The sequence below is a fragment of the Pipistrellus kuhlii genome, unplaced genomic scaffold (assembly GCF_014108245.1).
Source record: "Pipistrellus kuhlii isolate mPipKuh1 unplaced genomic scaffold, mPipKuh1.p scaffold_m20_p_17, whole genome shotgun sequence".
Classification (NCBI taxonomy): Eukaryota; Metazoa; Chordata; class Mammalia; order Chiroptera; family Vespertilionidae; genus Pipistrellus; species Pipistrellus kuhlii.
This window is the reverse complement of record NW_023425482.1, coordinates 9837760-9909848: the sequence shown is the minus strand read 5'-3', so window position 1 is coordinate 9909848 and position 72089 is coordinate 9837760.

The following is a 72089-nucleotide window of genomic DNA, read 5'->3' as shown; positions in this document are numbered from 1 at the left end:
CTCCCCCTCCAGTCCCCCCAGTGCACAAATTTTTGTGCATGGAGCTTCTAATAAGTAAATATAGCAGAATAAAATTTTCATGTGTAAATATAGTGTAAAATAGTGGGGGGAAAGACTTAGGAAGTTGTCCCTACATCTAAACAGTATGCATTTCTCTGAAAAACAAAAACCATTAGACGAGGGTGACAGAGAAAAAGCTCAGTGTGCCAAATCCTAGGCCACATCCCTCTTTCTTGGGCACACAGAATACTCTACCTATCATCTCTCTTTTCTGTGTATCAAGTCCTGCTTGCAGCAGGAAATAGAAGACACATTCAAATTAGTATTATTCAATGTATTTAATTAAAATGCTATTTATGAATGCATGGGTGAGGTTAGGGAAACCCTGTCACAAAAGGTTAGTAATAGTAGGGCTATTACTAATCTGTGGCCTGAAGGGACAAGTGCTTGTGATTAAAGAGCCTGGAGACAGTGAGGGGTGTGATGTATTGAGAACCACTAGGAGAGCTGTGATCTTTGATAAGTTACTCAGCCTTCTCAAGGTGAGTCACTTGACAAACATCAATAGGGGAGAAACTAGAGAAATAAACCTTCCCCTTCTTTTCCCTGCCTGGATCCCCGTTGGCCAATCTCAACTGGAGGCTAGAGGTGAAAGGGTCCCTGTGATCTGCAATTCAAGATAAGCCTCCCAGGGCTGAAAACAAGGCAGAGAAAAGTATATTGAGAATGTTTCAGTGGTGTTAGAGATAAATGGGGAGCCATCTGGGTGACATAGGGACTCAGAGATTGGATGACAGTGTTTAAAATGGCAGCATCACAAGATGAGACTATTTGGAGGCAATCTGCCAAAGGGAGCCACCCAATTCCAAGTCAACTATCATATGAGTGAGAAATAAAGCTTTATTATATTAAGCCACTGATATTTGGGATTGTTTGTTAAAGCAGCTACTGTTAATTACCCTGATTAATACACCCAGTAAAAGTTAGGGTCTTAAATTCTATGTGGAGTCACATATTAAACACACAGTCTAGCACTCAGGAGTAATTAAAACATGATTCCAGTTTTACTTGTGTCTCCTGGAAAACACCGCTGTGGATTCAGTTCATAATCTTAGTGACTCCTCTTAAAACCTATTTCATCACAAATACAATCCTCTTTTGTCCAGATACTCTCATCCATCAACCCTCAAAAACTTCATCCAGTTTTTCATCTGTGCAGGGTTTATTCTTATTCATCTCCTTTCTCTCTCAGCCCTTTATAATGTAGGTCTTTTAGCCTCTCCCCCTGTATTCCCCATCATCCCTTTAGTCTTTCTTTTATCACAGAAGATCCCTGAATCTGGTTGCCTAATATGAAGGAAAGTGTAGAGCTTAGATAAAATTAAGGTAGGGACATCAGAGGAACTAGGGATAAGCTTAAAACCCAGGCTGGAAGCAGGCTGGTTGCCCAGGGGATTCATCTCTGAGGCAGAGTTGACATGCAGTGTGTTTATTAGGGAGAATACTTCGGATCAACATATTTGGAAGGGAGAGGGAGGAAGCAAGATAGACAGAGAGAAAGCCACATTGCCACACAGGAGGCCGAAGCCAATACAGCCTATCAGACTTGCCCTGCTTTGTCTTGGCCTTTATCCTGCTGCCTCCATCTGACATTGATGTGTAAGTGTGGGTTAGACAATTCCTGGGAGGGCTGACAGCTGAAGGTTGCCTGCTGACAGCTCTTCCAGTAGCTGGAGCAATGAAAGCTGCCTTGCAGGGAGACCTGGGCATCTGGTCTTGTGTCCATCACTGTACAGAAGGCTTGGGAATGTGTGTGAGATGGACTGCAGCTGTCTGGCTTTGAGCTGTCTATAGTTTTGTGGTCATTATTCCTTCTGTACAATGTCTCGAGGCCCTTGTACTATGCTATATTTCCCACTTCCTTGTGGAAACATAACAAAATATTTTTCTTTTAAGAGTCCTTGATGTCTGATGATCAGTCTCTTCCACTCTGTCCCATCACTACTGGGCCTGTTGCTTGGGAGCTGCAACCGCAGAAGGTTCTCTCTGGAGTCTCTGGTTTATAGGATTATAAAGAAGTGTGTGGCTGGCCTTGCTGTAATTTATTGATTCCTCTTTATTATTAAAGGACAGACTAATCATTTCAAGGACTTATTTATGGCTCTATCCCTCCTGGTTGCTAACCTCAGACAGCACTCTGGTACTGTGTATAACATGCTAGTCCCTGAGCTGACTCTTTTTCTTGATTGTATATAACTAGGGTCTGGGCAGCAATAGCCTTTTAATTTCTCTTTTCCCAATGAGCCTGATTTTTCAATTCTTGTGGTTGGCTACACCAACCTTGTATAAATTTGAGAGTGGATCCCTGATAAGCAGAGAGAGGAAGATAATTAATGCCATGGGACCCTGAGCAATGACCGCTTTGGTTTAAAACCCAGCTCAAACATGAACTGCCTGTATTAACATAGGTAAGTTTCTTAATCCCTGTACACCTAAATTTCTTCACCTATAAAATGTGGATAATACTTAATACAGTTATTGTGAGGAGAAAATCTCACATCATGTGCTTAGCACTGTGCCAGCACTAGAGCAGTGTCTGTTCTGTGGTTGTCATTGCTGTTCTATTTTTTCCTATGAGAAAAATGAAGTTCAGATTGCAATTAGTGATTCTGATTGGTTAATGCACACCTATTCTTTCACAAACTTTCTTTTGACACCTTCCCTCTATCCCTCTCCACCCACCTCTAATTGTGATAATATAGTAAAATCCTACAGCACAAACTGCAGTGCCCTGATGAGCTTGCTGAGTTCTCCTTGGTTCAGGAGTTTGATTGTTTTCACTTCTTGCTGGTGCCAACACTCATTAGCTGTGGCCCTTCCGAGCCCCCAAATAACAGACCTTTGAGGGGCACAACACAGACTCTGGAAAAAGGTGAGAACGTTTTTAAGGGAGTAATTTCTAGAAAGTTGCCAATATTTAATGAATGGCCCTCTGCACATCTCTAGTCTTGTTTTCCATTAGCAAGTTTCTTGAACTCTATTCTTTAACTATTGCATTTCCCTAAATAGTTCATGCTCAAAATCTCTGAGCATATATGGAGGGTGTTTTCCTGTCTGTAAATATCTTCTTTTCATTCCTCTGTCTTCTCTTGGCTTATTTCTACAATACACCAGACAGTTCAGGTCTTTTGCTTAATGCCTTCTTCTAAAATTTCAGGTGTTCAGATTTCTAGGAAAAATAGTCATATCTCTTCATGCTTCATTTAGTTTCTTTATTTTTCGTCCTGCTGCTTTTCAGCATTTACTTCAATATCACAACCTATATAGTAGTTATCCAGGACTCATGGGTGTGAGAAGTAAAGGATTACTATAAACTCTGGGCTAAAGGTTTGATAACAGAACCTCTGCGCTCCATTGTTTTGTGTGTGAATTCTGTTTATACAGTCAATAAAATGTTAACTTAGTAATAAAACCTGAATCAGAGCAAAGGTGAGAATCCTTGCCTTCAATGACTTTATAACCCTACATGGGAGATTAAGTATATGTACAAAAATCAGAGATGAAGCAAAAGTCAGTTGGTATTATATGATCAAGGTTTTATGGAAAAACAAAACAAATTTTCTGACAGGAGAAATGGGGGAAAGGAATTTTTGGTTGAGCACATGGTATTTTAGCATTACTTGGAAGGAATGGCAGTATTTCAATAGGCAGCAGTGGAGATGGATCTTTTCCAGCAAAGGAAGGGATGGGAGCAATGGTACCAGTATAATGTCAACACATGGGAAGTGAGGCTAAGTAGCTGTTTATCATAATGAAAAGCAAAGCTAGGTAAGAGGTGTAGACTATCTTTGGTAAATCAATTGAATAGATGTGGAAAGGTTCTGATATCAGAGTGACATTTGTAGAGCTATACATTGGACAGATTTATTTGGCAGTGTTATGCAGAACTTATTTCAGGGAAAGAACAAAAGTATTAGGAGAGTGAGATGTCTGGTTGAATCAACCTGCTGGCCCTGGGCTACCTAGGAAAGAAAGGTATGAGGGTGTGCAAGAAGCCAGATGCACACAACTTAGATGCTGGGATTGAAGAAGGTTTTGAATGCAAATAAACGAGGAGATATAAGACCTTAATAGAACAGCCACATTTGGAGAATGATGTTGAGTTTAACTTTAGAGCAAGGGATTCAAAGTCTCATCAAGAGCATCTAGATCAGTGGTTTTCAACCTTTCTAATGCCGTGACCCTTTAAAACTGTTATGAATCATAATGTAAATATCTCTGATTTTTTATGGTCTTAGGCGACCCTGTTAGGTGACCTTAGGCTATTGCTGCCCAGGCTCTGTTGCGACCCACAGGTTGAGAACTGCTAGCAGGGTCGTTTAAGACCATTGGAAAACACAGATATTTACATTATGATTCATTAACAGTAACAAAATTACAATTATGAAGTAGCAATGAAAATAATTTTATGGTTGGGGGGTCACCACAACTTGAGGAACTGTTTTAAAGGGTCGCGGCATTAGAAAGGTTGAGAACCTCTGATGGAGGAGGCCAGCTGCAGTGGGAATTGTGGGGTTAGAGTACAGGGGTGTCATCAGAGTTGGTGCCATAATTTGGATTTATTGTGTTAAGAGTTTGAAGGGAAAAAGAGCAAAAAGATGGAAAGCTGATGATCCTGTTCTTTAGTGTGTAGATTTATTTTATCTTGCAAGGGACCCATTAGTTAATTAAAACCTTTCCTGGCCTCAAGACACAATGAAACTAATTACCTTGATAGAGTTATTGAGGCATCCAGAAACATCTAATGTGGACTAGCCTCCTTCCACCATGAGGCTAGACCTGGAACTCAAGTTTATTTGCTTTACTAATTAGATTACTTCTGACCATCCAATTAGTGTATCCAGATGATAGCATCCTTTCTGCCACCCCATCCTCCTGAGATAGATGATGTTGAACCAGTGTATTATTTCAAAGCACATCTTTATTCTGGAGTCCTGGAAGGGGGAGAAACTGACCAGAGCTGTGGGTGATCCAGAAGGCAGGATATCAGACTAAAGCGAGACCAGGTCTTGAGGTATATAGGAGTCATAGATCACTCCATCTTCTCTGGAGACGAGCTGAGACCATTGTCCCTGAGTCCTTGGGAGTTTACAGTTTTGTATTAAATCTAAAGTGTTTCCTTTTGATGGAGTATTTTATGATGGGCATTGTAAATTACTCTAAGGAAATTTTTTAGTTCAGGAAGAATTTATGACAGTGATAAATTTGGGCAATGTCTTTTTAAGTGTCTCAGTGAATGAATACTTTCAAAATTTCCCCAGGTTCTAGTCAAAGATAGAACCTATTGGTGATTATTTTTGTACTTTTCATGTCTCAAGTGACTTCTTTTATTAGGATTTCCAAGAATAAGACTTATGATTTATCCTGATGACATATTAACAGCCAGTCATACCAAATACATTTTTCTCCCTTATGTACCAGAAAGTATATACTTGCTGTCAGCCTTTGGGATACAATGAATTTCAAAAAGTTCTCTGGTGCTTTTCTTCAACATTAAACATTTCTTAGCTTTATAAGTTATCAAAATATTTAGAGGATCTAGAGAGAAAAAGAAACAGAAGTAAAGGTAGAATGGTGTTGTATTGACAATACATTAAAAAAAGATGAAAGTCATTCTGTGGCTTTCAGTTGTAAAATGATTGAATTGGATTGATATTATAGTGAATCTCATTAATCCTATATAAAAAGAGCTAATATGCTAATTATACTGGAAGGCAGAACAACCTTCTGGAATGACATCTGGACAATCTTCTGAAACCATCAGTGGGCAGGGCCACGAGGTAGCCAGGGCTGCTAAGGTCCAGCCTTTTGCACAAATTTTGTGCATTGGACCTCTGGTGGAAAATAAGTAACCACCAACCTTATGCATTCAGCTAAAATCAGTTGGTTCAGTGGCCACACTTAAATATTGTCAATATGAAAGAAAGCTCATATTTTGCATTAAAAATCACTTTTAGGTTGGTGTAATTTGGAAAAAACACACAATTATTTGAAATTTTCAGGATTCTTTTTTGTTTATCTTTTACATATCACTTCTTAGATGTGTTTACAGCAGAAGAAGTAATCAAATCACCGGCCACTTCAGATTTTCCCAAAAGTAGATGAGTCATTGATGACTCATTAGAGAAAGGAAGTATCTTAATCTATTGCAAAATAAATAAATAAATAAAAAGCCCCTTTCTTCATTCACAAAACATAATTTGTCTTCATCTTCTGTATGCAGTACCTCACATTTGAATTCAGAGGTTTTAAGAGCAAGTTAAAAATATACAACATGTCCTTTGGGTATTCATAAGTACTATCTTCATACTAGTTATGAATTTTCATGTCTCTGTTATATATCATTTGACCTTGAAATTTTAATTTTGGTTCTGATAAATAGAAGCCAAAAATGCTTGAGGACGAAATGCATGAGGGAAAAATGGGCATAGTACAGAAATGCAAGAGTGTGTAGTAGAATTTGGATTTTCTCTCATGTCTCTTGATTTGCCACAACTAGACTGTTAATCTCTGTAGAGGAAACTGCCTGGATTTGTGCACAGAAAAGAAGCCCTGGCACAAGTTTTTGACATATAATTGCTGTTCTATTGATATTTGTTAGATAAATCATCTCATCAAAATAGGTTGAATGGGTTGGAATTAAATATAATTTTGTACTGAATAGAATACATACATAAATAAATAGATGAAGGCGTGTATGAGCCATTCTTCTGGGATGTCAGGGAATAGGGATATTGACACTTACTTGGCAGCTTTTTAAAGGAACCAGGTGGATGCTGTTGGTCTCCAAAGTTACTGTAGTTGGCTGGAGAACTCATTTGAATGAATTAGAACTGTTTTTGAAAGTTGTAGAGTTCATATTGTCTAGCACACTGTTCAATATTTGCTGATTGTTCATTTATTTATTCTCCATTTACTATTTCTACTCATTCAACAGCTTTGGCACTAAGTTGCTGACCTGCTGGTGTTTCACCACTCATTCTTTTTTTGTTCATGAAATGTGTATGGTACCTCATTCATTTCAGACTCCTGGCGAGCTGTGTGTGTGTGTGTGTGTGTGTGTGTGTGTGTGTGTGTGTAGAGTGGACTGGGTCCTCCAATAATGACTGAGTGTGGGACACTGATGTGAGGTAGTGGGTTTTGTGTAAAAGCCAAAATGCAAATCCAAGGCAAGGTGACATTAGGAAACAAAGCAGATAATGGAGTCAAATCCAATTCCAGGTTTAAGGTCTAAAATCAGAACATGAAACATACATCACATGGAGTTTAAATGACCCTTTGCAATCCTTCAAATGGCTCATAAAGTTCTGCATATGCCACTTTCTTTTAACGCAATGGGTACCAAACTGATGTTTCTCAACAAGCTACCCCTGGCCTGTGTTCCTTTAGATAAATCTCTCTCTCTCTCTCTCTCTTTCTCTGTCTCTCTCTCTGTCTCTCTCTCTGTCTCTCTCTCTCTCTCTCTCTCTCTCTCTCTCTCTCTCTCTCTCTCTCTTTCTCCCAACTCCCCATCCCTTTCTACCTTCTTTTCTCTCTCTCCTTCTTGGTTAAGCGCATAGATTGACTATGATGCTGGACCCCGGGAACTGGACTATAAAGTCCAAAAATAGTTAGAAAAGTGTGGGAAACAATTCATGTGCAGCAGGCCTGAAAATACTGTTAGGGAGATTGGGTTTTTGACTTGATATGGCAGAACATAGACGGATGGTAGGACCAGGTGGAGCTCTTTGTAACATGTGTGGTCACTGGCCCTCAAGTGTACTCATCTACAGTCCCAAACCGATTGAGCAATGGTGAGGAGAGAAAAGATAGTGGAAGCAATAAGTGAAGGGTTTTACGCACTTCCCAGAATGTCCCTTTCTTGTCTCTGGAACTGCACACTATTCGTAGGGTTTCATCACTTATTCTTTTATAAAATTGAATATTGCAAAGTTTTACTATATTTTGATATTCTTATTTACAATTCTTAGTAACACACTCAAATTGAGTCACTATTCTGAAAGCAAAATAAACTTTTACTACCTACAACCTGAGAATGCTAGTAATTTGCTATATAGATATTTTGAAATTAAATTACAATATGATTTTATGATAATAATAGTATAAAAAATCAGAAATAAAAAGTATAATTCAACCACCCTAATATAATAGCTTTTTAATTTTTACATATTTCCCTCCCTACCTCCCTCCATTCCTTCCTTCCTTTCTTTCTTCCTCCCTTCCTTTCTTCCTTCCATCCATTCGTGTTTATTCTGTGTCTGCTCTTCTCAGGTACTCCTTTAGGCTCTGGAGATACAGTATCACAAAACAAAAATGCCCTCCTGGAGTTTACAGATATTAAACACAGGTATAAAAATAAATTAAATAGTATGTTAGAAGCTTTTAATTTTACTGGATAAAAGAAAAGTCAATCAGGGTAATGGGTATGAAAATGCCTTATGGGATGGGCATTGAGAAGAATGGTCAGCGCAGGTAAACTGTGAGCCAAGACTTCAAGAAAAGGAAGGTCATTGTATGGATCTATGAAGAGCAGAGAGAGCCACAACCACAAAAGCTTTGAGGTACAAATTTCCAGGAATACAAAAGAGGTCTATATAGCTGAAGTAAAATAAGTAAAGGGGAAAATATAAAAGATTAGGTAAGTTTATGAGATGGGACCCCATCAAGTCAGGTCTTGAGAGCTATGCCCTTCCATCTAAGTGGAGTTGAGCTGAGACTGTGTATGAAATGACTTACACTTTTAAGGCATTTGTCTGGAGGGCAAGGCTGGCAGCAGGGAGACTAGTTGGGAAGCCTCTGTAATGGAAGCATTGTTGGATTACATCTCAAAAGAGATGATAGTTACTGGGCCATGGTGGAGCACTGGCCCACATCTACCTGTTTTGTGTGATCCTAGAATTCATAGTGAAATTGTTATGTATAGCATTGAAAAACAGCAGGCCAGAAAACCCAGTCCTCTCCTTAGCACTCCAATCAAAGGCCATGCAATTAACTGTGAGGAACTTGCTGTTGAGAGTTTGAGAGTTATCTGGAAGAGAATATCTATGCATTTATCAAATTTCTTCTAATGAAGATATTAATGAATCATTAGTATCATTGTTTGTTGCTTTAAGGATCACATGCTTCATCCATTTACCTTTGTGGAATCTGGAAAACTAAATGTGTTTGAGATTATGAGATTCTTTTCTGCCCAATTTATTTTATAAACTGCAAATATATATCATACAGCTCTCACATGCAATTTCAGTTGAGAGAGTAACAGCGATGTTGCTATAATTGAGACATTCTAACTTGGGGGTGGGGTGCCTGCAGAACCACTGAGTTGGAATGCCATTTAAATTTTTTTAAAAGATGTTTTTAGCTTAAAAAATAATTTTTAGTGTTCTTTTTGTAATGCTAATTTCAATTTATAGCCTAAGTATTCTAATGAGCTTAGGGGGGTATTGCAGCTTGCTTTGGGTCTTAGTCTGCTAATGTTTCTATTACCACATCCATAGTAAAACAAGAATATTAAAAAAATACTCTGACATAAGCATTTTCTAACTGTGTGCTATTGCGGGCCACCGAACACTATAGGATGCTTGTTTTTGTTCTGGGGAGTGATGTTGTGGGGGCAGTTTTACATTTTCCCCCACTTTTTTCTATGGCAGACAGCACAAGATAAAGGTCTATGGGCCCTTGTTGTGAAATGCTAGAACCGGAAGGAATCTTAAAGATGACCTAGCCCAAGCCTTATATTTAGAGAAACCAAGGCTTAGGCTGATTAAGTACAGTACTTGTATTGTGTTTTTCTGATTCATTAAAGCATGGATTATATCACATTTTCTGATGGTCGGAATCTGACCATATACAGTAAGTTGCACCTAGTTTGGCAGAATTCTTGTGAGGTATTATTATGAATTCGTTATTTATTATTATTTTATCTTTGCTATCATATTCTGTCAAAAGACCATTTTTTTTTTTCAGGTTTGATGGGACATCTTCATCTTGAAAAAGGCAAAACAGAAAGGGTTTAAGTCAACCTTCCCTCCACAGTTAGGATGCTAGACAAATGATGAGGGAAATTATTCTCTCAAAGAGAAAATGCTCAGCTTTGTCTTCCAAAAGCTGAAGTGAGATGCTGTGTCTTGCTGTGCATTGTCATTTTGTGGAGACTGAGTGGTCCTTCCTGCTACGGAACCACAGACTTACAATTCACATCTAGTGGGGATAGTCACACCCCTCTGTAATAGACAGTAATGGCAGTAATAAAATTAAGCTGCAGCTCAGACTACAGAGAAATATCACCCTTGGCAATGGGGTGTAAACATGACCAAGTCAATGGACATGCCAACAGACTGAGCCATGCATAATGAATTGAACTAAAAATTTGGGCCCCCATATGGGGTACAAATTCTGGTGCTATGTACCCTCTAGGTGATTTTGGACACCATGTTGAGCTTCTTATTTCCTTATTTATAAAATGAGAATGATAGTGCACACCTTACCAGGTGATTATGCACTTAGGTGCAGGATGAGAGAGAGAGAGAGAGAGAGAGAGAGAGAGAGAGAGAGAGAGAGAGAGAGAAAGGAAGAGAGAGAGAGAGGAGTTAGTGATGTGTGACACCCAGTGGCAAATGTTGTGCCTGCTATGGGAAGTGCTTCCTTGGCCTGACATCTCAAAAACTTCTCATAAACAAGGCAGTGAGCTCAGTGTGGGAGCTGAGATCCCTGCTCTGGAAACCAACACATCATCAGAAATGAGTGATGGGAAGGTTAGCTTTACCAGTCCTTGGTTTTTAGAAATATCAAGTTTTACCCACTATAGATCTGGGAACTAAGCTCTGGTGGCAACAAAAAATGGGCATTCCAGATAAATTTAGTTTTGTGGTCTTTCAAAACGAGGCTGTCCTCATTGTCCATACTTCCTGTTGATTATTTTATTAGGCAGTGTTTAAAGTGACCTGTGCTTTTCTTTCCTTCCCCATCTTCCTTTCTCCTTCTTTTCATTTTAGATGGGTTATCAGCTCGTGAGTGCAAACATTTGGGTTTCTCCATCATGGTGGCCTTTTGCTGACTTCCTCTGACTTCTGAGTGTATCCCCATAGCAATATCTTAAGGAGTCTGGCTACCTGTATGCCTTTTCATTTGGGGGAGAAGGCATTGCTGAGTGAGACACTAGTGTAGTGGATGCTGAGACGAGCCTTTATTTCCCTGGAGGACTGCTGGGAGCATTGCTGACACTCGGTCCTTAGACATCAGGATGCTTCAGGAATTGTCTCTCTGAAGAGCATTACCTTGCTCAGGGCAGCCACATCCAATGACTGGCTGATGAAGCCTGGACGCTCATACCATCTTTGGAGAACTCTGAAGAGCATCTTGGCTTCACAACTCTTCATGAGGTCAGCCTAGGTCTTCGTTAAACATCTCAAATTGGCTTCCCTCTATGCTAAATTCTTTTTCCATCATGTACAATCCTTACAATTCCATTAAGAACTTTGTAAGGAACCTATTGCATACTCGTCTCCATCACAGAGTCTGCTAGTCAGAGACACCAATCCATAACAATGATGCTATTTATATGAAGTTGTGTATATATGGATGTGTATCAAGCATGTTATCATTTTTCTGTCTTTTTAAGTCAGCTCTTGAAAATAACTACTCCCTCTGATAGTCCATTGTGCCTTGTAGTCTCTTCATTCCAATTTCCCATCATTCTCTACATTCCACAGTTTCTCATTATCCTCTACCCTTGTCAGCATTTACTAGCCACTACATTTTAAATTCTGTCACTTTATTTTGTGAGTGGTTGGTGTGTCCAGATATGAGAGAGAGGGGTGGGAGAGGGGGAGTGAGGCTGGTGACCAGACTGGGCATCTCAATAGTCTTTGAGTCAGAACTTTGCAATTCAGATAAAGTTTCAAATAACCAAACATTTTTTCCCCATTTTTATCTTCAAACACTTGACAACCAATAAAGTGGATTTCTAAAAAATCTATTTTTATTGATTTCATAGAGGAAGGGAGATGAAGAGAGGGTTAGAAACATCAGTGATGAGAGAGAATCAGATTGGCTCCCTTCTGCCCACCCCACACTAGGGATAGAGCCCACAACCTGGGCATGTGCTCTGATTGAGAATCGACTCATGATCTCCTAGTTCATAGGTCAACACTCAAACACTGAGCCATGCCAACCAAGCTAGAGTGAATTTTTAATGATAAAAATTTATTTTCAAGTATTCAATAGCTCAACCAAGTCAAAAGTGAATTTTATTTTTATTTTTTTTATTAATCTTTACCCTAAAATATTATTTTTAGAGACCGTGGAAGGGGTGGGGAAAGACAGAGAGAAACATTGATGTGAGAGAAACACATGGATTGGTTGTCTTCTGCACCCGCTTCCGGGGATGGGCCAGGGATTGAGCCTGCAACCAAAGTATGTGTCCTTTACTGGAATTAAACCCAGGAGCCTTCAGTTTGAGGGCCTATGCTCTAGCCACTGAGCCAAGTTAGCTAGAGCTGAATTTTACTTTTAAAAGAATGATCTGATGTTGCATCAAAATGTTGGCTGTGTTGCACTAGCCAAATAGCTCAGTTGATTATAAAGTTGTCCTGATATATCAAAGTTGTGGGTTCCATCCCTAGTCAGGGCATATACAAGAAGTGACCAATGAACGCATACATAAGTGGGACAACAAATGGATGTTTCAATCCCTTCCTCTCTCTCTCTGTCTCTCAAATCAATTTTAAAAAATGTTGGTTGTGTTTTGCTTTGAATGGTGAAGTAATAGATTACCTTTTTATGCTTATGTTTCCCCCCTAATTTCTAAATAAAGAACATGTATTAATTTTGTAAATAAAAATGTCTTACTAAGAAACTCCCCTCACTACATTGAGTGCACGTTCCTGACAGCTATGGTAAGAAAACCCTAAATGCTTCTGATCTCTGTAAAATGAACGTCCTGATTGAGCCTGATGGTAGGACTTGAGGGCTTTTTGGTTAAGGCAGAAATTACCCTTAGAGGACAGGGCATATTTTATGCTTCAGCCCAGAATCTCAGAACACTGACTTTCTTCCAGTTCAAGTTACAGGAAAGATGTGAGCTTTGCAGCCTGGGTTGGGGAATTTCATCACCCTTTTTACAGATGTTCATTAACATAACAAAACATTAGTGAATGTTAAGTCTGTACCCTTGTCTGTTCTAAGCAGTGATTGAATAAAAATATGTCAGACGCAAGCCAACTAGACTAGGAAAGGCATTTTCATCCGGAAAAAAAAAGTGATGTGAAATATGCGGTCACCAAAGAAGGACCACCATGTTTTATTTTGTAATTATGAAAATTTGTCTCTTTTGACAAGTGAAATGAATTTAGGCACTCAGGCATAGGGAGAAAGTTGAATTGTCTGAAAATTAAATCAAAGTAAAAATGAAAAATATAAATGGGTGTTTCATATTCACTAACATGGGAGTCATCTTTTAGATCTGACATTTTGAAGCAATCCCTGAGAAACTTGATAGCTCATACCTCTGAATAAATTATGGTCCCGAGCAGTGTGGAAATAATTGAGAATGTTTGTTGTTTTTAAATAAATTCAATAAATATGGAATGGCGTCAGCAGTCTAGAGTATAGAGGACACCATTTATACCCTGAGATATGTGATATGCTGAGATTTACATCTCAGGGAGACACTATGTGTAGACACAGTGGCTGTGACAGGACCTGGATGCACACACATGCACATTTAGAGAGCAGCATAGAGTTGACCAAAGTGGGGAGATGTCCAATAACAGATCATGTCTGGCTCTATCATATCCTAGAGGTGTGGCCCAGGAGAAGTCATTTCCTTTAAAAAAGGGAAATGTTGGTGAGACTGTGCCTTCTAGAGGTGTTGGTATTATGCAAGGTATGAAACACCTTCAACCCCAGTGTCTGACAATGAGTAGGGCTTCAACAAATGGTAGTTCAATCAATCTGAATACTTTTCATAATCTGTGAGTATTTACTATGTGTTTTGTGTATAGGTGTATAATTTGTGTGTATACTTATATACATGCAATTTTGTATATAAGTATACACACAAAGTATACACACAAAATACACACACACACTCACACACATACTCACACACTAGTAGCCCATGGCACAGTATTGTGCGCAGTAGGCCAGGAACCACAATGCGCTGCTGGGAGCTGCACTGCTTCCATGGAAGCCACGCTGCTTCTACAGGAGCAGGGAGCCATGCTGCTTCAGTGTGAGGCAGGCCTGGCATCTCCTCTCCAGGCCTGGGCTCAGCCACGGAAGCAAGCGTCCCGTCCCGTCCCAGCAGCTCTCCATCACTGTGGTGACAAAATAAGCATTCCTCCAGGATGCTCATGCTGCCCTCTCTCAGTGGCAGACCCCCAAGGAAGCTGAGGGGACTGGACACCACCATCTTATGGCTGTGGGTGCCACCATATTTGTGACAGAGTGATGGTTAATTTGCATATTACCTTTTTATTAGATAGGATATATACCAATATATATATATATATATATATATATATATATATATATATATATATAAAATTAAGGGCCTATGGCCATCACACCCTAACACCAGTCACCAGGAGGTGCTAGAGCACCTTTCAGTTCCTCCCCCAGACCCATGAGCTGCTCAGGGCTGCAAGGCAGGCAGGGCTTGTGGCTCACATGTTGTGGTGGGACTAGTGCGGGGCTGATAGCTCATACAGCAAGAGGCGGAGCCTATGGCTCACACAGGACAGGTCTGGGGTGCTGTTGGCTCTGTGGGTCTGGGTCTCATGCGATTTTATATATATATATATCTGTATATATATATATATACAGATATATATATACACATATATATATATACACACACACACATATATATATACATAGATAGATAGATAGATAGATAGATAGATAGATAGATAGATATTAGAGGCCTGGTGCATGAAATTCATGCACTTGGGGGGAGTCTCTCAGCCCAGCCTGCACCCTCTTGCAGTCTGGGAACCCTCCCTTGGGGGATGTCTAACTGATGGTTTAGGCCCACTTCCTGCAGACAGATGGACATCCTTAGTGAAGACGGGAGAGGCTCCTGCCACCACCCCTGTGCTCCTCAGCCATTAGCCTTGCTCAGGGCTTCTGGTTGAGCGGTGCTGCCCCTGTGGGAGCACACTGATCACCAGGGGGCAGCTTCTGCATTGAGTCCTTTGGTGGTCAATCCGTGTAATAGCTACCAGTCATCCCACTGTTCAGTTGATTTGCATATTAGCCTTTTATTATATAGGATATTATATATATATATATATATATATATATATATATATATATAAATACACACACATTTTGAGTGTGTGTAATGAGTATATACTTTGTATACTTTGTGTATGTATGCACTTTGCATGGGTTCTTTATGTATGTATATGTATGAGCATGGATAGAATTCATGTCGGTGTGTGTTCTGTGTGTGTACTCTGTGTATGCATTATGCATGTATGTGAGTGTGATGTATGTCAGTGTGTACACTTTGATTTGGGCATCTTCAAGGAATGAGGTGCCTACTGAAATTAGCAATGAGTCATCCTTTATGCTCTGATAGGCTTGTACCTCCACTGACGAGAGCCCATGAAATGGACCTGGTGCTTTGGTTTTTAAATGAACAACTGAACTGGCTGCCTCAGCTCCTGTGTTTATATGTATATAAAGTATAAACATATAAACACACAGTAATATATAAAATATTTACAACAGTGGCTGGCACACATTCATACCCAGTAAAATTTTGGGTATCTTAACATCGTTTAAAAATGGATGAACTCACAAAATGGTGTCTTATGAGCAACCAATGTGGTAATGAGGTTGGGAGTCTTCAATTTTTAATTAGTTTCATAGTCAAGGGTGGTTTACTCAAGACAAAGACCAAACCTGAGTAAAGGGAATTCATGATAAGAAATTGAGAGTGAGACTAAGAGGAGAAAAACAGCTGTAAGCCCTTTACATCTCTGTCTGTCTGTCTTTCTCCTCTCTCCTTACTTCTCCTCTCTGGGGAAATATGGTCTGTTAGCTTTGCACATCTGCTCCAACTTTCCAACACACACACACACTCACACACACACACACACACACACACACACACACACAGCCCTCATCATAGAATTCACTGGTTCTTTCTGCTTTGTTATTGCAAGTGGGCATCCATATGGTCACTCGGTTTGGCCTTCTCTGACACCATTATTTTCTGTTTTCATTCCTGTTTTCTGTCATCTTAGCTGTTACACTCTTCATACCCAACTCATTTACTTGAGTGCTTTCTGGTGTGTTTATTCATCTGGACCCAGGCTTCATAAGAGCAAGTGCTATATCTCATGACTTTACTCAGCCTCAGAGCCTCCCATGGTGCCTGGCACACAGGAGTTGCTAAATAATTATTGACAAAGTGAGTGAATGGATGAACATCAGCCTCAGATCTGTCCTCTACATGACTCTTGTGACCATCTCTTGTTTTTACCCAGCCCATCTTCCTATTGCCTTTTTCTAGCAATGATTCTTTATTTTTCTTTGGATCCTTGGAATAATTGTCATATACCATTCCCTAGCCACAGTAACCAGTTTAGAATTGGGCTTGGGACCCAAATTCATCCAGTGAGGCCTAATTCTTAACTTTTATTGAAACTATTAGGAAAGGGTAGCTAAGCTTTGAGGCTATGTTTCCAGGGCTTCCAGCATCTATTATGCTTGTAAGAATTAAGTCAACTCAGAGGAAAGCACACATCAAGGTAGAAAGAAACCAAGTCCTAATAAAATTGAGCTTGTTGAATCCAGCCTTACCAGAAGAACTAGCCTCTGGATTTCTTAGCTGCATGAGCTAAAGCATTCCTCTCTTTTCTCCAGAGTTTTCTTATTAATAAGTTCAACAGATTAGGGGCCTCTGTCCTAAATCTCAACCTTTCCCATCTTGAATTTACATGATGGAAAGGCAAGCACTCCTTGGAGCAGGTGGTTGAGAACAGTTTCCTTTAGGGTGCAAGTCCCTCCTTATGGGCATTCCTTCTGTCAAGTGCCCACTAGAGAAAACTGGCTGGGAAGGTTTTTTGTTGTTGTTCAAATATTACCAAGAAAATAAAAAAAAATAAGTTTGAGTTGGGCTTATGTTTCAGCCTAAGCATTTTTAAAAATATATTTTTGTATTTACTTCAGAGGGGGAGGAAACAGAAGAGAGCGATAGAAACATCAATAATGAGAGAGAATCATTGATAAGCTGCCTCCTGCACACTGCCTACTGGGGACTGAGCCTGCAACCTTGGCATGTGCTCTTGAGTGGACCCTTCATTCTGCAGGCCAACACTCTATCCACTGAGCCAAAGCGGCTAGCCTAAGCATTTTAACAGCAAATGCCAACTCAGAGCTGAGTTGGTCATGATGTGTGCCAGTCCTTCATGAGGTACCCACCCTGGTCCTGGCAGCTGTGGTCAGAGGATCATCATCACATGGCCTGTTCATGCTCAGCAGGAACATAGGGAAAGAGTCTCTCAGCACATGTGGGTTCAAGGAGTGTAAAGGGCAGAAGAAACAACAGGCTTTCTAGTATAACCACAGCATCAATTTATCAGACTGAAGGCTGAGCTGGAGGTTCAGAAAGGAGTGGTGAGGTCTGTGGATACATAGAAGGGTTTTTAGTTGAATTCTACAAGGAATTCCTAGAAGAACTCCTAAGCCTTTCTGGGTGTCATGCCCTCTCCTCTCACTCCAGACACAACAAAATAAGTGTTATCCTGCTTTACAGAAAGGTAGTTGAGACTCAGGACAATATGAACTCTGGACATAAGAAGGAATAAAACAGAATGGACCCAGGTAAGATACAGCCAGGATTTCTGTCTGTGGAGAGAATCTGGACTCTGGGAGGGGGCTATCCTATAAATTAGATCAGGCCTGAACTTCCTGGACTGAGGGGAGAGGCTAGGTATGGTTCAATGAGGTGACAGAGATCTCTTCTGGTTCTATGGTGAGTGGTGTGTGTGTGTGTGTGTGTGTGTGTGTGTGTGTGTGTATAAGAGAAAGAGAGAGAGAGAGAGAGAGAGAGAGAGAGAGAGAGAGAGAGAGAGAGAGAGAGAGAGAGAGAGAGAGAGAGATAATGAATTCAGAGCTCTGCAGTGATATGGGTCCCTGAAGAAGAACCTTCTGGGCTGTGCCTGGTTACTAAGGCTGAGGCTTCTCTTGCAAAAGGAGCTGTGAACAAAGGCTAGGTCAGGAAGGAGCTCCAGGACAGCACTGCAGTGCCCAGGTTCCTCAGCAGAGGGCGCTCAGCTTGGCTGAGGAAGGCCTTTCTTGCCAAAATGACAGGCCATGAAGCTGCTGAAGCCAACCAACCAGCAGGGGGTAGTACACAGGCTGTGTGGAAACTGGGCCTGGGTACTGACCATTGGACACTTTTAGCTTGGCACCCCGAGGTTCTGCAGGGCATTGAAATGAATGACATGGGTTGAGTCACTACTAAGAGGCAATTACTAAGAAGATGAGCTCATCTTACCTCATTTAATCAAAAGGCAAAATTTAATAGTTGTTGCAAGCTCAAGCAGACAGACTGGGGTTTGTACCCTGACTGCTACTTAATAACTGTCCTGATGTCCCCTTCCGAAAAATGAGGATAGTGGTTTGGCTGCCATTAAAACTAAATGCAGTAGAGCCCATGATTTGCTTAGCACAGAGCCTGGCACAGGACATGTGCTACATGAGGGCTGGCCCTGCCCACGCCCATTGTGTGTGGTGGCAGTGTGATCCCCCCTTTCATAGGAGAGGAAACAGGCTCAGAGGCTTTGATATTTACTACTTTTCTGGGGGGTCTCATAGCTTCTGGGGACCACCAGAATTCAGAGCCTTTTCATCTGACTCCAAAGCCCTCTCCGTGATGGGTTATTGATTTTCCTTCGTCTTTAATAACACTGACTTCTCATACACAGTAGCCAGAGAGTTTGCAAGTTAGGGAGTCAGTAGCAGCAGCTGGACTGCTCCTAGGAAGAGCCTTTATTTCCTTAGGTTGGGGGAAGGTCTTTCAGACTAATAGTAATGCCCTCTTCCCACCAGGTCCCTGGGCTTGAGGAACACCAATGCCAGACATAGAATGGTACTTTTGTTTCATGAAAACATGTTTTAAAATTATACTAACAAAATCTGCATATGATAAACAATAGTCAAATGGAACAAGAGGGTACAAAGGCAAAAATGAGTATCTCTTCTAGTTCACACTCATGGGTTTCTTTTCCAGGGGTAACCATTTTTGTAACAGTTTCCTGTTTTTCAAATTTCCAAAATTTTCTACCCACTTGCAAGTATTTGTGTGTTTGTATGTGCATATGTATATGTTTACATTAATACCAGTGGGTGATTACTAAATATACCCACACACACCATACACTTTTGTGCCTTTCAATAAATAATCTGTATTGCTTTTATTAGAGCTAGCTCATTCTTTATTCACCTCATTAGTTGAAGTAGGTCTAGTTTATTCTTTTTTTTCATGATTTATAGTATCTTTTCATATGAATATACAAAACTTTTTATTATTTATTGGTGGATAACATTTACTCTCAACCCCAGTTTTTGCTATGATAGACAATACTGCAACTAACATACTTATATTTAGAAAAATAGCATTATATACATTTGAGAACATATCTGTAAGACAATGCCCTAGAAGTGAAATCCCCGACTTAGAACGTTGATATTAGCAGACTCTCATAGATATTAGTAAAGTGACTGCCTCAGAAATGGCACCAATTATGCTCTCATCCAGAGTGTGGAAAGCTGATCTCCACTGCCTTGCATTCATCTTCTCTTCTTTTGTTTTTCTTTTCTTTTCTTTTTTTCTTCACTTTCTTGATATTAACTAATTTGTTGTTATCCATTAATCAAACAAATGAAAAATGGAATCTCAGTGTTGTTTTGATTTGCATTTCTTTAACATTGAGTGAGGTTGTGTTGCACTTTTATTAAACAACTTATTAATTATTAAATTGTTACATTAATTGATTACAATTATATTTGTATAATCAGTCGAAATGCTTGTGTGGAGTCTCAACCCAGATAACCTAAAGGGGGAGGTAGATAGGATATGGGTGGTTGATAGCTTTCTTATAACTTAATCAATCAACCAGTATAGTTAAAAAGGTTAAACTAGTCTTCTATAGGACAACCGATATAAGCTTTGCTTTTAGGCCAGGAGTTGGTAAATATGCTTCGTAAAGGTCCAGACAGTAATTATTTTAGGTTTTATGGTCCAGATGGTCTCTTTCAGAACTATTCAACTCTGTCCCTGCACAATACATAAATGTATGGGCATGGCTGTGTTCCAGTACAACTTTATTTACAAAAAAGTTGTAGGCTGTGTTTGTCCTGTGAGTTCTGTTTTCAAAACATAAACTGTGTTTATACTTAGTGTGAGTGGGTGTCTAGAGACAAGATCAACTACCTCAATTTGCAGATTCCAAATGACCTAAGTCTTATGTATCTGAAACCTTTCAGTTAATGCAGGTAGCTGAAGAAATGGATAAATACAAGTCTATGCCATTATTTGGACATTCAAGATGTTAGGCCTTAGGATCATGTTACCTTGGAGAGTGAATGAGGCTTGATGTTCTCAAGTTTTCTCACTTTCTTGCATAGTTTGCCCTCTTAAATTTTAGTATATTTCCTTAACATTAACTGGCCATCCTCATGGCTAGAACAGTATAAAAGAGTAATGCTGCTGCTACTTAAGGAGTCAAATAAAACTATTTGTGGTCTTTCTCAAGAAGGGAAATTGGGCCAAGGGAGGCACTTTGTAGCAGCACCAGGGCGGTGAGCATACTTGGACAAAGCATAGCATTCATTTGCTTTGTTCCCTGTTGTACCCTGTGCCTCCAAAGTGTCTAGAACATAATAGCGGGCTCAGGTAATGTTAGTTGGATGAATGAGTGAATGGAAATAATACTGAAAAAATGGCTCTTTACAGTCAATGTGGCAATTTTCCATTTATATATCAAGTTGTGTAAATAGTGCCTGGCACAGAATAAGTGCACAAAGTATGGTGGCTATTAATGTTATCAATTATTATCACAGTGAATTGCAAATGCAAATAACAACAATGATTTTGACAAATGTTTATTAATAATGTATACTATGCAAGTTCCAGTTTTAATACTTTAAGTGAATTTCCTCATTTAATTTTCAGAGTAAATTAAGTAGGAGATAAGTACTACCATTATTCCATTTTATAGATGAGAAAACCAAGTCACAAAGAGGTTAACTAACTTACAATTGCTATAAGTAAAACTACACAGCTAGATGTAAAGTAAAAGTCTCTGGTATTTGAAGCAGTGGTTCTCAAACTCTAATATCAGACTCCCCTGAAGGTATATTAAAACGCAGATTGCTGGCTCTGCCCCTGGAGGTTTTGATTCAGTGAGGCTGGTGAAAGACCTAAGAATCTGTATTTCTAACAAATTCTTGTTTGAGGATATTGATGGCCCTGGAGCCACACTTGGAAAACCATTGGTTTAGAGAATTTTGTGACTTTTAAGGGGAAAAAAGGTGGTCCCACTGAAGGGCAATTTAATTAATTTCTGGCTGTGTTTTAACCCTTTAATGATGCTGCCCCTCCTTCTCCTTCACCCCTCCATATCTCTAAGGTTCTGGCCAATTAGCTAGCATAGTCATAAATTGAACCACAAGGGAAGACATATAGTTTCTTGCAGAAGTAATATGTTTTCTCTCTGGGAAGTACTGAAGCAAGGTCTAGGCTCCATCTCAGAACTGATGCCCCAAAGTTTCACTGCAGGCAACCTGGAATATGCTTGGGCTCTGCCTGAAATGCAAGAACAACTCTTCTGATTTTAGTATCTTACCCTGTACGAGTATTAAATTACCCCATAAACAAAATACATCTGGTGTTTGACTCATGGAAAATACTTCTCTATGATTGAAAAGAAGTATGTTGATAGTCTGACTCCATTAATTTCTACTCTAGTGACTTGAAACCATCTGCTCAGGCTCTGTTGCAGGGTGAGAGTGGAGCTCAAGCCACTCAAGCAAGAGGCCTGGGAAGTGCAGTGGTGGCTCCATGGAGCTGTGAGTAGGTGCCCACGTCTCTGGTGTCTCTGTCAAGCCTTCTCGACACAACTTTTCACACCCTGAAGGTCTCTGAGACCCTCCCTCTTGGACAAATGGGGTTCTCTATGGCCTGGAACCAGTGCCTTCTCCTCCATGAATAGGAGATTGGTTGTTGGACTGCCTTGTCCAGGATACCTGTGCTGTCGGTGTGGGCCTAGTACAATGGATACATTCTGGTCCTTCCTAGCAGATCTTCTGGCACAATTCTGGGCTCTCCCTTCAAGGTTCAAAGGGAATAAGAGGGTTTCGCTTCAGGGGCCTCTGGTATCCAGCTATTTGGATGAACAAGATCTTGGGGAAAGTTCAGAAAATTTTGCCACAGGGGACAATGGAGACAGTTTGGGCTTTAAAGTGGCAAAGATTTGGGCTCAAACCTTATTTCTCCCCCCCCTGGTCATGTATCCTTTGCCAAGTTATTATCAACCTCCTTGAGTTTTATATAATCATCTTTAAAATGGAGACATTTTACAATCAATATAATAGTTATCCAGTTGCATGTCAAGTCAGCTGATCAGTGCCTGACAAATAGAAAGTGCTGGAAGAATGATGGCTGTTACTATTATAAGTTATGAATTCTAAGCTGTCTCACAATGACTACCCTTTCCCCTTCCCCCACTCCCATCTAGTATACACACCTAGTATAATCTCCTTTTGAGGGAGGGCAGAATCAGTAAATATGATGGGTTATGACTTTGAGTTAATCCAGAAATAGATTATCCAGACGGGCTTGACTTAATTGTGGGAATCATTAAATGAGACTGAACCCTTCCTGAAACTAAAGTGGTTAGGAATGTCAGAGGGTCAGTGGAGGGAGCCATATGGCAAGGACCTGAAAGCAACCTCTAATTTCCAAGAGTGGTCCACAGCTAATAGCCAGCAAAATAACAGGGACGTCAGTTCTACACCCACAGGAAATGAATTCTGCTCATAATCTGAGGGATCCTGAAAGCAGTCTGTCCCCAGTCAAGCCACCAGATGAGAACACAGTCTATCTGACATCTTGATTTCAGTTTTGTGACTGAAAAGAAAATCCAGTTAAAAATTTCCAACTCCTAACCCATGGAAACTATGAGATAGGAAATGTGTAGTAATAAAATTTGTGGTCATAAAAATAGCAGTAGAAAATTAGGTACTTGCCAAAATCGGTTTAGCTCAGTGGCTAGAGCATCAGCCTTTGGACTGAAAGGTCCCAGGTTCGATTCCGGTCAAGGGCATGTACCTAGGTTGTGGGCACATCCCCAGTAGGAGGTGTGCAAGAGGCACCTGATCGATGATTCTCTCTCATCAATGTTTCTAACTCTCTATCCCTCTCCTTTCCTCTCTGTAACAAATCAATAAAATATATTTAAAAAAGAAAAAAGAAAATTAGATACAGAGATAATAACATCTACTTCAGAGAAAGATTATGGAAAACTAGAGGCCCATTGCATGAAATTTGTGCATGGGGGGTGTCCCCTCAGCCCAGTCTGCACCCTCTCTAATTCGGGACCCCTTGGGGGATGTCTGACTGCTGGTTATCCGTCTCACAATCTTGGACCATTGGCTCCTAATCTCTCATCTGCCTGCCTGATTGCCCCTCACTGTCCCCCCCTGCCAGCCTGGTCTCCCCTAATTGTCCCTCCCACCCCTGCTGGTCGCCCCATGCAGCCTGCTTCTCAGTAGTTTGGTAGCCCTTCACTGACTCTGCTGCCAGCCCAGTTGCCCCACACTACCTGCTGTTTGGTCGTTTGGTCACCCCTCATTGACTCATCTGCCAGCTTGGTCATAGGCAGCCATCTTGTGAGGGCATGAAGGTCAATATGCATATTACCTCTTTATTAGATAGGATAAGTGTGATATTTGTATGGAGCATGCAAAGAAGTTGCATAGTAGGTATCTAATGGTAACAGCTAAGTCATCCAGCTTTTTCTTCTCATCAGGAAGATGTCTTTGCCTCAAACCTCTAGCCTGCTAGCTGGGATCTTTCTGAGCTCCTACTCATTCTTTTCTTGGGGGTTAGCTTATGTCTTGCCATGTCTGGGTCTTGATGTCCACTGCTGCCAATGTAAGGCCTGAATATTGACCACTGTCTAGATTACCTCTTTCACCCTATGTTTTTGCTAGAAGCATTTTTTCCATCCATTCTTACAAGACTAGCTCATCTGTCAGGTCTCAACTGTCACCACATCCAAGAAGCCTCTGCTGACTACTTATATGAGCTCTTTATCCACCCTTACCACTCTAAGAGTCTGTGCTCATTCCCTTCACAGTACTGTAAATTTCTGTTTGATTGTTTAGTTTGTCCAATTTCTCCCAGCAGCCTCCCAGGTCCAGGAAACCAGATACCATGTTGGTTTTGTTTACTGTTGATCACAGTGCTAACATAGTGAGAAGCATGAGCAGTTCAGTCCACACATGTGTGCAGTACATATGTGTGCATGCATGGCTGTGTGAGGAGCACTACCACACACAGCCCATGCTGACTCCAGCCCTTCTCAGATTGCCTGAAATCCCTCTGTATTCATTTTTCTGAGCAAATCAGCTCATCCTGAGGGGAATTTCTTACAGAATTGCCCCATATCCAGGCAGATGACATTCCTTATGCTCATTGCAGAGGAGATTCTTCCTCCCAGTTCTCCTTTAAGCCACTTCTTTCTCTGAGTCCTGTTCCCCAGACTTCCATCAATCCTCTCCTGAAATATCATGTTTAATCTAAATAGAGTAGGTGCATAGGTACATCTCATGAGTATATCTTATGTATATCTCATATGAATCTAGAATGTATCCCGGGGACTCTGGGGGATGGCGAGGAATGGATATAAGCTTTGCTGTGATACAGAAAAGCAGTTTAAATGTAAGCTCTGGTGTTGACTAGCTTTCTAACATCAGCAGTAAGTCATTTCCCTGAACCTCAGTTTCCTTGTTGGTGAAATGGGATAATTATATCTCCACAGAAGGGTGGTTGTGACAGTGATATGAATATGAACAGAGCATGTGGTTCAGGCCTGGTACTTGGAAGATGTTCCAAGCATATAGATCTCTTCCCAACTTCCTCTTTCCAGTTTTAAAAGTGGAAACTTACTACAAGAAAATACTAAATGCAGTATACTGTGAGTGACAGATGAAGAAAGAAAATTGATTGTGGGACCAGGATGTGAAGAGCCATGTCGATGTCCTAGAATGTTCTGAGCAGTGAGACAGGTCTAGTTTGTACTTCATGTTAGAACTTGCTCAGGCAGGATTCTCTTTCCTGTGGAGCACATTGTCACCAATGGGACCATTTCTGTATTCATTTAAAGCTCTTGATTAGAATCTCATGAATATTCAAATACTTGTCTCCCCTTATTTGCCTGGTTATTAGCATTCTGTCTCTTGGCTTATTTTACTGTTTTTCTCTATTGCACATTTATTCAGTGAGTCACACTTTATTGTTTGATGTGACCAGTTTTGAGACAATCCCAAATATTCCCAGTTCTTGGAAAGGATGGATCTCCTCTCTGCTCTGGCAGCCAGCTTTATCTTTCTTTTTCTATTTGCAAAGATGGGTGGGTGGTGGAACAGCCTGCAAAGTGCCACTTTGGGAACTTTCTTCTTCGTTTTTAAAATTCATATTGATAATAATAATTCAGTGCATGTGTCTATCACTTCACATTTTACAAAGAGATTTCATATCATCCTGTTTTACAGTCTTGCTTTCTGCAAATGCAAAATGCTGACATTCTGTTCTGAATGGGGCCATGTCTCTTTTCCTTCTGAATATTTAACAACAAGATTTGAACAAAACCGAATCTGTTTTAAAGCCCAGCTGTACAATAATTTCTCACAATAGCACAGTGTAGAAAGGGATTTGTTCTTTGCTATACCGGTTGGGGCTTTGTTTGAAGTATGTTCAACTCTGTAGGTGATAGAGACTGTATTAGTTTCCTATTGCTGCTATAACAAATTACTCTAGACCTGGTGGCTTAGAAAAATAAAAAATTATTCTCCTATAGTTCTGGAAGTCAGAAATCTAAAATGGATAAACTGAACTGTATTCCTTGTGGAAATTCTAGGGGGAAATCCTCTTATCTTTTCAGCTTCTAAGGGCCACCTGTATTCTTTGGCTCATGGCCCCTTTCCTCAAAGCCAACACAGTAGCATCTTCACATTTTCAGCTCTCTCTAACTTCAGCTTTTCTATTATCTAATCTCCTTCTCTGACTCCTGCCTCCCTCTTATAAGGACCTTGTGATTATATTGGCCCATGCAGATAATCCAGTATGATTCCTCCCCCATCTCATGATTCTTAATTTAACCCCATCTGCAAAGTCCCTTTTGCCATTTAAGATAACATGATCATAGGAGGTTGGGACCTGAATATCTTTGGGTGAACATTGTACATTCTACACTATATTTCTGGGTTATTAAGAAAACCAGATTGCTTGGGACTGAGACCTGCATGCCTGTTTATGATGTGGATCCTTGGCTTCTTTTCTCCTCGCTGCAGGTGGACTCCTCCTAATAGCTACAGGAGGAGTTTCTCAGCTACAGGATCACATTGTCTCTAAAGGGTGCATGGAGGGCATAAGGTGGTAGGTTTGACAGCCAGATCTTTGAGTGCCCAAAGCATCTTCCTTAAGTGCCATACTCAATTTGATCCCCATAATTACCTCTGAAATGGGAAATATTACCATCAATCAAAACTGAGGTGAAGAGAAGTTATGCCTCCTATCTCTTGTGTAATATGGTGAATAAATTCTGGTGTCCGTTGGGCCTGGATTCGAATCCAGATCCAACTTTGTGCATGTATCTGTACCTTGCTAGTCTCAGTTTCTCCATTGGTAAGTACCCCTTTTTAGTTGTGAACATTAAATGAAGTTAGGTTTGCAAACCACTTAGCATAGAGTCTCTAGATCAATGTATGTTAGCTGTTTCATCATAATTATTTTTACCATCAGAATTATCATTATTTCTGAGAAATGCATTTTTCATGCTTGCTGGAAGTTGCCATAGTAATAACTATTCATATTGCTGCTATTAATACTACAGGCTGAGGGCACGAACAGAGGTGATTCCCTGAGATGTCTTGGATCCTGGAGATAGGTACAACTATGATTCCATTTTTACATACATATGGGTCCGGGGGGAGTGAAGTGATTTGCCCATCATAATGCTGATGTCAATGGGTGAAATTAATCCCTCCTGAGTCCACCAGAGCTGGACATCTAATCCTATGCTCTCTGTGCATTGCTGAGTGGGTCCCCTCGTAGACATAATAAGCTATGCTGTTCTTGCCCAGCTTTGATGGCAAATGCACTCTGCAACCTGGAGGCCTGAAAGAGCCCTAAGAGGCTGAGAGCTAGCTGTCAATTAGAGCTCATTAGGATGCCACTGTCTCAGACAGAAATCAGGTACTTCTGACTCAGTCTCTATCTCACCGGGCTCCTGTCTACAGAACAATGGGACCAATGAGCTCCTTGGGGCATTTCCTTACTTCTGTCCAGAGCTATTTCCTCATATACATCAGTCTCCAACATCATAAATGTCCACATTAAATTGAGACTGATATTATTGCTGAAGTGCAGGAAGCAATTGGGGGAGTTTTCTTTAGAACAGAAAATGCCCAATTTTCAAAGCTCTGGCTCAAGTGCAAATAAGTGTTGACTTCAGTCCTTCTGGGAACCGCTGCCTTGAATACCGACAGGGTCTCTGCACTGCTCCTGAGACAACTCAGGCTTCTAACAGAGTGTTTGTCAACAGGAGGATACATGTGGGGCTCATGGAAGTCTTGAATAATGTATAAAATCCACACATTCAGGTTGATTAAAATCCTAAGTGCATTATCCAGCTAGAGCAAAAGGCTCTTGATTCTCTGATCATTGAAAGTCATTGATCTTCAAGGACATTTTTCTTTTCACCAAACTCAAGACAGTAAATACCAGGCCTATTTGATCTATGGGAGATCAGCATGAACACAAACATGTCCATGTCAATTCATATAGAATGGGTATATTTCATTACTAGTATATATTAATCCTAATAGAGCCACAAAGAAGAAAAACAACCAGAATTGTCTTTTTCTACTTTTTACCCAGATAGAAAGCTAAAAGCAAGGAAGGACTGACATGATAGTTACTAGGGTATCAAGAACAATGTTCTATGCTTCATAGAATGCCATATGTTTGCTTAACAAGATTTCTAATGCCATTAGGACATTAGGGAAACTTTTACTTCTAGTATGGCCTGTGAAAAACAAACCTATGAACATGAGCTTCCTAGAAGAGTGGTGTTTTGTTGGTGGTGTCCCAGGCAGGAGCATAGTTCCATTACACTCACAGGAAAGCCCGATAAAGGATGCTATGTCTTTCCTATGCCTGCCCCACCATTACGTTTTATAAGCTTCAAGAAACTTATTGTTGGTTTCACAGGTTCACAGTTGGAGAGAAATTTTGCTCCAGGATAAATTATACCCTGAGTCTCACCCATACATGACTTAAATGAAATTTAGATGATATTTTGGACTTAGAATTGTTGCTGGAATTGGTCAATAATTTTGAAGATGCTGGGGTAGGGTAAAGTGTATTTAAAAATATATATATATTTTATTGACTTTTTACAGAGAGGAATAGAGAGGGATAGAGAGTCAGAAACATTGATGAGAGAGAAACATCGATTAGCTGCCTCCTTCACACAAACACCCCCCAAACTGGGGATGTGCCCACAACCAAGGTACATGCCCCTGATCAGAATCGAACCTGGGACCCCTCAGTCCGCAGGCCGACATTCTATCCACTGAGCCAAACCGGTTTCAGCAAAATGTATTTTGAATGTGAGAAGAACATTTATTTGGAGGATCAGAAGGCAGAGCATTATAGGTTAGATTGTGTCCCACCAAAATTTACATGTTGAAATTATAACCCCTAATATCTCAGACTGTTATTGGACAGGGACTGGTTCCCAAAAGGTCTGCCTCATATAGGAAAGATTTCACAATATGAGATCAGGTGATTCTGAGAGCATGTTTTTTTAAGTTGGGACAGTGAAACACAGGAGGACATAGGGTGAAAGAAGGAGCAGGAGAGAGCCTAAGTGGTACTCTACTTTAGTTCCCTAGAAATGTTATAGGAAAGAAGTGAGCCTAGGTGGGCTGCTTTAAGCTCACTGGAAAGTCAGAGAAACAGGGGACAGAATCAGGGAGGAGGTAAGCCTGGGATGAACTGGGCTGCCTGCTGCTCCCCTGGTTGCAAGTCCCCAAGTAACTTTCTAGAAGCCCTGAGAATACAGTTTTAAAATCATTGACTCCTCTAGGAATTGTAAACAATCTTAACATAGCTTGCCAGAAACAACCAAGTAATGGAGGTGCAACAGCTTCTGTGTGTAGATCAGGATTCAGGGACTTTGCTGAAGCTTAAGAGGAAAGTATGCAGTGATTAATTAGTTATGTCTGCCATAGGCATGATAGTTGGCTGGGTGGGGTGGTGGAAGGGTTGTAATAGCTATTTTCTATCCCTGGAGCAGTCCAGCTCCCTGATTTGGTAGAGAACAAGGCCTGCAGACTAGAGAGATGAAGTGACTAGCTCAAAGCCACATAACTTTTTTTTAAAAAAAGTTAATCTTTATTGTTCAGATTATTACAGTTGTTCCTCTTTTCTCTCCCATAGCTCCCCTCTGCCATTATCCCCTGCATCTCCTCCCATACTGTCCTCATCCATAGGTGTATGATTTTTGTCCAGTCTCTTCCTGTACCCCCCACAACCTATTACCTGAAGGATTGTCAGTCTACTCCCTTTCTATACCTCTGGTTCTATTATATTCACCAATTTATTCCGTTCATCAGATTTTTTTTTATACACTTGATTTTTATTTTTTATTTTATTTATTTTGGGGGGGAGGGGAAAGCATCCCCCACATTTGCTCCTTAAATCTTTATTTTTTATTTTTTTATTTTTATTTTTTTATTTTTTATTAAATTATTATGTGTACATATACCATTGCCCCCCCCCCCCCATACGTGCCCTCCCTCCCCAGAGTTTCGTGTCCATTGGTTGTACTTATATGCATGTATACAAATCCTTCGGCTGATCTCTTATCTACCCCAGATCTCCCTACCCTCCCTGCTGTAATTTGACAGTCTGCTTGTTGCTTTACTGTCTCTGTATCTAACTTTTGGTTCATCAGTTTATAATGTTCTTTATTATCCATAAATGAGTGAGGTCATGTGGTATTTCTCTTTCATTGACTGGCTTATTTCACTCAGCATGATGTTCTCCAATTCCATCCAGGTTGTTACAAATGATGAGAATTTCTTCTTTTTTATGGCAGCATAATATTCCATTGTATACACTTGATTTTTAGATTCACTTGTTGATAGATATGTATTTATTGTTCATAATTTTTATCTTTACCTTTTTCTTCTTCTTTTTCTTAAAAAATATTGTTCAGCATTTAATATAATACTGATTTGGCAGTGATGAACTCCTTTAGCTTTTTTTTTTTTTTATCTGTGAAACTCTATCTGACCTTTAATTCTGAATGATAGCTTTGCTGGGTAGAGTCATCTTGGTTGTAGGTTCTTGCTATTCATCATTTTGAATATTTCTTGCCATTCTTTTCTGGCCTGCATAGTTTCTCTTGAGAGATCAGCTGACAATTGTATGGGTACTCCCTTGTAAAACAGCTCAATTAACTGTTTTTCTCTTGCTGCTTTTAATATTCTCTCTTTGTCTTTTGCTCTTGGCATCTTAATTATGATGTGTCTTGGTGTGGCCCTCTTTGGATTCCTTTTGTTTGGGGTTCTGTGCGCTTCCTGGACTTGTAAGTCTAAAGTTTTTTGTCATTATTTCTTCAAATAGGTTTTCAGTATATTGCTCTCTCTTCTTCTGGCACCCCCGTAATTCAGATGTTGGTACACTTAAAGTTGTCCCAGAGGCTTCTTACACTATATTCATATTTTTGGATTATTTTTTCCTTTTGCTTTTCTGGTTGGGTGTTTTTTACTCCTTTGTATTTCAAATCTTTGACTTGATTCTTGTGTTCCTCTAGTCTGCTGTTGGATCTCTGTATATTATTCTTTATTTCAGTCAGTGTATGCTTAATTTCTAGTTGGTCCTTTTTCATATCCTCAAGGATCTCACTAAATTTGTCAGTGGTTTCTAGAAAATTCTTGAAAAATCTTATAACAGTGGTTTTGAATTCTATATCCTGTTGTTTGCTTTCCCCCATTTCTTTCATTTGTGACCTGTTTCTTTGTCTCCTCATTTTGGCTGCTTCCCTGTGTTGATAGAATGGCTGTTAGGTGTCCTTTACAGCCCAGGGCTCAGCCTTACCAGTTACCAGGGGTGGACACTCTTGGTACATACTTTTGTGGTTAAGCTTAGTTGTAGTTAAGCCTTGATTTTTGTTGGTATCATTGGGAGGAATTGACCTCCAGGCCAATCTTTAGAATCAGATGAGTTGGGTGATGTTTCAAGCTTGGTTTCTATATGTGTGATCTTCCATTTGGTCCATAGATTCACAGTGAATCTCAGAAGAGAACATTCATAAATCCCATGTTTTCAAGGTCTCTTGGCCTAGAGCTGGGATTTACATCCTCTTTCATTTTTCTCACACTGTTACTTGTACAGTTAGATTATTCTTTGCTTCCAGATTTCTCTTTATTGAATATTTTCTATAGTTCAGGCAACTCATTCCCAAAGGCATTGGCTCCAGATCAGTGATTCTCAATCAGGGGTAATTTGATACCTAGGGGACATTTGCCTCAAGGCAATAATGGTCCCCGTTTTTTGATAGTCACAACTAGGAAGGATGTGCTGTGGCATCTAGTGAGTTGAGGCCAGGGATGCTGCTTAACATCCTATGGTGTTAAAGACAGTTCTCATAGCAAAGAATGGTGTGACCTCAAATATCAATTGCCAAAGTTAAGACACTTTGCTTTAAAGTTAATGTCCTTGTTCCCCATGCTTATAGAAGCTTCCTGAGTGTTACCTTATTTTTTCATTTCTCTGTCCCCAAGAGTCCTGCTTGGTAAAGCTTCCTCTCTGGAAACCTTCTCACAAAAATGCCTCGCCCATGTGCACCTGAAGCTGGGGACCCATGCTGAAAATGGCTGAGAAGGTTGTGGTTTTATAGTGTCTTGGCCATGTCTCTCTGGAGAGTATCACTAAAGTTGTAGACCCTTGAAGGAACAGGTTCTGGTAAAGAGAACACTGAGGAGAGTATAAGGATGAAAGTTGTCTGTAGCTTCTCTCCTGTTGTGGAATCATTGCCTAAGTGGTAATATGCATTCACCCCTGAGGGGTGGGTTTAGAATTTCTCTCATTGGGCATAATGCTGCAAGGAGAGCATCTAAAGTGGGAGTTGGGTAATGGAGGGGGAATTTAGTTATCTATCCTAACTCTATTCCACAGGGTTTCTTGTTTCTGTTTCTACAAAATAAAAATTACATCATCACAGAATTTTAGAAACAAAGGTTTATGGAAGCTCCAGTTATGGACTGTGACAAGACAGAAATTGAATGATATTTGAAGGGGTCTGTTTACATGTCTATCATCTGTCTCCCTCACTGGAGAGGAGTTAACTGAAGACAGGATCCATGACTTGGTTTCTACTCTATCTCAGTATCCAGCACTATACTGTGCAGGTAGCACCAGCCCACATTTGTGGAATTAATGAATGAAGGCATTAATTAGATGGGGGTTGAAGCCCAAACTCTGCTTGCTTCTCTCTTTCTCTCTCCCCAACTCCATCTCTCTCTCTCTCTCTCTCTCTCTCTCTCTCTCTCTCTCTCTCTCTCTCTCTCTCTCTCTGTGTGTGTGTTTGTGTGTGTGTGTGTGTGTGTGTGTGTGTGTGTGTGTGTGTAAGTCACAATAACATTATCCAGCACATAATAGGTCTTCAATAAATATTTGTTAAATTAATTGTTGGGTGCTCCTGTTGCCTCAGGCTCTGTGCTAGTCATTTAATATATAGTAGTTCATTTAATTCTCACCGCAACCACAAAAGGTGGGGATGATTTTCTACATTTTATTACTGGAGATTCAAGGGTCAGAGAGGTTTAATAACTTGATAGACTTCACATAGCTGTCAGGAGTTGCAAAGCCAAGACTTGAATCTTAGCCTGGCACTAAAAACTAAGCTTGTGTGTTCGACATCCTCACTTGGATGTCAAGCAAGGACTTTTGGGGCCTATTTTGTACACCATGGGATTGTAGGATTTTCTGCATAAGAAATGGGCCTGGTGAAGTCAGCATTTGGGAAGAGGCATCAGGGAGCAGGAGTGACAGTACCATGGGGAAATTATCCAAACAATAACAAAGGGAAGGCAAGGAGAGGGATGTGTGGCTGGCTTGAAGGAAAAAGAGGTTTCAAGGATATGCAGGGGTCTGAGGGCTAGGGGATACCGAAAATGAAAGTATTTTGGGGATAAAATACACATCAGAATTAAGAGATGTGGATGTAGGGACATAGAGATAGCAAGATGAATTTATTTTAGAGCATGTTGAGTTTGAGGCTACCAAGGAACATCTAGAGGGAAATGCAAAAAAGGTAATGCCACTTTCAATGTCTCGTGGTAAAAGTCCATTAAAAATAACATGTTTAAAGAAGCACATATTGTCTTGTATAACTGAGTCATGGCTACCAGAGGCCCCAAACTCCAGTCATAGCACCTTAGCAACTTGGAGGTAGGAGGAGGTAAGGAGAAAGGGAGAAAGAGAGGAGAGAGGAGAAAGAGGAGAGAAAGAGAGAGAGAGAGAGAGAGAGAGAGAGAGAGAGAGAGAGAGAGAGAGAGAGAGGGAGAGAGACTTCCAGGCTTCCAGACTTCCAGGCCTCTGGCAGTCAATATCCCCCACTGCTATAGGGAAGATAAGGTTTTCTCTATTGACAACCCCTCCAGAATCACATAATACAGTGATTTTCAACCTTTTTCTTCTCATGACTCCTCATGGCACACATAAACTAATTACTAAAATTCTGTGGCACACCAAAAAAATATTTTTTTGCCAATCTGACACACAAAAAAGCCATCTGACACTGGATGGCTATTGTGTTGGCTGTTGTCATTTTTTTATTTTATTTTGTTACAATCTAAGGGAAAAAAGGTCAGTGCTCCTGATTAAATAATCGTGTATTGCATGTTTTAAAAATTCTTGTGGCACACCAGTTGGAAATCACTGACATAGAATGATGTACTCCAGTGTTCATTCTAATGAGTAGATTGGTGTTTATCATTTATTCTGCAATAAGCACATTTCAGAAAGAGGACCATTCAGATGGCAGAATTGGAGAACATGCTCTGTCTTGATCACTTTTTAAAAAACACTTCCCGCCTTTTTTTAAAGTCTTTTACTGTGGGCCTCCAGGTGACAGAGTAAGGAGTGCACTTACAAAGAGGAGCTGCCCTAGCCAGTTTGGTTTAGTGATAGAGCATTGGCCTGTGGACTGAAGGGTCCCAAATTAGATTTAGGGGCACATGCCTGGGCTTGATCCCCAGTGGGGGAGATAGATGCAGGAGGCAGCTGATCAATGATTCTCTCTCATCACTGATGTTTTTAATTCTCTCCCTCTCCCTTCCTCTTTGAAATAAATAAAAATACATTAAAAAAAAAACACTTTAAGACAAGGAGCCTATGCTGTTAGCACAGGTAACGGAAAGTCTATGTATGTGTAGGAAAAGGCAGCAGCCCCTTTGTAGTTTTATTTCTTGTTTGTTCAGTTACCTGCAATATGGCAGAGCTGCAGATGAATAGAAATATGCTGCAGTGTAACACATTTACAGCAGGGGAAAAACACCCCCCAGAACACAACTGCTCAATGCCAAAAGCTGTCTTTGCATTTCCTAATCTTTGTTGCTTTCTGAATACAAAGAGACAGATGATTATTGCAGTAATTGGCAATTGAGCTGTGGTCAGATGCTCAAGAGGTACTTTAAACAGTTGATCATAAATATAAAATCGGAATATTATGATTCACAGGAGAGGAAGATGAAAGCAGATTCTGGTAACAAAGTCTGAGATGGAGCTTAGAGCTAGGATTCAAGCTGGGTGAATGCAGGTCTTGTTTTGTTGTTGTTAGTCCTCACTTGAGGATATTTTTTCATTGATTTTTAGAGGGAGAGAGAGAAACATTGATGTGAGAGATACAAATTTACTCTCACATTGACTGGTTGCCTCCTGAAGGGCCTGGGATAGAGCCTGCAACCAAGTTACATGCCCTTGATCAGAATCAAACATGTGACCCTTCAGTCTGTAATCCATGCTCTATCCTTTGAGCCAAAGTTGTCAAGGCCAAATGCAGATCTTTAAAGCAAGAGAAGGGGTGTTCTGGGCTGGGTGGAACCTGAATTTTCTGGAACTGTGTGATGAACATGGAGATGCCTCCAGGTCTTTCCTCAGGAAGGACTTTGGCCCTAGCTGTGTGGTCAGCAGACGGTCTTCAGCCGTCAGCCTATTTCTGGGGTTGCCTTGGCTAGAAGACCTACAGACAATAAGTGATTGGGGGGCATGCGGCAGGCTGAGTAATGACCCTCCCCCAAAGTTGTACATATTCAGAACCTGTGAATTGGTTACCTGACATGGCAAAAGGGACTTTACAGATGTGATTAAGTTAAGGAGTTGTCAACCTAGCCTAAATGAATCTGAATGCTTCACTAGAATTAAAAGGCTGTTTATTTTAGAGCCTTAAGATTTGTAAATTAGCAAACACTACCAGAGTATTCTATATAAAAGAGACAAGCTGACAATTCTTACAGTAAAAAGTACATTCTTGAAGAGAATCAGTCCTGCATTCTTTGCCTCTGGATGGCCCATGATGGTAATCTTCCAGATGTCAAGTGGTCTGGATAATGGATGTCAGGTGTTCTGAATACCTAATATTCTTTCCTAAGTTCTTCAGAGAGTGTTAGATATATATCTCTCTAGGCATTTATGTACATAAGAACAGTTCCAAAGTTTAAGTCCTCAGTCTAGTTAAAGTAAAATAAAATCTACTCTTCATGCTTTAGCTCATTCTGACTTAGGTAATTATGTTAGCTTGGCTAAGATGACATCATTTTGTTTCTTCACTCTTTCCTCAGGACTTAGTTGGGGAGATTATCCTGGTGGGCCCTAAATATAACAATCTCAAGGGTCCTTGAAAGAGTGAGGCAGGAGGGTGAGAATCAGAAGAAATTGTGATGATAGAAGCAGAGAGGGGAGATGTGATGACAGGAACACAGGTTTGAGTAATGAATTTTGAAGATGGAGGAAGAGGTGCAGGCAGTCTCTAGATGCTAAAAAAGGCAAGGAAACAGACTGACCTCCAAAAAAACGCAACTGTGTCAAAACCTTGACTTTATCCCCATAAAATCCATTTCAGCCTTGTGACTTTCAAAACTGTGAATAAATTTGTGTTATTTTTTTATTCTGATCAAGGGCATGTAACTTGGTTTCAGCTTCTTGTAAGCCAGAATTATGGTAACTTTTTTCCTGTAATTATAGGGAATTCATACAAGGTTTAAAGGCCCAGCCATGCTAGCCCAGGACAGGGCACTGTCACAGGCAGAGCATTCTAGCTCCAGAGCGCCCTGCCAGGGCTTGGATTAGTCCTGTCTCAGAGATCTACTTCTTTTGGCTCACTTCTGCTTCCTTCCACTCTGTCCAACAGGTGTTGATCCCAGGGACACCCTCTCATATACACAATGAATTCCAACCCTATTCTGAGTTGGCTTCCCAGGGAGTGTATGCTCTGTTGATATCAGCTGGTGTCCCATAGTGATTCAGAATCTGAGCATTGGGTCAGTCTGTTCTGACTTTCCGATTTGGTAACCTTCACTGTGTGGCCTTGCCTCTTGGAGACTCAGTTTCCCACATTGTAAAATGAGGATTAAAAACTCCTACACTAAGGCTTATTGTGGGGATTGATTTAAACCACACATGTACTATGTGGTACAGGGCCTGCCTTGACGTAATTCTCAATAATATTCTTGGTGAGAGTGATGATGGTACTGACGATGGTGGAATTAACACTGGTGGATATTGGTGGTGATATAAATGATGGTGAAGGTGAGGACAATATCCTGAGAATTCTAGAGCTTTGTGGGACAGGCCCCTGGCTTATAGAAGACAATATTTGCAGAAGGCCATGGATTGTTCACCTATTCATGCCCAGGAGGGTCAGACTGATTTTCCACAGCCCCCCTTCTTTGTCTAACTCTAAAGAGAGACTGATGGATTCTGGGTGAATTCTACCCTCCATCCTGGAATCCAGATACACACGTTGAACATCATGTTCCAAACTGGGCATTGGCCTGCCTGAGAACTCTTCCTGGGGTTCATAATGGCCTTAATTTCTAGAAATTGGCTTTACTGTCCCAAGGCCCAGACTCTGGGACTGTCTGTCAATCCAAGGAGACAGAGGACCTGTGTTGGGTCTAGGGGTATTGCAAATTATGTCTCACCATCTAAGACTAGAAACAGAGGTCATGTGAGGACCATATAAAGAGAGGTGGCAGGAGATAACTTTTAAGTGATCACCTGAGTTCAAGTGACATTTTTCTTTTACTTGAAGCATAAATTACATTTATGGATTTCAGTTATAGAATTCCTCCCCCTTCCTCCCAAAATATAGCCCTTTGAAAAGTCTAAAGAGTGACTGTCCTGCTTTCTTTCTTGGCCTCAGATGTGTTAGCCTGTCAGGAAATCACAGTTTGCAGGTGAGCTACTGAGGATGCTCCAAACAAAAACTGCCACAAAAGTGCCGGAGGACCCAAACTTGTATTTAATTTATAGTATGTAGGTCCTCAGCATCGAGCTGGCCAAACAATTCCAACTAAATTAAGTTCCACACAGTTCTCCTGGGCTGGGCCTGTGGGTGCTAAGCCCTAGTTGTCAGTGCAGCTTCATGGCTGAAGATAAATCACTGCAGAAAATGGACTATAATGAAAACACTGACAAACTCTTCAAAGTAATGGAGCTCAAGAGTCTCCCTTTTGTTACATTCCACATATTATGCAATTACCGCCTTGAAAATGGCCTTTCCTTCATTCCTGAGAGGAGTGTCCTGGTTTCAGAACAGGGACTGTAGGAGTTGGTAGGTACCTTCTTGCTTGGACTGTAGGCAGGTTAGGTCCAGTCAGGGCCAGACCCATTGTTGACAATTGCAGCAATTTTCTATTTCACAGAGGCTGGAATTGGCCACATGTAATCACTAGAATCACTGTACTAGGGCTGGGCCAGGCAAACAGGCCAGCCATCATGCCAGTCTATAGCATAGTTGCTCACACTCCAAGAAATAGATTTTATGTTGCCTTTCTGTTTTGTAGAAAGTGGTGTGAGTGAACAAGGAACAACTTTATAAGGATGTCTTTTGAGGTAGCCATGACTAGTGCCATTAGGGAAAGGGTCTGGGAATAGTGAAGACAGTGTTAAGGTACAGTTGGGATTTTCCTGGAGGGTATATAGTTCCTCAAGAAGTTTTGGGTTGCTCCCTCTCTCTGGCCTGTTTCTGAATTTCATAACTACTCCTGTCTCTGGAAGTATCAAAATTTGCAAGAGAACTCCTTATTGGCAGCAAGTGAAAATGTGACCTCGAAGAAGTACTGGGAATCTTTCAAAAAACAACCCCCCTCAAGCTAACAAGTTAAATGTATTGAACCACATACATGTGAAGTTCATCTAAGCATAGGTATGATGGGATTCAGAAGGCCAACTGATATTTCAGGGTGTCCCCTTTCCTCTCCTCATGCTGACTTCACACCCTGGGAAATTCTAGGTTTATATACTCTCAATTCCAAAATGAATGATAAAAGAGATGGTGTCCCAATACTTAAAATATGTTTCAGAGCTCAGAGCCCCCAGGGGTCCTCAAACTTTTTAAAGTGGGGGCCAGATCACGGTCCCTCAGAGAGCTGGAGGGCCAGACTATATGAACTACTAATTCCTACTGTAACACCTCGGCTGCGCTCACTGCCCAAAAAACCTGGCGGGCCGGATCAGACTCCTCTGCGGGCCGCATGTGGCCCGCGGGCCGTAGTTTGAAGACGCCTGCGACTAAACCAACAGGGTCATGTTGCCCAGAGGGTGCAGTATTGGCCAGGCCTGTTCTTGAAGCAATTGTTGTGGCAAGGTAATACTGTACTGTGACTGGCTAAGTCTTGACAATACCTCTTTGTGGAACAAATGAGGGAGTCCATTCACTTTGGGACACACATAGAGTTAAGAAGGGTTGTTTCCAAAATAAATAAGATGCAGTTACTTTGAGAACTGGGATTGTATATTAGATAGGCAAAGGCAAAAATTCATCCCTAGAAATGATTTCAGTCTACCAAAGGAGCTAGATAAGTATTTGGATGATTTTCTTCACAATCAGTTAGTCACCCTCAGCATTGGATATCATTTTAAACTTTCCAGTTTACCTAAACTACATATCTTCTTTTATTCTCTCTCTTAGTCATCACTTTGCCAACATTGGTGAGCACGAATCACTCTGAAGCAATGAATATAGATTCCTAGCAGTTGCCAAGGAATTGAAAGGTGACAACTGGAAAGGTGGGCAGTTAGGTAAACTTTGATGGATAGGAAGTGGGAGATACTTGGAAGCAACTGGGCAGATATATTCTTGTTCCTTCCACCATCTGTAAACTGCCTTCCAAAAAATTCTTCTAGAAAAATTTTGTGTTCCAAGAGAACACACCTGAGAGACCTGTATATTAGATTCTTATTGCTGTTACACATTTTCACAATTAGGTGGCTTAAATTTATTCTCTTTCAGATCTTGAGGTTGGAAGTATAAAATGAGTTGCAGGACTGCATCCCCTCTGAGAATAATTCATTTCCTTGCATTTTTCAACTTCTAGAGGCTGCCTGCATTCTTTTGCTCCTGGCTCCACATTACTCTGTGCTCTGCATTTGTTGCCCCATCTCCTTTTCTGACTCAGGCCCTCCAGTGTCTCTCATATGAAGACTCTTGAGATTCCACAATTCCACTGCATAATCCATGGCACAAGATCCTAAATTTAATCACATTTGCAAAATCACTTTTTCATTGTCAGATAACATATTCACAGATACTCGGGTTTAGGTTGTGGGTGGTGGTGGGGTGTTTTTTTTTTGTTTTGTTTGTTTTGTTTTTTGCCATTATTTAGCCAACAATAGCCTGTGAAGACTTTTTGAGGCTTTCTGTGAAGCCCTGGGCAGCTTAAGCCTGCATTGCATATTATGTGTTTTCTTGCCTCACTTTACTGCCTCACACTGATACCCTGGGCTTACACATACCAAAGAATATTTCACTTTGATCTTTGCCTTCAAGCTCTGGAAGAACTAAGGTGGAGGAAACCTCAGTGAGTTCACATAAGGCCTTGTGAGTTTCTCCTCTGAACAATGAGTCACATGTACAAAGTAGTGGTATCCTTTCTCATCTATATCCTTAGAATCTAGAACATGCTCCACAGATGCTTGAATGAGTGAGTGGATGAATTCGCTTTTCAACTATCCTGGAATTCTTGGTTCAAAGCTTTACTTGTTCTGAAAAATTATTTACTACAGTTTCACACCAATGCTTGGTGTGTGTATACAAATTTCATGCTTCAATTTTATTGTACACATTTGTACTCAAGGGAAGAATTAAAAAAGTTATCTAGAAGAATAAATGCTTTTAAAAATATAGGATCAGGCCCTGACTCTTCCCTTCCTGGCTATATGACCTTGGACTAATAATTTTACCTAGTCTGTATAGCCCAGTTTCTTTGTTTATGAAATGGTACTAATAATTATATTTACCCTATATAGTTGATGCAACAATGAAATCTGGTGACATGAAAAATGTATTCAAAAACAATATAATCCATTTGTAGTTTCCAAGTTTCTGACTTCATGTACTTTTTATATTCACTAGAGGCCCAGTGCACGAAATTCATGTATGGGGGTGGTGGTGGTGGTGGTGCCCCTCAGCCCATTCTGTAGCCTCTCCAATCTGGGACCCATCGAGGGATTTCTGACTGCCTGTTTAGGGATTGGGCCTAAAATGGGCAGTCGGATATCCCTCTTACAATCTAAGACTGCTGGCTCCCAACTGTTTGTCTGTCTGCCTGCCTGCCTGATTGCCCCTAACTTAAGGTGACCAGATCATCCCACTTTTGGTGGGACAGTCCCAATTTTTAACAATTTTTCCTGTGTCCCAAAGGCATTTAAAAAAGTCCAAGTTCTAAGGGACTTTTTCAAAATGCCGCAGGACACGGGAAAAATTGTTAAAAATCAGTACTGTCCCACCAAAATCAGGAAGATCTGGTTATCTTACCCTAACTGCTTCTGTCTGCCAGCCTGATCACCCCCTAACCACTGCTCTGCCAGACTGATCAACACCTAACTGCTCCCTTGCTTGCCCGATTGCCCCTAACTGTCCTCCCCTACAGGTCCAGTCACCCCCAACTGCCCTCCCCTGCAGGCCTGGTCCCCTCCAACTGCTCTTCCCTGCTGGTCTGGTCCCCACAACTGTCCTCCCCTGCAGGCCTGGTACCTCCTAACTGCCTTCCCCTGCTGGCCATCCTGTGTCCACATGGGGGCAGCTATCTTTGACCACATGAGGATAGCCATCTTGTGTATTGGAGCGATGCCAATTTGCATATTGCCTCTTTATTAGATAGGACTAGGGGCACAGTGCACAAATGTATGCATCTTGAAAGGAACTGTGGGCTGCAAGGCTGCAATGGGCACAGACATGGGTCTCAGGTCCATCTTCCACATCCCTGCTCGGTCCCTCCTGCCTGGGCCCCCTGTCCCCACTCTGCCTGCAGCCCAGTTCCCACTGCCACTGCTCCCACATGCTGATAGCACTGGCCCTGCTCACACTGGCTGAAGGCACGGAGCAATTAGGGCCAGTCCCAGCAGTGGGTATGAGCAGGGCTGACACCATCAGTAGGTGCGAGTGGCTGCTGCTGCCCCAATCATGCCACAGGAGCAGAGGTCAGTGGAGAAGCCCTCAGGGGTGATTGGGGCCAGCGGCTCCTGCTTGCATCTGGTGATGGCACCAAGCAATCAGGACTGGCACCTGGTGCTGGCTGCAGGTGCGAGTGGGGCTGGTGCTGGCATTGGGTGTAAACAGCAGCTGCCGGCAGTGGGTGCGAGAAGTGGATGCCAGCCTTGATCACCCCTCAGGAGCAGGGGGAGGTGGAGAAGCCTTGGGGGTGCGAGTGCCAGGTGGGACTGTAGCACATGGGAGCAAAGAATTTTCCGTAACAACCAGAGACTCACCCTGATGACAGCAACTGGTACCCTGCCTTGGTCTGGTGCCCCTGCTTACCTGCTCCACCATCCCACTGCAGCTAATGCCTGCCATGTTCCATACTCTGCTACTTGCTGCCGACGCCTGCCATGTTTCACACATGGTGGTTAGTGCACATTATTGTGACCAGGTGTTCAGTTGTTTGATTGTTCTGTTGTCTGATCTATTTGCATATTAGGGTTATATATATATATATATATATATATATATATATATATATATATGCATATTTTTTTGCACTGAATTTTCCAAATGAATTGCTCAAGAGACCCTTTTGCATGGCTGAATGACCTCCATCTACAACACATTCCTTTATATCATCTTCCAGTTAGAAATAGCCATGTGTCAGGATCTATTCACCTACATATAACTCAAAACCTATAGTATAGGACTTTCCAGAAAGCTTTCCCATTCTTTATTGAAAGAGTCATATTCAGTAGAAATGGATAACCAGACTTTGTTTCTCTCATTTTGTGTGTGTGTATGTCTTGTAGATATGATGCTTGAATTCCTGTAGAAATTTTGTAACATGAGGAAATTAGCATAAGAAAAAGAACAAGAAAATCTTACCAAATCCTGATGTTAATTGATAGTGACCCTTGAATCAACATTAGCAGTTTCCTGCTTTCAGATGTTTTTAAATTTTTTTTATTTGTTTTTCTTTTTATTTCAGAGAGGAAGGGAGAGATAGACAGAAACATCAATGATGAGAGATAATCATTGATCAGCTGCCTCCTGCATGCCCCCTACAGGGGATTGAACCCACAACCCGCTACATGCCCTTAACCAGAACTGAACCTGGGGCCATTCAGTCCGCAGGCTGATGTTCTATCCACTGAACCAAACCAACTAGGGCTCAGACTGTTTATTTCATGAATAATACCAGAAATTTGGAGAAGGCGATGGGAAATGTAAAGGCAGCCAAAAAGAGAAGAAAGGAAAGAATAGTCAAATAAGCCTGTATTTCTCTTTGTATTTTAAATAATGATAGAAAGAAAGAGGGGGGCTCAAAATGAAAACAAACCTCTATCTCCCATGGTGGATTGGAAGCAATTGGAAAGCAGTGAATGTGTATGTCATCTGCATTGTACCTGGCATAGTAAGTGTTTGTTGAACAAATAAAGGAAACTTCCTTTTCACCTTTTTAAACTTTGGCCAAGACTATCTGGCTCATCAGAGCAGTTGGGATGACAGTGGTTTGGTCTGCTTCTGAACACTATACTATTTAAATACAGCACACAGCCTTAGGGAGCCAGCCAGATAATTAAACATCAGAATCTGACTGGCTAGACCAGTGTTAGTAAAACTTATACATTTATTTATCTATATTTTATGCCACACACACACCCCCACCACCACACAAACATATTTAATCTGAATCTTTAGGAGGAAGGGTTATCCAAACACTTATTCTAGTGTGTAATTCTCTCCAGAGGATTTCAAATAAGGAACCAAATTTAAAGTGAGTAGGAGACATTTGCTTATAAAGTCTTGGTCTCTGTCCCAATGATCATATGATCCAGTGGAAGACATGTAGATATCAATAGATTTTAGGATCCTACCTGACCTTGCATCCTGGACACCAGATGCAGTTGCCAGCATCTTACCCTCACTTTGGAGCCTTTTCTTACTGTGGCCTCTCGAAAGGCAGGGAAATGGTTCTGCTGGCCTCGGCATGTCTCATTCCATAGCACCAGTACAGTACCTCATTCATAAGTGGGGCACATTCCCAGTCTGTTGTAAAAGAGGCCAACGCTTCTGCATTTATCTTCATAATCTCTTATAGGGAGAGGTGGGGGAGGAAGCAAAGGCAAGAGAACATGTTCTTGAGTAATTTATTCTGTTCCCTTCTATTAATGAAAGGCATAAAAATAACTCCATATTTCTATTCAACTCATTTGAAGGACAAGTCAAAATCACACCATTAAAAATTAACATCCCAAACAGATTGTACATTGCTAGGGATGAGTTGAGAACCAAAGTAGAATAATTGGCCAAATGACTCTACATAATGTTGAGTAAGACAAATTAACTCTCATTTCCAGTGGTTATAATATAAAAGAAGACAGATCATCTTTATTTTAGGCCAGGAAGGTTTGAAGGAACAGCCCAGCTTATTTTATCTGAGGTGAATGAGGATCTAGATAAGAGGTTAAGGTCAGAACTGTAGGGATTTCTGGAGCACCAAATCCATCATTAAGCACAGGATTTTATATCCTGTGAAATCCATGGCAAAATTTCTCGATTGTTTTCCTTCTTGGAACCATCTAAGCTCTAGGCTGTAAAGTTAAACCATCTACTAAGTTTATGATGGCCAAATAGCTCAATGCCCGATATATATTTTCTGATACCATCTATAACTGTGAAATCCATTCATCTGTCCAGCCAGCTAGCCAGCCAGCTAGCCAGCATTTATGGATTTTCTGCCTGTGCAGGGGCAGATGATACAGTGATGAATTAGACAGAAATGTTGATCTCAAAAAAATTAGCCCAGTGCATGGCTTTATAATTTTTTTTCAGTCTCCACATTTAATATTTTGAGCTAGGTAATTCTTTGTTGTAGGGGGTATTGGGTAAATTATAAAATGCTTAGCAGTATGTGTGGCCTCTACCAATAGATTCTAATAGCACTTTCCCCTCCAATCATGATTATCTAAACTGTCTTCAGATCTTGGCAAATGTCCCCTGATTAGGGAGAGCAGAATTGTCCCAAGTTGAGAACCTTTATTTTAAAGTCATATCATAGCCTTTATTCTCAATGTACCTTCTTATTAGTTGTTTATTTAACTAACTAGCAGCCTAGTGCATGGATTTGTGCACTGGTGGGGTCCCTCAGACTAGCTTGTACCCTCTTGCAATTCGGAACCTCTCAGAGTATGTTAGACTGCTGGTTTTGGCCCGATCCCCTCAGGCCAGGTCGAGGGACCCCACTGGTGCAAGAATCAGTGCACCAGGTCAGTTTCAACTTAATCCCTGCAGGTCACAAATCTGTGCCCTGGGTCTCTAGTATGCATACAAGATCTGTGGTAATCTCTTCCTGCCCTCTTCATCCCCCCTTACCTCTGAGATTCATTAGTCTGTTCCATATTTCCATACCTGTGCATTGAGTGACTGGTGGTCAGTTCGCATCATTGTCACTGGTTGAACAGTTGCTTATGCATATATATATATATATATATATATATATATATATATATATATATATATATGCTAGAGGCCTGGTGCATGAACATTCATACACTGGAGTGGGGGGCCTTCAGCCCGGCCTGCCCCCCTCTCACAGTCTAGGAACCCTCATGGGTGGGAGGCGACCTGGCAATCAGGTGAAGGCAATGCCTCATCACACCTCTGCTGCTGCCACTGCTGGCAGCACAAGCCTTGGCTGGTCCTAGTTACCTGAGCCTCAGTCAGCCCTGGGTGGCTGTGCAGCCACCATCCAAGGCTTGCCTGGGCCTCAGGCAAGCCCTGGGTGGTTGGGGGCTGAGGGAACTGGGTGACTCTGAAGGCAGGTGCATAGATTGGCTGCGCCTGCCACATGCATGCTACCCTGGCAGGGCTGAGGGGACTGGGTGCTGCCATCTTTAAGGGTGTGGCAGTCAATTAGCATATTCCCTCCTTATTAACTGTAAGCACTACATCTTTGTGAAAGCATGAGGGTCAATTAGCATATTCCCTCTTTATTAGATAGGATTGCTATTTAATTGTGCCTTATTCCCAAAAACTAACACATTTTTCCGCCACAGAGTGAGTATATGGTAAATACTTGCAGGTTATGTGAGTGAGTGAATGAATTAATGAATGAATGTCTGTATTTGTAAGACCAACCTTTTCCTGAGGATTGACAGGCTGATAGAAGGACGTTGAGTTTTGGCCATACACAATGCCAAGCAAGCAATATATTCATTCAATCAAAATATGCCTTAGGTAAATAGGAAAAAATGCTTTTGGGTGTTTAACTGTGTGGGCCTGACAGATAATTGAGCGGTTGGATTTTTCAGTTTTAACAGATTGGTTTGCCATCCTGTAGCCACAATAACAGAGCAAAGTAACAATCATGTCTATGTTTCATTTTCTGAAGAATGTTGCATCAGCTCACAGTCTGGCCAATTAAATGTGACCGATTGGCACTCCCACACAAGTTTGAGAACATTAAAAATAGCTCTCTTTGAAAGAAAAAAAATCCAAGTTACAGAAAAAGTTGCAACTCTTCCAAGATTTTATATTTCAAAAACAAGCTTGCAATGGTAAAATTGTTCTAGGTGACAGAATAGACAAACCATCCATTTTGAGTGTATTAGTATCAAACAGAGTGTTGATTCTGTGGCCAGTGATCATGTCATCTGGTGGAAATTGATACTTTTTTTTGTATGCAAGGAAATAATCAAGCTTATACTCCTGTGGGACTTAGGTTATGAGACCCTTGACTATAGAGGGAGCCTTGAGTTTCACTCACCAAACTTTCTTTACTTCCTAATGCTTAAATGAGGCATAGCTGATAGTAACGAAGAAAGGCTCACTTACCTCTTTCATTCTCAAGTCTTCCAGACTTAATTCTGGTAGGCTCATGTGGGGGAGGCTGTATCAGTTATCTGTTGCCACAATAATGCTGAGTAACAGATAACCGTAAAGAATTGTCATAGCATGGCAATGACACTTGTTTAGTCTAGAAACTTAGCTGATTTTGGGGGTTATGTGATGTGCGTATGAAGTTTGGATAATTAGTTCTCTTGATCTTGGCCAGACTTGTTCACTATATGGGCTATAGATGGCTATTGTTGATCTAGTAGGGTCTAAAAAGCATTACTGGTAATACTTTCATTCTCTAGGGAATGAATTGTGCTTATGGTAGTGGCACAGGTACAAGGGCTTGCATTATGCTTGTTAATCTCCCATTAGCCAAAGTACATCATGCGGTGGAGCCCCAAATTAAGAAGTTAGACAGAATGCTCTGTCCAGAGTAAGAGTACCCTGCAAAGTTACATGGTCAAAGACATGGGTATCAAGAGGTGTGATTAAATTATAATTGACTAGAGGCCCAGTGCACAAATTTATGCACCAGTGGGTTCCCTCAGCCTGGCCTGCAGGATTGGGCCAAAACTGGCCCTCTGATATCCCCCAAAGTGTCCTGGATTATAAAAGGGTGCAGGCCAGGCTGTGGGACCCCACCGGTGCAAGATTGGAGCTGTGGAGGGTCACAGGAGGTTGACCAGCCAGGGAAGGACTACAGGAGGGCTCCAGGACATGGTGTCTGGCCCATCACTCAGTCCCAATCGGCAGGACCCCAGCAGCAAACTAACCTACCAGTCAGAGCGTCTGCCCCTTGGTGGTCAGTGCACATCACAGTGAGCTGTTGAGTAGCCTTAGCATATCATTAGCATATTATGCTTTGATTGGTTGAACAGACACTTAGCACATTAGGATTTTTTTTATATAGGATTAATACATCAATATACTATAAAGTCTAAATTCCAGGAAGTGTTGGGGCTTAAAAATAAAAATAAATATGAACAAGAAAATCCTTATAGAAATGTTCAGAGAAAGATGAAGGGGGAAGAGAAGGATTGATGATTCCAGGATTGTTTAGCCACCCAGCTGTTTGGGTTCTATTTTTTCTAGGAAGAATGTCTTCACACTGGAAAGGAAAGGATAGCACAAATATGAATAAGAAATAATTCAGTGTGAAAGTAGTTAGCTCCCTATTGAGTTCATATTTGTAGTCCCATGGGGATTACATCCTAAGCCATTGAAATACTTGACCATAGAAATGCTGATAGTGTTATGAGGCATCATAGATAAATGATAGAGGCTTCCAAAAAAGATAGGTTGGTTGTAGATGATTGACCCTTGACATTTGGAAGAAATATCTCCCAAAGACATCTGCAAATTGCTTAAGTCATGAGAACACTGGAGTAACATTATCTCCCCTGAAATGTAGTTAGAATAATTTAAAATGCATATCAATGGTTTTATCTAAAGTAATTCCTAAAGTAATTAAAATTAAACTCTCTCATTTCATGACTTTACCTGGTGTCACACTTTTTTCTTATGTCCTCTCATAATATTATGTATTGTGGAAGTTAATGTTTGTTTATTTGCCTCTCTGTGTCACACATTGTGCTAAGGCATTCACATATGTGGTCGCATTTTATTCTCAAGCAATCTCATAACATGGTATCATTATTACCATGTTATAGATGAGAAAACAGAAGCTCAAAGAATCATACCCGAAGTTTGTACCAAGGCCCACCTAATGACTACCTATGCCCTCACATTGGCTACCTCTTGAAAAATGAGTTGTAATAGGGTGAAAAGAAGTGAAGTCCTATCCCAAAATATTAGTAGTGCAGGTAGAAGATCAGGAAACCTTGGCTTGCCACAATTTACATGAATAAATAACTTAAAGTTTTTGTTGACCACAAATTCAGCAGAGTTAGGGTGCTGCCAAGAACTTGTAAGTAAGCTTCAATTCCTTTGTAAGGAGGTATGTGGTTTCGTCAACAGACTATTCCATTAACGGTTCCTGATTTCATTCAGTTAGTGATTATTAGATTAATTAATTGTAAACTGTACCTGTAGCCCTTGTCTTGAAAGATGATACATTTCAATAAGGTCATTGCCAAATTGGAGTGTGTCCAATGAAAGAGAATTAGGAGGGTAAGAGTTTTGTGAAATCATGATATTTAGGAAAGGATTAAGCATAGAATATGTGTAACCTACAACCAAGAAGACTTAGGGTAATATAGGTAACTTTCTTCAACCATTTTAAGGGATTCCATATGGAAGATGACACAGTCTTATTTAATAGTGATCCAGAAGTCAGGATAAACAATTACATGATTTGCATGTCAGTACTTGCAATTTGGGTGGTGAATTGATTTGAGAGTGGAAGCTCCATGAACCGGAGGAGTGCAGACAGAGGTGCCTTAGAGAGGGGTTCTGCCCTGAGGAGTTCCTTTTCCCTATGTAGACTTAGGAAATGACATCAGTCCTTATGACCAGAAGTATTTACTGAATTTTTCTATATGCTCAGCCATTATTAAATGACTTTGTTAGGAAACTGGTACTTCTGTTCATGTATGAAATGATGGATGAAATAGTATTTTAAAGGGGGGATATTTATTCCCCACTCCTGATGTTTCTTGTCATTTGGAGGGAACTCCATTAGTGTGACATCCCTGTTGTGATGTATAGCAACAGTTTATTCTCTTTCTGTTGCTCAGTAGTATTCCACTATGTAAATATAATGCACTTGGTTATTCATTTACATTGTGGTGGATTTTGAGGTTGTTTCCAATGTCTGACTGTTACACATAAAGCTGTTATGAACATCTTTGTTCAATTCTTTGTATGCACAAATGCTTTTATTTAATAGCCCCTATTTAATCCTCAGAACAAATGAATGGTGTAGTATTATTATAATCCACATTTTATACAGCAGGAATCTGAGGTCCCCACAATCAACTACCCTGCCCCAGGCCTGTGGCTGATTGGCAACAGGGCTAGCATTTGAGGCCAGATCTATCTGACAACCTCATGCTCAAAGTCCCTTTGTGCCACTGCATCCCCATGTTGAGAGGAATGCCTTCACTTGGAAAAATGAAGACATTTACTTTTTCACTCTAAGAATGTATTTCTAAGACTGTCTTTACTCCCTGTCATGTTTATCCAGATTGGCCGCTGCACCCAGACTCTGAGAGAGCAAGATGAGCATTCCCACTGAGTATTTTAGTTTACCCACCAACAAGAGATAAAACCTTAACAGAGGCCAGGATCTTTTCCTGTCAAGAATATGAGATTATATCTTCATTTATGGAGTAACTTTTAGACCCTGAAAATGAAAGTAAAAACAAAAAAAACCAAAAAAACAAAAAAACAGATAGAGGAAACAAAGAAAGTGCAATCATCCTTATACAAATTCAAAATGCAAGAGCTGAGAATTTTGTGGATGAAATGAATCCATAAAGAGTGTTCAACTAAAGAATCACAATCAAAAGTCTTGGGAGTTCAGTTGCTGCTGATTTTCTAGGGTCCCAAGCAAGCATTATGAGGAAGTCTTTTCTGCCCACATTTCCCCTTATGAATCTAATCTGAGTCTTTTCCCTGTGCTCCTTCTTTATTTTTATTCTCCCATGGTTGATTCATTTCTGTGCTGGGCAGCTACTACTCTGTGTAAGATGGCAGTGTGAGAGAAAAGCCTCCACACAGTCCTGCACTAAGGAACTTACAGGCTAGTGGGGGAAGATTGGATAGGAACCAGATGCTTTTCAGGGCAGTGTGACAATTGCTACTGATCAAGGTATACCTGAAAGATACTATGGTAACACTGAGCAGAGAGAAACTGAAAGAATTAGGGAGGGTTTCCCAGAGGAGGTACCTTATTTAATATTTTTCTTTTGTTTTCAATATGCACATATGCACATCACTTATTATGATAAGTAATGCAAGCATTGCTATGGGGGTAAATGTTTGACAAACAGTTCTTTGGGGGGAAATGTACATATTTACATACATACATATATACATGCACTTACTATAAATATTACTGATATAAAGGATGTGTAGCATATAATTTACAACTAACAGTAAAATATATAATATCCTTTACTGTAAATTCTATGTATATGGCCAATTGATTTTTACAGAATACTTTAACTGGTATTTGCCAAACTGTTATATCCTTAGCCAAACTATGATTGTAGTTAAATAAGTATACTTCTGACATGTCAGCTGGTTAGTATTTTTATTTATGTAACAGAGAAATAAAGTAATGTTTTAATGTTATGTAAGACAAAACTGAAACAATAGAAACATGTCACTTATTTGTCAATAATGTGAGGCACGTGTTTACTGAATTAGATACTAAATTTTGATAGTATCGTCTGCATTATTAACATTTCCTCCACCACTTTCTTAAATTTAGACCATCATCAAAGCCATAAATAAACCCCAGGGTTGCAGTGCTTGCCAATTTCTGTGGTGTAAATACTCCCACATTGGCTGATTTCAAGCTACCCACATTATGTCACTGAACATGGAGTTGGGGAGAGATGTGCAGTTGCATCCAATTATATAGAATCTGTATCCTACAAATATAGATATAAATAGCCTCCAAGCTAAGGTATTAGTAAAAATAGTTAAATAATTAAGAAGTGAATATTCTCAATTTATTACTTTTTAAAATATAATTTAGCTATGCATTTACATAATTTATTTTTTAAATAATGGCTCATTTTAACTATCATCTTTCAAAACTCCTGAATATTAACAATTGAGAGTCAGTTGGAATATATTACTAGATATATCTATATAGGGTGAACATTTCCTCAACCTTTGTCCTCCCATTCTATTTCACTTGCAGTTTGTACTGGTTTCCACATCCTTCTTTTTATACCTGCAAACAAATGCAAGAACATGCATAACATCTATATGATTATAATGGGTTGGTGTGTCTACATTGTCTGAGTAATATTATCCTATACCATAAATGTTACTATGTTAGAGATGGAGCACCAAGAAGTAAATGAGATTAAATGCTACTGTTACAGCAAATTTCCAAATGGCAGGAAGACAGACAACCAGGCACTGGGAAGATTCAGAAAACACATTTTTTATTACAGGAAGCACCAGTGCTGGCTCAAGGGAATCACTACCCAAATCTGAGCACTGAATGTGGGCAGGGCTTTCCCTTTTATCCCCTTAGTTTCTTTGTCTCTCAAATATGGAATAGGCTTCTGGACTTTTCATGGGTTTTACACCCCTGTGACACTTGCAAGGGGGGAGGTGAGATAGCAGCCAAGACCCTGTCTGGTGCCTGCAGTCAGACCCCCTTATGGGCTGTGTATGGTTTTATGGTTCCTGTAAGATAAGCATTCAGAAAACAGGTTTTGCAAGGTTATCTAGGACACAAGTGGAAAGGGGGTTGGGCTTAATTACAGGCTAGCAAGCATATACATTGGAATACAGGTTGAGGGGAAGGCACAGAACAAAGCTGCCAGCCCAAGCTGCCTTTACACTATCTTTTTATTTTCCATCTCAAACATACACACACACACACACACACACACACACACTTAGGAAAATGGAGTCATGTCATAAACACAGATTCGTTGACGTTATAATTGTATTCTTTTTTTTTTTTAAGGAATAGCTTGTTTCACTCTGCCATCTCTCTCTCCAGCTCCACTTTAGTCAATTGCATCACTCTACCCTAAAAACCCTCTGTTGCATAATATTCAAATGTTTCTTCATCCTTACATAACTATAACTATGCACACATATACATAGGATTTGTTTAAAAATGTTTGATTTATTATATATAGCATCATAATATATATGTTTCCTTGCATCCTTTACGCAACACTAGTTCTAATCTAAATAATTGTTCTAAATATCATTCTTCATTTATTTGGTTGCACAGTATCCTATACAATAAAGAGGTAATATGCGTATCGACCATCACTCCAACACACAAGATGGCCACCCCCATGTGGTCAAAGATGGCTGCCCCCATGTGGACCAAGATGGCTTCCACAAGATGGCCAGCAGGGGAGGGCAGTTGTGGGTGATCAGGCCAGCAGGGGAGGGCAGTTCAGGGAGAACAGGCCTGCAGGGGAGGACAATTGGGGGGAACCAGGCTGGCAAGGGAGGGCAATTAGAGATGACCAGGCCAAGGCATTGGCAAGCCTTGGATGTCAGCTGCCTAGCCTCCCAGGGCAGGTCCAAGGTGAACATGGCCGGCTGGCCAAGGCTTGCGCTGCCAGCTGTGGAAACAGCAAAGGTGTGATGGGGGCGTTGTTTTCCCCTGATCACCAGGTTGTCTCCCACCCCTGAGGACCCCTGGACTGTGAGAGAGGGCAGGCCGGACTGAGGGATCCCTTTTCCTGTGCATGAATTTTCATGCACCAGGCCTCTAGTAATATAATATTTTATGGTGTGAATCTACTATAATTTAGTACATATCCCCCTACTGATAAAACTTTATTATTTTTAGCATTTTTCTTCTCTTTGAAGAATGCTGTAAAAAATGTCCTTGAAAATCCTTCCGCCTTTAGGTACTTAAGCTTTTGTTTCTGTAGGGCAGAATTACAGGAATGTGGTTTCTGAGTTGAAAGGTATGTATATTTTTAATTTTAATCAATATATCCAGATGGCTTTCCAGAAACACTTCACATTTCTACCAGCAATAAGTGAGAGAACTTTTCTATCATTCCCACCAGCAATAGGTCTTAACTCTCTTTTAATTTTTGCCTGGGACATGAATAGAGTTACTCTTATGTGAATTGCCTATTCACATCTTTTGTTCATTTTTCCATGGAATTGTTTCCTTGACAATTTGTACGAGGTGTTTTTATAGCATAGTTATTAACCTATTATCTGTCAACTGCATTGCAAAATATATTTCCAAGTCTTTGGTTTCTTTGTTAACTAGTAAAACGTTACCTGTAGATATGTTTAGGGAGTTTATAGTTATTTAGTATTTGGTTTTTGATTAATGTTTATGTAGAATAAACACATATACTCTGTTTTTCCTTTAAAACAATAGGGTTCCTCTTTTGGGTATGAAGATTTTCTATCCCAAGACTAAAAATAGATATACATGTTCTTGTTATATTTTTTTGTATAACATTTTATATTTAGACTGTTTTTTAATTTGGATTCTCTAATTTTTTCCCACTCATCATTTTTCTATTCTTATGCTAATTCTATATTGTTTTGTTTAGAGTGGCTTTGTAGTGTGTTTTGATGTCTGGTAAAAAACCCTCATCTTTAGTCTTTATATATGTGTATATAAATTTTGGTATTCTTGAGCATTTTTCATCTATATGAACAGAAGATTATTTTACCTTTAAGGAAAAGGAAAGAAAAATGCTACTCTTGTTTTATTTTTTTTAAATAAAAATAAATGTTTTATTGATTTTTTACAGAGAGGAAGGGAGAGGGATAGAGAGTCAGAAATGTCGATGAGAAAGAATCATCGACTAGCTGCCTCCTGCATACACCGCCCCCCGCCCCCACTGGGGATGTGCCGGCAACCAATGTACATGCTCTTGACAGGAATTGAACCTAAGATCTTTCCGTCCACAGACCGACGCTCTATCCACTGAGCCAAACCGGTTTCGGCCTACTCTTGTTTTAATAGGAATATCATTAAATTTTATATATTTATATGTATAATTTGACACTTTTATGATATAACTCTCCTTAATGAAAACCTAGTTTTACTTGTTCAGAATCTGTTTTATATTATCCAATAAAATTTTATTTCTAGAGGTTCTATAGCTTTTTTGTTAAATCTTTTTCACTATTGTAATTTTTTTCCCACTATTTCCATTTTTAGGTACCTATTGCTAGTATAGAGAATGTATTTCCCCTCAAATTCCTCTTATATTCTTGAAACTTTTAAAATACTCTTTTTATTTATAGAATTAAAAAATAGCTTATGATATCACTCTAGATATGCAGTCAAATAAGCATCCATAAAAGAGAGTTTTACTGTTGTTTTGTTTCTTTTTAGGTCTGTTTTTTAATATTCTTATCTTATGGCATTGGCCAGACCATTTAGACCATCCTGACCAATTTATTAGTGATTATGGCATCTCTATTCAGTTTCTGATTTAAAAAAATTATTCCAGCCGAAGCCGGTTTGGCTCAGTGGATAGAGCATCGGCCTGTGGACTGAAGGGTCCCGGGTTCGATTCTGGTCAAGGGCATGTACCTTGGTTGTGGGCACATCCCCAGTAGGGGGTGTGCAAGAGGCAGCTGATCGATGATTCTCTCTCATTGATGTTTCTAACTCTCTATCCCTCTCTCTTCCTCTCTGTAAAAAATCAATAAAATATATTTAAAAAAAATTATTCCAAAGTATATGAACTTTTTTTAAAGATACCAGATTCAAACATTTCTATTGATTCCTATTTTATTTAGAGTATATATTAGGTATGGCTACAAAAATTTATTAAATGCCTTTCAGCCTATGTTAATATGATCATAGTTTTTTCCCTTTTATTGTTGATGTAATTACTCATGGGAATAAACTTTCTAGTACTATGAATTGAATCTTGAACTGTGAAGAGAAGTCCTCTTGGAGAAAAGGGGCAGGCAACTTGCCTTTAAAGTAACAATTACAGGCTGGAAAGCAGTACTTCTCAACTTTTTTCATGCATGTAAGTGACCTGGGAATCCTGTTAAAATGCAAATTCTAATTTAGCAAATCTGAGGTGAGGTTCCAAAATTCTACATTCCTAACAAATTCCCATGTGGTGCTGCTGCTCCTAATGCATGGACCACACTGAAGATTGACAAAATAGTGAGGACATAGTGAGTGTAGGGGACCGGGATGCATTGCAGACAGGGTGAGTCTCTCTGCAGAAATGCTTGTAGCTGAGTTTTGAGATAATTGTTGGGCACTCAGGCCAGGCCAGAAATCAACACTGCAGACTCCTAGAGTGTGTTGGGACCAGTGGAACCTGCTGATGTTATTGACAGAGGGATGAAAATAGAGAGAAAAGACCATGTTTAATCTCATGGGTAGTGATGTTGAGAAGAGATGGGCTTGTTTCTGGGAAGTGATGTGGTGGGGACAGTGGAATATACAAGTGGAGCTTCTTGGATGTTAAACTGAGAGGTAATGCTCACCAGACAGAGAAGGACAAGGAATGGAAAGTTGTGTCTCAGTCAGACTCAGATGTAAAGGTATTTCACACACACAAACACACACGCATGCATGCAAACACACACATTGCCTACCATGTGTCTACACCAAAGAATACAATACTGAGTGAAACCAGACTCAGTCCTTCCCTCATGGGACTAGCAGATTAGCAGTTAATGTGAAACTATTATTGTGATGTTGGTAAGGAGAGAAGCAGTGCAACTGGGAGCCAACTTTAGGAGAAGAAAGAGCCTCCACCAGAAGGGAATAATGGCCCTGTGATCTAAGAGCCTGAGGTCGCCAGACCATGCAAATGGGAACTAGTATCCAGGCAGAAGTCCTCATAGAACTAGAGACACTGGCTGGCTGGAGCCCTGAGAATGGAGTGGTTGAGCACCATGCAAGATGAAGCTGATGAGGCTGACAGGGGCCAGTACTCACAGTCAGGCTAGAGTGGGAATCTCTTTAGGAGGCAGACTGGGCTCTGGACCTTGATTACTTGAGTGTGTGGAAATGGTTTTTCTTGGGGGAAGAAGCAGAATCATCCATCGTTAGCTGTAACCATGTGCACACATCTGTCAGCATCGCTGTTGGTACTTTAAAAGACCATAGGGTAGAGTGAGCCAGCCTCACTGTGACTCCTCCTCCTCTGTTTTCTCAGCTCTTCCTACCTGACCTCAAAGCAGTTCCAAGTTCCTTTTTTTTTTTTTTTTTTTTGGATGCCAGTAGAGCCAAATTGTACCACCATGTTTACACCATTTCTCCTTGAGTGCCACAATGAGGAAGCCTCTGCTACCAATGATCACTTTACACTAAAGTGAACCTGCCCGATAATAAAGGCATCCAACTTTCATTAAATATTTATCATGTACCAGGTGCAATGCAGTAAGCTTTTCATCCAGAATTAGTTCCTCTAGTCTCCCCAGCAACACTAAGAGATGGAAAAAGGGGAAGAGAAAAGAAAGGGTGAGTCAAAATAAACATGTGTAGCTTTAGTTGATAACAAAAATCACTCAACAAATACTATATCTTGACCCCTCCTACCATGTGCCAAGTAAAGTTGACAACACTGGGGAGATGTGAATGGAAAGACAGAGAAGAAGTCCTGTTGTTGTTGAGTTTGAATTTTAGTGAGGAGAGAGACTATAAACCCAAGAAAGAGGCCAGATATAAGCTGCATCAGATGGTGAAAAGTGCTAGTGAAGGTAAAGCTGGAAAAGCGAGTCAAAGAGAAGGATTTGCAGTTAGTATAGACTCCAAGAGACCGAGGCTTTGAGCCAAGGTTGAAGGGGAGGAAGAAGGGGTGAGAAAAGGCCAGAAATGAGAGTCTACAGGTGTGTACAAGAATCTACAAGCTGCGGAGTTTGGCTGGTGAAGCAAAGAGCAGGCTGACATCTGAGGGTGGAGGACACCTTTGGAGGCCTTGGGTGGGCTTTGGCTTTTACACTGAAGATTTTGAACAGAGGGGTGATGGTCCTGGCATCATTTTTACTCACATCTATAACTGCCATATCAGGATGAACATGTTAAAGGAACAGGGTAGGGGATAGATGTGGGAAACACCTCATTTCTTCTTTCCTCCACTATCATGTGTGTTCGAGCTCCATTTGTCAGAATTCTCTGAAGCTCGAGAGAGCAAGTTCATAAATAAAAATGCATATCAGACCAGGAGCTCTCCCAGCCCTCCCCCTCCTGGCACATGCTCCCCTTCAGGTTTCCAGTGCTTGCACACCTGGGGCTTGTTGATAATGCTCTTGATTATCTGTTCTCCCAGCCTTCTCTGAGTTTGTAGAGTTTTCTATTTGCATTCTTCTCTGAGCTTTTTGTGATTATCTTTACAGTTTGACTCATTATTTAAATAAGCGTGAGGTAGATACAAAAATGCCAGCTGGAGGAGCATGCTGTATTGGTGCAGTTGGAAGGAAGGTAATGTGCAGAGCCTGGGGGACCACAGGCCTGCCGGTCTGCCATAAGGACCTGTGTTCCTACACAGCTTCTTGTTGCCTCCTGTACCAACTCTGCAGCTCTGTGTCTTCAAGTTCATGTTGCATTGGGACTAAACTGGGAACATCAAACCAATGACAACTCCCCATATGACCTCTGAGGGGGCACTAATTTGTAAATGTACAGATCTCCCCTTCCCAAATCTCCTTCCTATTTGTAGCTTAAAAAAAAAACAAAAAACCTCAATGAAATAGATGGGTTTCACTTTCCTCTCTCACTTCCAAGTTTGGCCTGCCAGAATTTATTTGTTTTGTTCTAAATGTACATAGATGATGTATTTACCAAATATCTGGCGTGGTACTGGGTACTTTGTCACTGTGTTCAGTTTGCATAACAGCTCGACTTGAGAATTATTGTCTCTTAATATCAGATAAAGGAAGCTCAGATGCATGGAGATGAAGAGAATTGCCACTGCCAAAATTTACAATAAAAGCAATGGAGAAAGTGGGTTCAAACTGAGGTCTAGGCTGTTCCCTAGCCCTGGGTTTGTTACCTCCTCCTTTTGGGGAGTGAGAAGTGGAGGGTAGACTCTACTCTGACTTTCCAAGTTTGGTCCACAATGTGAGCAAGGTCAGAAGAGTGAGAGGCTTGCCTACTTGTTTCCACCGCCAACTCTGCTGGGGAATGATGTGGGTGGCAGCTTTATGAAGTTTCTGCAGATAGGCAGGCAAAGCATTGTGCTGAGTGACAGAATCAGGACCATGAACATCTCGGTGGACTGGAATGAGAGGCTGAACCTAACATAATGATATTTAATAAATTTAGTAAATGTAAGCTTTGGCCATGGGGTGCAAAATATTAGCTGTCAAAATATAGGTATAAGAAAATCCTGGCTTGCTGGATAGATAGACAACAAAATTTACTGAGCACTTACTCTTTGACATAGTAATAAACAAACCAGGCACAACTTTTGTCTTCTCAGGTTGATATTCATGGGTATGGACAGAAGCAGAACTAAGTACACAACAATAGTAAGTCAGTAGGGTTGATGAATGCTGGGATGGGATGGGCATAGATGTTCAGGCGATGAGATGGTGACAAACAGAAGAGGATATTTATTTAGTTCTGGGGACTATTGTAATCAGAAAACTCAGTGCATGTTAGTGGCTTCAAAACCTAATCTTCAATAGGGGCCATAGAGAGCTCAGAATTTTCCCTAGTAGTTTGGGGAGGAGTTGTTCATTCTTTCATTTGATACCTATTTATTGTACACTAATTGGCAGGTACTGTTCTAGGCAGTGGTGATAGATTGCCCTCTTTATGTTCTAATGCAAGATAGAGACAATAAACAAGTGCTCAAGTAAATTTACGTGTGACATTTGGGGATAAGTACTATGAAGAAGAATTAGATAGGAGATAGAAGGTGATGGGGCCTCCGTTAGGGAGCATGAACAGGGGAGAGCTCTCTGGGGACCATGGTTGAGAAGAGACGTGAATGAGAAGATAGAATAATCATGACAATATATGGAGAATGATATCTTGGCAGTAAGTGCAAAGGCCCTGAGGCATGAAATGAGTTAGGGTTGTTCTAAGTCTAAGACAAAGCTTTTGTCACTGATGTGAAGTGAGCATGACAAAGAAAGTGGGGCATGAATCTGAGGAGAAGACAAAGTGAATCCTGTGAAGCCAATGGGCAGGGGCAAAAGTTTGGATTTTTTTAATAATCGAGATGGAAAGGGATTGGAAAATGTTTAAACATGGCATTGTGATGGTCTAATCGGAACTTAAATGGCTCACTCTGCTGCCATGTAGAACATATATTTCTAGGGGCAAGGAGACTAGTTATTAGGAGGTAGTGGAGAGAGAGTTGGATTAGATGGTGGATTGACAGCAGCAACTCTGAAGTCCCACCCTGTGTCTCTAGTACCCAGGTAAGCCCTCACTGGAGACCCAAGATACTGAATCAGGCTCCTTGAAGCTTCTAGGGCACAAGAAAGCTTGTGGGAGCTGTAACTTGTAGGAGAGAAGAATCTGTGTTTTTCTCAGAAAGGATTCCATACAGCTTTGTAAAGATTCTTAATTCTGAATGTATATTGGAGTCACCTGGGGCATAGCCCCACCACTCTTGGCCAATTAAATTAAATCTCTTGTTTGGGATTGGAATCTGGCATTAATATAGTTTTAAAAGCTCATCAGGTGTCATGATGTCCTGCTGGGAGCTCAGCATCTTTGTCTCATCTTTGCCCCATTCAGAGATCCTATTTTCCTCTGCTGCAAAACAGAGCTGTGTCCCGGAGGCTGTTTCTGTCTCAGGGTGAAGGGCAAGAACTTTCTCTTCTCCACACCAACCTCCCTGCTGGTCTGGATGCTGTTCTCCACACAGAGATGGGGTGTCTCTGTCTCACCCATTTTACTTCTGCCTGCACACCCAGCTCTTATGCAGGGGCATAGCTGATTTCAGAGTCCCAAGAGGACATGGGCCATGCCTTTCTCAGTCACCTGACTCCACAGGTGTGTCCCTCCTTCACTCAGGAGACCACCAACCCTCCTGCACATCAGTTCACAAAAAGTAATGCCTGGGGACAGACTGGATTACTTGGCCTCCATGTCCAATCTTCACTGAGCTTCACCTGAAACCCCCCAGCTTAGTATTTCTCAGCTAAGTCATTTATTTGGAGTTAAACTCAAACCATTCAGCATTTTTTATTATGGTTTTATAGGTCCCTAACTAGAGTACAAACACCTAGAGGGCAGGATCTGTGTCTTATCCATCTTTGTTTCCCTTGGAGAGCTCAGCAGTGCGACTTATTTATGGTGAGTGTTCCCTCAGTATATGCTGATTAACTGGCTGTTATGCCAGCCACAGAGCTGCAGCCTTCTGTGAGGGTCTAGGCAGGGACAGAGTATTTGTCTCTCTGCCTATTCAGTTGTAACAATAGATCAAGGCAAGACTTCAATTATCCTTCAATTTCATTCCCAAACTCTCTTCTCTGTTCATTCTATTGAAAATGCCTTGTGACAGAGAGCAAGATGCTGAGAGAGGAGATGCTTTCAGAGCTTCAGGAAAGCTGTGTAGCAGGAAGGACATATTACAATGAAGTTATTTTCCACCAAGGCTAATATTGTGCTTCAATAATTCAGGCTCTAGTGAGCTCATCAACAATGTTTGCCTTTAATTTTACCGCTTATACCTAGTCGTATGTTACTTTCTATGTTTCTGTCTACCTCCATTTCATCAAAAGTGTTTTCATGTCTTTGAAAAGTTGCTTTTAGTTGGACATGCATGCATAGCCATCATGTTTAATTATCTCCTTTGTCACCTTCCCTCAATCACTTGTTAAAGGATAAATTGTTCATATACTCATTTAAATACTTCTTTTGTGATTGAAAATTGCATATTGGATTGGGGTGAGGGGAACCTTCTGCCTAAGGTCCCTCTTGGAGGACCCTTGGCCTTTCCCTGAAAGAGCACATAGTCAAGGCCCAAGGAGCTTGTGGGAGCTGTAACTTGTGGGAGAGGAGAACTCTGTTCTCTCAGAAAGGATTCCATACAGCTTTGTGAAAGCTCTCAATTCTGGAATGTATATTAGAGTCACTCACAAAGTGGGGAGGAGCAGAGAGGGATGGGGTTTAGACTCTGGTGCACCACCCATTCCTGACCATTTAAATAAAAAGCTCTTAGTTTGGGCTTGGAACCTGGTATTGATAGTGGGTTTTATTTCTTTTCCTTTTTTTTAAGAAACCAAAGCCAAGTTTATTTGTTCATTTCTTGCATTTGAAGTTTAGTATATGTGCTGCTGAAGAGAGCACAGCACTGAGACAGTTTTAAAAGCTCCCCAGTGAGTCTGATGTGCCACCAGAGGGGAAGACTACTGACCTAGACCAGTGATTCTCAACCAGAAGCAGTTTTGTCCCCAGGAGACATTTGGCAATGTCTGGGGCATTTTGATGGGCATTTTGATTTAGGGGGGTGGAACTGCTACTGGTATCTAGTGGGTTGAGGCCAGGAATGCTGTAAACATCCTATAATGCACAGGGCAGCCTGCATCACAAAGAATAATCCCTTGTAAAATATTAACAGTATCAAGGTAGAAAACCCTTCCTTAGAGCATTAGAAAAGCAAACACACACACACACACACACACACACACACACACACACACACACACACACTGTTATTTGAATGTAAATATTCTTGCAATTATATTACCTCATGTTTGTATAATGCATTATGGTTCCCAAAGCAGTTTTACATACTTCACTGGATTTGATCTTCACCATGACCCTGCGAGGGAAATATCATCACCATCTTGATTTTATAGATAAAAAAGCCAAGACTGAGGGCAGTGAATGACTTCCCCAAGACCACAGGGTCTTCAGTTCCTCAGTAAGGCCCTTTTCACTAGCAGAAATGGCAAATGCATGCACACAAACATTTGTGTCCTACTCAAGGTAAACATGCTAATTAATCAGTCTTCATTCCCATTGAACCCTAGTTCAGCTTCAGAATCCTTCTCAACACAGCATTCGAGGAAGCCCCTTTGGGGTTGGCATGTGAGATGAAGCTTGTTTGTCACATAGCCTCTCCAACCTAAGCGCAAAACCTCTCCTGCACTAAGACAATCTTGTTGAAAGAGATATGAAGGAGAGTACTTAAAAGTAGAAGGGTTCTTGAACATCGGCAGGTGTTCAGACAATCTGTTTAGGGAATTGCAATGTTAGCAGCATGTGTTCCTGCCTCAGCCTATGAGGAAGTAGCACTCTTCCTTAACCCTTATATTTCTTTATAACTCTATTAGTGCATTTGGCTCTCACCGTATGTCGCTAATTGATGTACAAAGGAAGTGCACACAGTTGTATTCTTCATTTGGTACAAACTAAATATTTCACCATCTTCTAGAGCTCGCTAGTATCTTCCTCTCAAGTCCAAAACATGACATAATTACAAGAACATGAACTATGGTTCATGAAGTGGGCAGGACAGGAATAAGTGCCCGTACAGTTAGCAGAGTGGAGAAGCTAGAGCTGGCAGCCCCTGCTTAAGCCCCAGGCTCAATAAATTGTGACATGAACAATTAAATGCCTAATGCCTATGAGAGATATGCAGTGAGAGGAATACAAGCAGGGGAAGAAAAGCAAGCACAATTAGAGATTATCTGCATCTCTCAGCAAGGCATGTGATAGGTAAGATACAGAAAGCTCGGTGGACCATTTGGCCCCATCATTGGAAAACAGAAGCAAAAAACTAACCAACTGCTCACTGAGGTGGTTTCAAAAAATTGTATGAGTCACTTTAGAATGAACAAGGAGCCCTGCCTGGCTGTGTCACTCACAAGTGTCCATAATATCAGTCTCCAGCATGAAACCTCATCTTATAATACAGGTGAAGATATGGGTTTGATATGACATGAGGCTGCCTGACACATGGGTCCAAAGGCACTTTAAAGTGAGGCTGCACAGATATTCTGCTGCTATGCGCTTTTATCATAGTGGGGAGGAGGAGAGGTTAGGCACCCTTTCCTGTTGGGTATGCTGCACCCACAGTGCAGAAGCAGTATTTGGTTGGGTCTCAGTAATGGGACAACTCACAGATTCTTCACCTTTCATCAAGAACATGGCAGCAGACTTTCCATGAATGACACCTGCAGTTGCCCTAGAGCCGTGGTTGGCAAACTGCAGCTCCCGAGCCACATGTGGCTCTTTGGCCCCTTGAATGTGGCTCTTCCACAGAATACTATGGCCTGGGCGAATCTATGTTGAAGAAGTGGCATTAGAAGAAGTTTAAGTTTAAAAAATTTGGCTCTCAAAAGAAATTTCAGTCGTTGTACTGTTCATATTTGGCTCTGTTGACTAATGAGTTTGCCGACCATTACCCTAGAGTTCTGGTCTCTACCCTGACTGCCACTTGAAACTGTGTATGTCTGATTCTAGGGGAGTTTCTATCTTCCTTTGCTGGGTTAGCATCTCTGAAAGGCAGGGTCTTTTGTCTTTGTTTATAGCGTTAGCCATACATTCTCTATTAGTGTCTGATACTCCATGAATGAAATATCACCTACATATCAGACCTTGCCATGCCATTTTAAAGACCTCTGCCACCATCAAGGTTACATAGTTCCTCTTCAATGTCATTGGTCTTACTTTCATGGGTGAGAACAGAGGGTGAGAGTTTATTAACCTAAAAAATATTACACAGCTGGTAAGTAGCAGAGCTGAGACTTGTACCAAGTCAAGCTCACAGCAAGACCAATATATTTTGCCTGACGCTGCTGGTCTTAAGAGGAGCAGATGGGGTGTGTGTGAATGAGTGTGCACCCTCCTCTGTTATGGTAGACCAGTTATTTCAGCCAACTAAGTGGTTAAGAGAACGCAAAAAGCATCTTAATTCGGTATTCTTGAGAATAACATTTCTATAACTGTATTCTTGGAACAGGAAACCTCTGATTGTGAAAAGGTGTTCCATCAAACACCTAAATGTATCTTAATCAATAAAGAATTTGGGGAGTACCATCTTAGGGGAATCACAGCTTTACATTAGCAAAACAAAAGCTCTAAGTAATTCTGCATTGAAGAACTCTATGTTTAATGCAGAATCTGCAAAATCTGTGTGTATTCAGAACCTTTTCCCCACAGGCAATCAAGCAGTAACTCCCAAGACACTGTGCCCCATTTATGATAATATCATCATCTGGAAATGGCCCACCATTTATTAGTATGTCAAGCTAATAATAACAGTTCCACAAAATGAAAACACACTCATGTTAGTAAGCAGATGCTCTAATGACAAATCTCACCATGATTGATAAGTTGGAATTGATTCAGCATTCTTAAAAACAGGGGTAAAAAAACCCTTAGAGATTGAACTAATATAGAATTTTCACTGAAGACATAAAGAGTGTTGAGAATCTGAATTCAAGTTAAGTAAAATCCACAAGGATTTATTGAGCCCTACTAGAAGCCAGGCTCTACTGGGCATTGGAAGGCAAGTAAAATGAGACAGGCCTGGTATTGTTTGTCACAGGGCTGGTGGGGTTGGGGCTTTTCCTGTAGGTGTTTCTGAGGGATAATGAGGAAACAACTACTTTTCTGCCTTTGAGACTCACATTCAGTTTACATCTCTATTTTTTTCTTCAACAGCCATGAATTCATTTATTCTTTCATTTATTCACCCATCACCTTGAAATCACACTTGGCATATCCTTAAATGGAAAGTTGGGTCTCTTTCACTTGTCCAGGGTTTTAGACCTCATCCACTGATTCAGACTTTTTCTGTGTGACATCCTGTTATATCCTTGGGCCTCACTGATCTTCATTACATTACTTGTTCTCCATTTCCTGACCCATTAGGCTTCCCATAACCTGGCTGATTCATTAATCCAGGCCTGAAACTTTATGGAAATGATTGAGGCACTGAATACCAGGCATTGTGCAGGGCTACAGGCATGAGCAGGACAGGGTCTTGGTTCTTCAGAGAAACAGAACCAATGGGATGTCTATGGATATACACAACAGAGATTTATTATGAGTAATTGACTTAGACAGTTATGGAGGCTGAGAAGTCCCATTATCTGCCATCTGCGAATCGGAGGCTATGGAATGCTGGTACAAACGAGGGGAGATTATGTCCAACACAGGAGAAGATGGATGTTCCCATGTAAAAAGAGAGAGTAAATTTGCCGTTCCTCTGACTTTGTTCTGATGCCCTCAGTAGAATGGATGATGTCCCCTTGCATTGGTGAGGGCAGATCATTTTCATCAGTCTACTGATTCAAATGTTAATTTCTTCTGGAAACACCCATACAGACACATCCAGAAATAAGCATCTTAGTCCAGTCAAGTTGACATATAAATTTAACCATCACAGTTCTCAAAGAGTACGGTATGGTGAGGGTGAGAGAGATACAAGGATGATATGATAAACTCAGTGATGCCTTACAGAAAACAAGCACAGAAGCAGTCTGGGCTTCCCAGAGGAGGTCTCGGTAATCTAAACTTGAAGGCTAGGTAAGATGTGTTGAGAGGGAAATGGAAGACATTGATAGTTGGAGCAGAAGGAGCAAATGCTGAGACACAGCAATGAAATGGGAGGCGGGGGCGAGATTATGGTGTCCTTTTTTCAGTCTTCCCATGATACTTTTTTTTTTCTCAGCACTTAGCTCAAATCCAAGAAAATGCTGGTGACTAATACATACCAGATACCTCTCAGTCAAATGAAGGATACAGGCAATAAGCCAGGAACAAATCTAAACTTTGTGATGAAATGTATGAACATTATTTAGTAGGAGAGTAAAGCAGGAGTTGACCTTAGGGCTGAGACGCAAAGGTTAAGAAGGTGCCAATGTGGGGAGAGTAGGGGAGGAGTGAGCAGATGCAAGGGCTTTGAGCAGAGAGGGATGGAGGAGGCTGTTTAAGGAACTGGGAGAGGTATGCCTGTGCTTAGAGTGTGGTGTGCAAGGAGGAGAGGGGCAGCAGGGGCAGGTCATTTTGGTCTCAATGAGGAGTTTGGACATGGCTATGAGGAGGTGGAAATAATGCTGGAGAAATCCAATAATATTTTCATTTTCAAAGTAATGATAATGAAAATAAAATAAAATAAAATAAAATAATAATAATAGCATGATTCATGTATTAAATAAATTACTGATAATTGTTTTGGATGTGATAATGGCAAGATGGTTAAACAAAAAGTCCTTATCAGTTAGAGGTTTATAGAAAACTATTTGAAATTGAAATGAAATAGATTTGCTCTAATATAGTCCAGAAAGGTGGGGAAAGAGATAAAACAGGCTTGGCAAAATGATAATTGTTGAAGCTGGATTATATGGGTTCATAAAACTATTTTCTTTACATTTTGGGTGTTTAAAATTTTCAATATAAAGGAGTTTTAAGACTTGTGAAAAAATAATTGTATGCAGTAAGTTCTCAATAAATGGGAAATTGTTAGTAATAGCAGTTGCTTTTAATGCAGTATATACTGCATGGTAGTCTTTGAGTCAATTACTTTATTATATACAATAGTTCAGGGCTCTCCAGATTTTTATTTAATTTCAATTTTTTAAGAGAGAGAGATATGAGAGAAACATTGACCTCCCATACATGCCTAACTAGGGATTGAACTCATGGCATAAGTATGTGCCCTTACTGGGAATTGAACACACAACCTTTTGTACACACAACCAACTAAGCCACCTGGCCAAGGCATGATTTTTTAATTGTATGCCTCAAACAAAAATTATTTTAAGCACTAGTGGTTATAAATCCCCTTTTAAAACTATCTTATGATAGTTTCCTTTGGATGAGTTGGGGAAGCATTTGATCAGCTCACATTATATCATTATTTTCTTTACCTTGTGGGGTGGCTCATGAAGAACCCAATAGAAGGGGAAGAAAGGTAAATTCTGCCATTTTCTGGTTGTTCACTTATATTTACTTTGTTAGTATTTTTAAAATGGGTTCTTAGAGGGAATGTTCTTTTTTTTTTTTTACTGCTTTATTCTGTGAGCTTGTCAGCTTAAAAAGTAGCTATTGTAATGCTAAAGTCCATCTACCTGGGCATACATAAATTGAGACACAAGGTAATTTGCCAAAAAGAAATGAATGAAATGTGGGGGTGTTACCAGCTATTCTGCATTGAAGAAGAGAGAAATGATTTTACATACAGATCTAAAATGGTGCCAACCATCTATACACACATTAAATATGAGTGAGTCTTAATTTTCTTTTATATTTTGAGGTGAATTAAATAAGTTAGATATTAAATTCTGATACTTTCTTCCTCCATATCTTGAAGTGTGCACACTCCATTTTGCAGAACTCTGCATTTGTTGTTGAGTTCTCAGCACAATCCTATACAGGAGGCATCATTATCCTCCACTTTGCATATGAGAAACCTGAGCCCAGGCAGGTTAAACTATTTATTTGGAGAGACTTATCTACTTATAGGCAGACAAGATTGAAACTTAAGAATGCTAGACTCAGAATTCATTACTCCTTAATAATAGTACTAGTTCCTAGTCCTTAGTATTGGACATGGATCAGGCAGTGAGGTGGGCATCACAACCATGATATTATAGAGGACAGAGAAACAGTCAGCAAAGCAATGTCACTTCCCTATGCTTAGGCTTCTATATCTGACTATAAAATCTATCTGTCTGCATGTCAATCCAAGTTCAGCACCATGTAGCTTGGGCCCAAGACTTTCTCTCTCCAAGTCTCAGTTTCCTCAATCTTAAAATGGGCCAGCAGGAACATCCACCTCATAGAGCTTTTGAAATATCTGGATTAGATAATTGATGAAAAGTAAACATCCTATCTAACTAAAGAGTAATATGCAAATTAATCATCACTCCACTACACCTATAAGTCATGCCCACAAAGTCACACCCACTAGCCAATCAGGAGCAACTATGTAAATTAACCCAACCAAGATGGCTGCGGCCATAGAGAGCAGGAGGGAGGCTTGGGTTAAAGATAGGCCCACGTAGATATAGGCCCAAGCTTTCTGCACACTCTGGCTGGCCCAAGCCTCCACTCCAGGCTACAAAGTTTCAATGATAGAAGATAAATAAATCCCAACAAAAATGGCAGCAGCCATGGAGCTGGAGAAAACAGGAGGCTAGGGTTGCCCCCAGCAATGGAGGAAGCCAAGCTCCTGTAGCCTTGGCCTGCTTTGGCCTCTGCTTAAGGCTACAAAGTTTCAATTGTAGAAGATAAATAAATCACTGATACCAGGGCCTCCACTTGGGTCACTGAGGCAGCCTGGACAAACCATCACAGACCCCTTGCCCAGGCTGCCCCACCCCCAAGGAAACCCCTACCCTGATCTGGGACACCCTTCAGGGCAAACCAGCTGGTTCCCACCCATGCACCATGCCTCAATACTATCTAATAAAAGAGTAATATGCAGATTAACCATCACTCCAACACAAGATAGATGCCCCCAGGTGGTCAAATATCCTCCCCCATGTGAACACAAGATGACCAACAGGGGAGGACAGTTCAGAGGGACAAGGCCTGCAAGGGAGGGCAATTGGAGGTGATCAAGCCTGCAGGGGAGGGCAGTTAGGGGTGGCCAGGCCAGCAGAGGAGGGAAGTTGAGGGCAAACAGGCTGGCAGGGGAGCAGTTAGACATCAATCAGGATGGCAGGGGAGTGGTTAGAGGGTGACCAGGCTGGCGGGCAGAAGCAGTTAGGGGCAATCAGGAAGGCAGGCAGGCAAGCAGTTGGGAACCAGCTGTCCTGGATTGTGAGAGAGATGTCCAACTGCCAGATCCTGGTGGGATCGGGCCTAAATGGGCAGTCAGACATCCCTCCGGGGGTTCCAGATTGAAAAGGGTGAAGGCTGGGCTGAAGAACACCCTTCCCGCGTGCCGCCCCCCCTTTGTGCAAGAATTTTGTGTACTGGGCCTCTAATTACTTATAATTACTATCGTCCTATGTACTGGAGGAGCCTTACTGAAAAAAATCACAATTTCTCTCAAATATCAATATATATTGGAATGAATGAATGTATTACCCCAGTATTCATTGCCCCAATGAATGCATTATCCTATAGATCCTCAAACTCACTCTATGGCTGGACTGTGGTCTTGTGTTTTACCCACAGTGAAGCTGCCCAAGGTCTCTTGCTGTCTTGGGAAAGAGCATGGTATTTCCCTTGTCTTGTCTGAATCTCATCCAACCATTTCTGCAGAGTCTGTACTTCAACCTTTCTCCTCCTGCCACTCGGAATAAAAATTTTGCTCATCCATTCTTACTACTGAGTCAGGAAGCCTGGAGAGACAAAGGCCAGCATGGACATTGCTTTCAAATTTATGTTACAGGGACACACATATGTCTTACATTCTGAGAGTAGAGATAGGCCTGGAATTTCTACAAAGGTTTTGTGTGTGTGTGTGTGTGTGTGTGTGTGTGTGTGTGTGTGTATTTTAACTCAACACATATTTTAACACCATATTTGAGCTCTGCAGCAAAACAGCAATCTCTAGACACTGGAAGATAGCTGTGAGAAAATTGATCTGCTCTTAAGATCCAAATATGCTGCAAACTAAAAAGGGAGAAAAATTTCAGGGATCTCATGTGAAGAAAGGGTCATCTGTTCATAGTACCCAGAGTAACAGCAATGCACAAAGTGGAACGTAAAAAAGCTGTGATATATTGAACATTCACAAGATGCCTGGCACTGTGCTAAATGTTTCTATTATCTTTTTGGAACCTTGTAACAGTCTGAAGTTGTTACTGATATCACTCAGAATCCCAAAAGAAAATAGATCATCAAATTAGGATAATTTGAAGAAGGTTTATTTGAAAGGGTACTATTTACAAAAGGTGCAGTAAGATACACAGGAGCCTCAAAAGGAAGCGTGGTACCCTGGGACAAGTAGCAGCAGAGTTGTTATCTCCCTTAGGCCAAAGAGCTGAGCTTAGGTAGCAGTTGTGTAATCCCAGAGGGAGAAAAGCCTACCTTGAGCAGAACCGGGGCTTACAGGGGAGAGACACAGCCAGCTTAAGGCAACCCCTTGGTGTCAAGCAAAGGTAATGAATAGCCTAACCTTCAACTCTTTCCTTTCCTGATTCCTGCTAGGACTCCCCATTGGCAGACACCAACCAGAAACTAGAGGGTCAGGGAGCCTGTTAGTATAGTCCAGGGTTTCACAACCTCTGTACTATTGATACTTGGGGTTGTATAGTTCTTTGTTGTTAGGAATCCTCCTATTCACGGTAGGATGTTTAATAGCATTTCTGTCCAGGAATGCTATTAAGTAGCAGCTTCTTCAGCCATGATACCAAATACAGTAGTCTTCGTATTTTCAAATGTCTCTTGTGGGGGCAAAATCATCCCTGATGAGAACCACTGGTATAATCCACATAGGTGGGTCTACCAGGCAGAGAGCAGAGTGCATTTGCATAGAGAGTGGATCTAGAGAAAACACCCAAGAGCAAATTTACATTAGTCTTATTTCACTGTCAGGGAAACTGAGGTTCAAACAAACTAAGTTTGAGTTTATTTTTAAAAATAGGGAAGAATTGGTGCCTCATAATCCTTATAGTAATAGTAATAATAGCAAGTGTTTACTTAGGGCTTACTATATACCAGGTATTATGCAAAGTACTGTATGTCTACTCATGCTATATTCACAACAACCAAGCAGATTTTATTAGTCTCATTTTACAAAAGAGGTGATGGAGGCCCAGAGATATTAAATAAACTCTCTAAGGTCACACAGCTGGTGAGTGGGTAACCTTGAATTTAAACCTAGGACATCTGTCCCCAAGATCTGTGCCCTTATCACAAAGCTATGAAATGTCCCATATACACAAACATTTTTACATCCTTCAATCAAATATTTGTACAATAAATGGAAATCTGTACTTGTTTCTTTCCAAGCAATTAAGAAAGAAGAAGCAAGACAAGTGTTTATCAGTCAGTAATTCCAAAAATATCAAAGCAGATTATGTTCAAAGTTCAGGCAGGACATATCAACACTGATGGTCATGAATAATGGCCAAATAGAAGGGGGTTCAAACCCAATATTCCAAAATGATTCATTAGCCCAAAATCCCTGTGTGGCATGCTAAGTACACAGATCCAGTTGCTCAACTCATATGTGATAAAACCTCAAGGAACTGAGAGATTATACTAAAATAGAAACAGAAGTTTGTACATTTTTAATAATTCTGACAGACAAGATCAGTAAATTAAAATGAGAGCATAGCCAAAATCGGTTTGGCTCAGTGGATAGAGTGTCAGCCTGCAGACTAAAGGGTCCCAGGTTCTATTCCTGTCAAGGGCATGTACCTTGGCTATGGGCAAATCCCCAGTAGGGGGTGTGCAAGAGGCAGCAGGCCAATGTTTCTCTCTCATCGACAATTCTAGCTTTCTATCCCTCTTCCTTCCTCTCTGTAAAAAAAAAATCAATAAAATATATTTTTTAAAAAAATGAGAGCATATGAGGAAAAGAGGTATAATGTTGGTTAAATAAGATTTTAACGTTGTTAAAAATAAAACCTATGCAAAATTGTGAATCTGAAAAGCTATATCTTTATGATGTATTGAATACACATTACTCAGCCTATGAGCAGGCTCATGTAACCTTA